Genomic DNA, 72,089 nt, shown 5'->3' with positions numbered 1-72,089 from the left:
ATCAGGTGGGATTGACGGAGGACATCGAAAGGGTGCAAAAAAGGGCAGCTCGTTTTGCATTATCACGTAATATGGGAGGGAGTGTGGCAGATATGATACACGAGTTGGGATGGAAGTCATTAAAGCAAAGACGTTTTTCGTCGCGGCGAGATCTATTTACGAAATTTCAGTCACCAACTTTCTCTTCCGAATGCGAAAATATTTTTTTGAGCCCAACCTACATAGGTGGGAATGATCATCAAAATAAAATAAGAGATATCAGAGCTCGAACAGAAAGGTTTAGGTGTTCGTTTTTCCCGCGCGCTGTTCGGGAGTGGAATGGTAGTGAGATTGTGATTCGATAAACCCTCTGCCAAGCACTTAAATGTGAATTGCAGAGTAATCATGTAGATGTAGATGTAGATGTAGATGTAGACGATGCATACATGTGCACATCTGCCTATGGCCGTCCGCATACATGTCACGACAGCAACGCTGTTTCCGAGCCACGTCGTTATGCACTGGGGTGGTTGGAGGAGTGGGGTGCATGTAAGCATCCTGCTATGCTCACACGAACAGGCAGACACGCTATTGCATATGCAATAGTTTACTTAGCATCACTCATGTTAATAAAACTTCTGATATGCGAGCTTACCCGCAGGTAACAGCTAATATAAAATATTACAGATGTTGTCAACAGTAAGCTGGATATTTTTGACACATTATGAACAGTATATAAGTGGAACAAAACAGTGATGTCTCCAGTACCAGTGGCTTACTTTCTGTTGTGTTACGTGTCTCCCGGAAAGACTCACAAAACGTGTCACTACTGCCCAGTATACATGAATGATTACCACTACACTGTTATATTACTGTATTGTATGCATACAGCAGAAAATATACATTGTGAAGCACCGTGTGGAGAAGTTGCCAGATTGAAAACGTTGATAGATTGTCACAGCTGTAGGAGCTGGATATCATCGGTCGAGAGTACATAGTGGGAGACTGGACGTAGTGAACTGACTGCACAAAGCAGCTAAAGACGTAGTTTAGTCACTGAGTTCCGACAATTGTGTGTCAAAATTAGTCTTTCTAGAAGAAGATGGCAGAGTTCTACGAGCAGAGTAATTTCGACCGTTGGCTGCAGCTTGTGAGGGGACTGGCCACAACGAGAATCCGATTATGTATGATCCATTTATGACGGTAAAAAAACTAAGTACATTTTTTTATCGACACTATACGACACTCTGCAGACAAAAAAATTGGCACATTTACGGCAACTGAACTAAGTACACGATAACACCAATAAATAAAATTTTCATTAGTGTCAGCATACGTATCTACTGCATATACTGCTTCAAACGACAGCTACTGTCAATAGTTAAATCGGACCATATATTTCTAGGTCACATTAGCATGTGATGGAAACTGCCATTAATAAATGTGTAATTCAAAAAATAGTTGAAATATGTGAAAATTAAGAACACAATTCGAAAGCGGAAAAATGTTGCTTCAAAATGAATCTGCATTAAACACTAAAAATAATATGTAGATATGTATTCTTTTTATGATGTAATTTATATAGTTCACGTTTTTATAATTGAAAGAGACCCATCAGATGTTGAACCGACTGTAAGGTATCAAAATTATCCCTGTGGAAAGAGGAATAAAACTGCTGCAAGAGGCTCAATGTAATTATTCTCTAAATTTGAATAAATTGCCGTTTTCTAAATTTCTGAAACGAGTCAGTGCGAGTCAATAGTGGGGATCAAGCGAGCCTATATACCCTGTTCATGCTAGCATATACCACTGGCGGCTGGTGCTGGATTCTTCCATCGGGCGGCGTGTACCGCCAGTGGCACATGCTCGACTCTACCAATTATGCTACCAGCAATACACCACCGTACGATGTATTACCTATGAGCCAGGCGCAACTAAAAACCTTGACCCATCAACGAGCGAGTTTTGTGAACAAACGAGAATCGTTTGCCTGACCATCTTCCGCTGCAATTATTATAGAGAAACATACAGGTTCCGGACACAGCCACCCTCCTGTTATCTGATGCAGAGAACATATATTCCAATGTACCAGAAACTGAAATGATAAACATTGTAGCAAAAAATCTTAAAACACGCAGCACACATTCATTTGAATACATTAAAAAAATTGTTCAAATGGCTCTGAGCACTATGGGACTTTACATCTGAGGTCATCAGTCCCCTAGAACTTAGAACTACTTCAACCTAACTAACGTAAGGACATCACACACATCCATGCCCGAGGCAGGATTCGAACATGCGACCGTGGAAGACGTGCGGTTCCGGACTGACGAGTCTAGAACCGCTCGGCCACACCGGTCGGCTTTGAATACATCAAAGAAAGATCTACTAACAGAATAGAACTATTTCCATTCAATAATGAATTCTATTTAGAAACTGAAAGGTTACTAGTGGGACAGCTAGTGTCTGGAACTACATAAAACGTACTTTTGAACCATTCAGAACAAATTATGTTTAACAAAACATTGCCAAATAGGTAAAGCATCCTATACTAGATTAGATGTATTGATGACATCGTGTGCCCAATCGATGGACCAAGCAGTAAAATTGACCATTTACATACAGACATAAATACTGTTCATGAAGTTATGTCTTATAGTAGAAAAAGAACAAATACGCAGTTATATTTGTTGGACAATATCATAAAGATTCGGAACAAGCAACACACATTTGACATACACCGAAAATCGACAGCAACAGATACAGTTATACACCAGTCATCACAGCACTCAAACACTCAAAAGCAGGCAGCACTTAGATATATGCCCCACAGACGAAACACAGTGCCATTAGTGACAGACAACTACCAAACAGGAATGAATACCATAGTACAAATAACCACAAACAATGGACACAAAGAGAACTTATTAACAAAGCTGAACAATAAAATAAAGAAACAAAAGCAGCAAAAACCCAGCCGTAACCAAGAGAAGGACGGAATCCTACATAATCACACACAAAAAATAAAAATATAGGAAAAACTCAAAATGAGAAGAAACATAAAACAAAACACGATACAAAGTGAAATACAAACACAAATAAAAGCACAGAAAATCTAATATTTTCAAAATACAAGGCATAAAAATAGCCCACCAAACAAACAATTGAATTCAAAAGTGCTTTCCAAAAAGAACAGGAAAAACTAATCTACATCAGAAATCACGAATATGCCAACTGATGTGTAATACAACCCACATGAAAAACAAATTAACAACCATAAACACTGTAATGCAGTGCCGAATGCGAACATATATACGTATACCTGCACTCCTGTTTTCAAAAGTGAGGTGAAGCGCAAATAACGTCAATGCAGAGTAAGAGAAACTGCAAAAAATAGAAAACTGCCAAGTACAACGAAGTTCCTATTGACTTCAACAACTGCTAACAAAGAAAGGAAAAGCAGTGGTCTGCAGAACATGTGAAAGAAATACTGTATTTAATCAATAACAGCCAAATTCTACAAATAAATGTGTCCATATTGGCAGAATGACCATAGGAGATGCTTTGTAAATAAACCAAAAAGTGTTTGGTGTAAAATTCTCTTTAATTATATGCAGTAAGCTTAAGATGGTGAAATCAATAATAATTTGAATATCACATAATTTGTGATTAATTTAGTATAAAATTATTTTATATGCCCTCTCACTGCTCTCATAGAATGGCCTTATGTCACTTTCAAAACAAAAGGTCAGTGTGTTAAAACTGTAGCTAAGGACGTTTGAAAAAAAATTTGTGGTAAGGTCTTATAGGATCAAACTGCTGAGGTCACCGGTCCCTAAGCCTACACACTACTTAATCTAACTTAAACTATCTTACGCTATGGACAACACACACACCCAAGCCCGAGGGAGGACTAGAACCTCCGACGGGAGGGAGCCGCATGGAACGTGACAAGGCGCCTAAGACTTCGCTGCTACCCCGCGCGGCCAAGGGCGTTTGAAAGCGACCACCACTGTACGACGGGAAACCGGAAAAGCAGTGCTGCCAGATGAAGGAAAGCATGAAACGGTGTGGTGCCCCACAGTGAGACAATTCTCAGCGTCGGCGTGAACGTGTTGCGGAATGATACTATATATTAAGCTCTGGTCCATGACTGCGTCATAAACTTTGTACACTGAAGCGCCAAGAAAACTGGTATAGGCATGCGTATTCAAATACAGAGATTTGTAAACAGGCAGAATATGGCGCTGCCGTCGGCAAGGCCTATATAAGACAATAGATGTTTGGCGCAGTTGTTATATCGGTTACTGCTGCTACAATGGCAGGTTATCAAGATTTAAGTGAGTTTGGACGTGGTGTTACAATCGCCGTAAGAGCAATGGGACACAGAATCCCCGAGGTAGCGATAAATCGGAGATTTTCCCGTACGACCATTTCACGAGTGTACCGTGAATATCAGGAATCCGGTAAAACATCTCTGAGGCCGGAAAAAGATCCTGCAAGAACGGGACCAACGACGTCTGAAGAAAATCCTTCAACGTAACAGAACTGCAAACTTTTCGCAAATTGCTGCAGATTTCAATGATGGGCCATCAACAAGTGTCAGCGCGCGAACCATTCAACGTACATCAACATCATCGATATGGGCTTTCGGAGCCTAAGGCTCACTTGTGTACCCTTGATGTCTGCACGACACAAAGCTTTACGCTTCGTCTGGGCCCGTTAACACCGACATTGATCTGTTGATCACTGGAAATATACTGTCTGGTCACACGAGTCTTGTTTCAAATTGTATCGAGTGGATGGAGATATACTGGTATGGAGACACCCTCATGAATCCACAGACCCTGAATGTCAGCATAAAACTGTTCAAGCTGGTGGAGGCTCTGTAATGGTGTAGATCGCGTGCAGTTGGTGTGATATGGGACCCCTAATCCGTGCAGATACGACTCTGACAGGTGACTCATATTTATGAATACTGTCTGATCACCTGCATCCATGAATGTCCATTGTCCATTCCGACGGACTTGGGCAGTTCAAGTAGGACAATGCGACACTCCACACTCTTCTGAGTTTCAACATTTCCACTGGCCGCCATGCTCCCCAGACATGAACATTATTGAGCATATCTTGGTTGCCTTGCGCTGTTCGCAAGAGATCTCCACCCCCTGCAGGATTCATGGTGTCAGTTCCCTCCAGCACTATTTCAGACATTAGTCGAGTCCTAGCCACGTCGTGTTGCGGCACATTTGCGTGCTCGAGGGGTCCTACACGATATTAGGCAGGTGTACCAGTTTGCTTGGATCTTCAGTGTATATTAAGGTTCAAGAGTGCGATTAAAATTCAAGGTGAAAGGATATCAATGGTAAGATTCGGTGATGACATTGCTACCATCACTGAAAGTAAAGAAGTATTACAGGATCTTTTGAATGAAATGAACAAATTAATGAGTACAGAATATGGACTGAGGGTAAATCTTAGTAAGTACTGGGAGGCAGCAGAAATGAGAATATCGAGAAAACACCAGAATTGGTAATCACGAAGAAGATGGAATTCTACTATCTATGCAGGAACGTACACCATGACGGAAGGAACAAGGAGGACATAAAGAGATGACTAGCACTGGAAAAAGAGGCATTTATGTCGAAAGGAAATCTACTAGCATCAAACATAGGTCTTAATTTGAGGAAGACGATTCTCAGAATGTATGGCAGTGAAACATGGACTGTGCGAAAACCGAAACAGAAGGGAATGAAGCGTATGAGATGTGGTGCTACAGACGAATGTTGAAAATTAAGTGTACTTCTAAAGTAAGGAATGAAGAGCTTTTCTGCAGAATCGCCGAGGAAACGAATATCTGGAAAGAAAACAAGACGAAGGGACAGGATTGTATGAGATCTGTTAAGACATGAAGGAATAACTTCCATGATACTAGAGGGACATGTAGAAAGTAGAAGCTGTAGAGGAAGGCAGAGAGTGGAATACATCCAGCAAGTAATGGAGGATGACGGTTGCAAGAACTATGGCAGTTGAATACGCTAAATGGCAGGGCTGACAAAAATCGTTGTGTAACAGTAGGACGTGTTAATACATCAGGAAACCACACCCTTGGTACTAGAGAGAACTGTAGATGATAACGCCTGTAAGGGAGAACAAATGAGGAGACTGGAGTGAACCAAAGCGATGTTTTTCGGACGTGGAAGAGATACATAGAGACAGGAACTGTCGATGACATGCCTCGATCAGGCCGCCGAAGAGCTACTACTGTAGTGGATGACCGCTATGGCTCGGTGGGACCCTGACAGCAACGCCACAATGTTGAATAATGCTCTTCATGTAGCCACAGGGCGTCGTGTTACGAATCAGACTGAGCGCAATAGGCTGCATGATGCGAAGCTTCACTCCTGACCTCCAAGGCGAGGTCCATCTTTGAAACCACGAGACCATGTAGCGCGGTACAGATGGGCCTAACAATATGCCGAATGGACCGCTCAGGATTGGCATTACGTTCTCTTCACCGATGAGTGTCGCATATGCCTTCAAGCAGACAGTCGTCGGATACGTGTTTGGAGGCAAACCGATCAGCCTGAACGCCTTAGACACACTGGCCAGAGAGAGCAGCAAGATGGAGGATCATTGCTGTTTTGGGGTGGTATTATGTGGGGCCGCTGGTGGTCATCGAAGGCACCGTAACGGCTGTACGATACGTGAATGCCATCCTCCGACCGATAGTGCAAACACATCGTCAGCACGTTGGCGAGGTATTCTTCATCATGGACGAAAATTCGCGCCTCCATCTTGCACATCTTGTGAATGACTTCCTTCAGGGTAACGACGTCCTCGACTAGAGTGGCCAGCATTTTATCCAGACATGAAGCCTAGCGAACATACCTGGGATAGATTGAACCACTTTGAACCACTTTGAGGGATCTACGCCGAATCGCCGTTGAGGAGTGGGACAATCTGGACCAACAGTGCCATGATGAACTTGTGGATAGTGTTCAACGACGAATACAGGCATGCATCAATGCAAGAGGACGTGCTACTGGGTATTAGAGGGACCGGTGTGTACAGCGATCTGGAGCACCATCTCTGAAGGTCTCGCTGAATGGTGGTGCAACATGCAATGTGTGGTTTTCATGAGCAATAAAAAGGGCACAAATGATGTCTATGTTGATCTCTATTCCAGTGACCTGTACAGGTTCTGGAACTCTCGGAACCGAGGTAATGCCTTACTTTTATTTTTGATGTGTATATGTAACAACTAAGAGGGACGAATAAGCCTGGAAGAAAAATAACTAATTACTCGGATTAAAAAGGGTGTAAGACTGGGAGACCATCTCTCGTCGCTGCTGCTCAATCTATGCATCGAAGAAGCAATGACGGTAATAAAAGGAAAGTTCAAGAACGGGATTAAAATTCAGGGTGAAAGGATATCAGTGATGACGTTCACTATTGACATTGCTATCTTGAGTCAAAATGAAGAAGAATTACAGGATCTGGTGAATGGACTGAACTGTCTAGCGAGAACAGAATGTGGATAGAGCATATACCACAAAAAGATAATGGTAAAGAGAAGTCGCAGAAACGAAAATAGCGAGAGAATTAACATCAAAACGAGTTATCACGAAACAGAAGTTAAGGAAATATGTCATCTAGGCCGCAAAATCATCCATGACGGACGAAACCTGAAGGACGGAAAAGGCAAACTAGCACAGACGAAGACGGCGTTCATAGACAAGAGAAATTTACTGTTGTCAGTTCTTTTTATTTTAATTTGAGGAAGAAGCTTCTGAAGATGTAAGTCCGGAGTATAGCACTGTAGGCTCGTGAATCACGTTCAGTGGGAAAACGAGAACAGAACAGAATCGAAGCCTTTCAGATGTGGTGCCACAGCAGAACGTTGAAATATGGTGGGCCAATAAGATGAGGCATGAGGAGGTTCTCCGCAGAATCGGCGAAGAAAGAAAATTACGGAAAGCACTGAGGAGGAGCATGTCTTGTGGCATGAGGGAATAACATCCTTGGTACAAGAGACAGCTGTAGAGGGCAAAATCTGCATTGGAAGACAGAGATTTGAATACATGCAACAAATAATTGAGGATGTAGAATGCAAGTGCAGCTCTGAAATGAAGAGGTTAGCGGAGGATAGGATATCTCTATGGGCCACATCAAACCAGTCAGAAGACCGATGACTAAAAAGAGTTCCCTAAATTGCCTCAGGTGAATTCTTGGAAGGTTACTTTGAAAGGACACGTCCGACGTCCTTCCCCATGCTTCAAGCAATCGGAGCTGTCGTCCTCGACATCGACGAGATGTTCAATAACAACGTTTCCCCTTCCTTCTGAATACAATAACTGTATGTATTATTTTTAAGTGTTTAAGTAATCCTTACTAAAGTTGTAACTAAGTTTTCTCAGTATAACACTGGTATGTTGGTATTCGCAATAAAGACTGCAGAGATGTGGACTTTTTCATTATGAACTATCTAGTATACCACCTTGTGTGCAGCGGATGGTACTCTGTGTACGACTGGCATTTCCTCCCTTTCCTGTTTCAGCTGTGAGTAATTCGCGGGGAGAACGACTGCTGTGAGACCTCATTGTAGGCTCTAATCTCATGTTCTATTTGTGAGGCATGCATTGGAGGAAGAAACATATTTGTTGAATTTTCTAGGCACTTTCGATCTCGTAACATTAACAGTAAACCACACCATGAGTATAGATGTAGACATTACTGGGTAATCATGTTTGTATTATATATAATTGAGACAGTTTAATATTTTATGTGCATTGCATTAATTTTGAACTAAGCCATTCGTTATGGTTAGTTTTTCCTCATGTGTTTGAATCTTTGCGAAATAATTATGTAGTGATATAATTCGTTTTGCTATTACGTCGGTAGTTAGTAACGTCTGTCTCTCTTTGATTATTTATGGATTAAAAACGGCAATTAACCAAGCTTATATATGTAGGACATGTTTCTTTGATAGTTCCGTTGTGCTAACCTTTATCCAGATTACAGGGTTTCAGTTAACCTTCCACTGCAAAGATAATTGTCTTGTATATAGTTCCACCAACCACAGATACGCTTCATAGCTATTCAAAATACTGTTCTGACTCCTAAAACGTTGTTTCAACGGCCGTTAGAAAATTTATCAGGTTATTAAATTTGCTCTTCAGTTTCAATTATTTCACATCTGAAGGCCAAATCTCTTACAAAATGAAGAATTCCTAATCCTAACGGGACCCAACCGTCTTCGAAACCTTTTTTCGCTAATCATCATCTATGGATTAATTTACCATAGGCAATGTGTGGACGGCATTCTGCTTTTGCTCTCTCTTTTCCAGGAAGAGTTCGATGATTTTACAACTTAAATACGTTACATAAAATAATTATGTTAACCGTTGAACACTAATGTGAAACGACATTAATTTCTTAGACATACGAGGTGCATTCAAGTTCCAAGGCCTCCGATTTTTTTTCTAATTAACTATTCACCCGAAATCGACGAAACTGGCGTTACTTCTCGACGAAATCGCCCTGCAGACGTAAACATTTTTCACAGCGCTGACGCCATGATTCTATGGCAGCGGCGAAGGCTTCTTTAGGAGTCTGTTTTGACCACTGGAAAATCACTGAGGCAATAGCAGCACGGCTGGTGAACGTGCGGCCACGGAGAGTGTCTTTCGTTGTTGGAAAAATCCAAAAGTCACTAGGAGCCAGGTCAGGTGAGTAGGGAGCATGAGGAATCACTTCAGAGTTGTTATCACGAAGAAACTGTTGCGCAACGTTAGCTCGATGTGCGGGTGCGTTGTCTTGGTGAAACAGCACACGCGCAGCCCTTCCCGGGCGTTTTTGTTGTAGTGCAGGAAGGAATTTGTTCTTCAAAATATTTTCGTAGTTACCGTAGTTAACTAGGTTAATCCATAATACCTTAACACATGTCCTATCATCCTGATTTTCTACTTACATTGTTTTCCATATGTCCCTTCATTCGTCCTGCGGAGAATCTCCTCGTTCTTTACCCTATCAGTACAAATAATTTTCTAAATTAGGTGGTCTTTGCGTACATAACTGTTCTTCATTATAGGAAAGCATATAGATATCTACATGCATAAAAAAAGTGTTGCAACACCTCGGTTCCAACACTGACGTTGGATGTGTATGTTGTATCTGTTGTGTCCCAGGTACAAACTACGAAATGGGAAGTCGGAATTAATTAAAACTTAGATTTATTCTGGAAACGAGGAGAAACATAACGCAGCGTACTCATTCGTGTCCAGGTTCTTAGCCAAAGTTCATCTCCAATAAACACTGTGACAGCAACAGCGTCGCGAATGAGAGGAGACCTGCTCCGTACTCCAGGACGCCCACCAGACGACGCGATTTAATCACTGGGGCTCCATCCTGCTTGGCTCCGTCGACTCCAGTGGTATGACTGCTGTATCTCTTGTGGCGCCCCCAATGTAAGCACTTTGAAGTATGCCACGCTGCTACCACTGGAACGTTGGTACACGGTGTTCGAAAAGGCCAGGGTCGCGTCTTACGTACGGCAGCCGCACTGTATGAACACACAGTCCAACAGTAGCAATAACATAGTCCCTTGTATTGTTCATAGATGTCACTATACCCGCACAAAGCTGTAAACAACCATGCATGCACAATGCCTATGCGACGGAGTGGGTAAGAAAGCTGATCAGTTCTAGTCATAACACTAGGAAGGAAGTACAGTACTTGTGTTGTTTTTAGGTCTGCCATGTGTAGAAGGTCAGTTCCAGAGTCTGATCGTATCTGCATCGTTACATTGTATCAGTGAGAGCTCTCATCAATGGAAGTTTCTACATGTGTCAGAGTGAACCAAAGCGATGCTTTCGGACATGTAGGAGGAACAAAGATACATGAACTTGGATAACTTGCCTCCCTCAGGGCGCCCAAAGACTACTACTGCCGCTGATGACCACTACTTACGGATGCCAGCTCAGAGGAATCATGAGAGGAAAGCCATCATGCTGAATAATGATTTTTTTGCAGCCACAGAATGTCGTGTTTCGGTTAAAACCAACGGTCGAGACCGCAACAATATTTGTTTATTTACCGGTTCCGGCTTATGTTAAAGCCGTCCCCAAATTTTCGACCCCCTGTGGCGGGACTGCACTGTGACAGTGTACGATCGTGGTATAAGGAGAAAACCGAGGAGCAGCCAGCACCAGCCACAGTGGACCAAACATTCTGAGAATCCCTTTAACATAAGACGAAACCAATAAATAAATATTATTGGTATCGTGACTGTTGATTTTAACTTAAATATAGCGCCGCACTCCAGAGACAATGTTGTGTAAATTTATGTCGTGGTTCGACTCAAACCGTACGAAATAGTCTGCATGGAGTGCAAGTCCATTCCAAACGTCCATCGGGAGGTTCTGTTTTGACACCATGCATCGCGGTACGCATGGGCCCCAACATGCTGAATAGTCTCGTCATAATTGGCATCAAGTTCTATTGACATATGAGATTGCATATGTCTCGAACCACACAATCGTCGGAGACGATTTTGGAAGTCATCTGGTCAACCTGACCCAAATATCCGAATCTGCGGAAAAAATTAAAATTTGGGTCAACATTTGTAAAACTCTAATTTCTCTGTTCTAAACCTCACCCTATGGGTAGACAGGGAGAGTTATAGTCTTAGCGAATCAAAATTTACGAAGTAAATAAGTATTTTTTATTTATCCGTAACCATTTTCCACGCAAAAATGAGAACATGAATTTGCTTGAATTACAGCGCCAACTACCAACAATCAAAACAAAGGTCTAAGACAAAGTGTACGTAGATTTCTGTGTAGAATCTGTTTCTGCAATAAAAGTGAGGGTCCCCATTTGAGATTTTATAGTTTCCTCTCGCCCTACGCCCAGGAGGCTGGGGTGGAGGGCTAATTTTGGCACCAGCAGATGTCCCTCTCGAAAATAATCAACTTTGCATTCTACACATTTTTTTGTGTGAAGCTTATTTTTCGAGTTATTCTGGTTTGTCAACTTAAAATTTACACCCTGTATAATGTAGGTGGCAACAGGGCTCCTTTTTAAGCTAGAAACATATAGGATAAAGAATTTAGGAATAAATGTCTAAGCAAAGTGAGAGCTTTGGAGTGCATATTATTTTTATAACGCCGGCCGCGGTGGTCTAGCGGTTCTAGGCGCGCAGTCCGGAACCGCGCGACTGCTACGGTCGCAGGTTCGAATCCTGCCTCGGGCATGGATGTGTGTGATGTCCTTAGGTTAGTTAGGTTTAAGTAGTTCTAAGTTCTAGGGGACTGATGACCACAGATGTCAAGTCCCATAGTGCTCAGAACCATTTGAACCATTATTTTTATAACGGAGAACTGTAGGTGTGCAATTAAAAGTAACAAGACGTAAGTGCCATCCTTTAAGTTGAAAGAGTCTCTACAAATTAAAAACATAAAGGTGCAATCATTTTAAATAAAAAGTTTCAGCAGATATTTTCACTGGGAAATATGTGGCGTAGCTGTAATATAACAATACACATATCAATATTACAGAACAGAAGGCGTAGTGATGCGTAATATAACATGATACAAAGGCTCATCTACATATATATGCGAAAAAATTTCTTTCAACATGAGAAAATTCAACTTTTCTTCTCTCTTGTTCTGGTTTCCCGACTGTCAATGATTCACTAGCATGCAATACTGTATTCCAAACGTACATCCTCAGAATTTTAATCCTCGAATTGTGACCTGTCTTTCACTCAAGTAGACTTCTTGGTCAGGAATGCCCTCCTTGCCTGTGCTAATCTGCTTCGTAGATCCTCCTTTCTTCTTTCGTCTGTTATTTTGCTTCCGAGGTACCAGAATTCTTCAGCTTCCTGAGCACCAGTTTTGATTTTAAGTTTCTCGCTATTCTCAGTTTTGCTACTCCTCATCACTTCTGCTTTTCCGGTTTACTCTCAGACCATACTCTGTACTCTTCAGTTTGTTCATTCCATTCAATACATCCTGAATTTTTCTTCCTTTTGCCTGAGGATAGATAATTCATCAGCAAGTCTTATCATAGATATTCTTTGGCCCCGAATTTTAATCCCACTTTTGAATATTTATTTCATTTCCGTCATAGACAGAGCAGTAGAGGCTAAAGATTTCATCCTCCTGTACATCCTTTTTACTTCGATAACTTCATTCTTGGACTTCCAAACTTATTTTCCCCTCTTGTTTCTTGTACATATTGCATATTACCCGTATTTTCCTATAGGTAACCCCTATTTTTTCTCAGAATTTAAAACATCTGGCACCATCTTATGTTGTCGAAACTTTTTCTGGGTCAACATTTCTCATGAGCTTATCTTGATTTTTCTTCAGTCTTACTTCCATTATCAACGTCAGAAAGGCCTCTCTGGTCTCTCTAACATCCGTAATACCAAAATAATCGTTATCTAACAGGTCTCGAACTTTCTCTCTCATTTTTCAATTTTCTGGTTACAGAAGAGCGCGAGGCAGCCTGCACAGCCAACACCGGCATTCGAAAGAAGAACATTGACTTTGTGTTCTAATAAAGTTGGTGGTTGCCTTATACTCGAGCTAGACTGACGTCTTCTGATTGCACGAGGCTACGACTATACTGCTTTACTGCTTTCTATTGTCGAAAGTGATTCGTCTAGGTAATACAACGAGGACCAGTGTCTGTATTCCTAATGAAGAATGCACTAGCTATTTGTCTTCATTCGAACGAGTTTTCAAAAATGTGAGTTAATAGGTGAGAAAAAATATGCTTTGTATCTTTACATTTACTTTATAGTGATACAAAGTTTCAAAACGAAACTCAGTGTATCTGAAAGTGCGTACTGTTAGAATAAACGTGTTTCCAATCTTTTCATTCGCTTCGGTGTGATATATACACTATGTGACCAAAAGTATCCGTACTCCCCCCAAAAACACACTTTTTTCATATGAGGCGCATTTTGATGCCACCTACTGCCAGGTTAGACATCGTGAGAGAGCAGGATGGGGCGCTCTGCGGAACTCACGGACTTCGAACGTGGTCAGATAATTGGGTTTAATTTGTGTCATTCGCCTGCACGAGAGATTTACACTCTTCTAAACATCCCTAGGTCCACTGTTTCCAATGTGACAGTAAAGTGGAAACGTGAAGGGACACGTACAGCACAAAAGCGTACAGGCCGACGTCGTCTGTTGACTGACAGTGACCGCTGACAGTTGAAGAGGTTCTTAATGTGTAATAGGCAGACATCTATCCTGAGCATCACACATGAATTCCAAACTGCATCAGGATCCACTGCAAGTACTATGACAGTTGGGCGGGAGGTGAGAAAATTTGGATTTCATGATCGAGCGGCTGTTCATTAGCCACACATCACGCCGGTAAATGCCAAACGACCCCCCGCTTGGTGTAAGGAGCGTAAACATTGGACGATTGAACAGTGGAAAAACTTTGTGTGGGATGACGATCATGGTACACAATGTGGCGATCCGATGCCAGGGTGCGGGTATGGTGCATTCCCGGTGAACGTCATCTGCCAGAATGTGTAGTGCCAACAGTAAAATTCTGAGGCGGTGGTGTTATGGTTTGGACGTGTTTTTCATGGAGGAGGCTTGCACCCCTTTTATTTGCATGGCACTTTTACTACACAGGCTTACATTGTTGTTTTATGCACCTTCTTGCCTCCCACTGATGAAGAGCGATTCGGGGATGGCGATTGCATCTTTCAACACGATCGAGCACCTATTTATAATGCAGGGCCTGTGGCGGAGTGATTACACGACAGTAACATCATTGTATTGCCTGGCCTGCACAGAGTCCTGACCTGAATCCTATAGAACACCTCTGGGATGTTTTCGAACGTCCACTTCGTGCCAGGCCTCACCGACTGACATCGATACCTCTCCTCGGTGCAACACTCCATCATCTGATTTAACGTTTTCCTGCTGGAGTGGAAGGTGTTATCAAGGCCAAGGGTGGGTCGAGATCATACCGAATTCCGGCATTACCGATTGAGGGCGTCACGAACTTGTAAGTCATTTTCAGCCACGTGTCCGGATAGTTTTGATCACATAGTGTAGTTCTAAAACTAAAACTGTGAACTGACACTTACAAGATAGAACACTTTTTTACTGTGTGGAATTCCGAAGTTTAGTTCAGTTGTTTGATAGGATCTCGCCACAGTGACGGAACATTAACATTACACCACAGTCTAACACATACATTCACAACAGTATTTGTTATACAGTGTAACAGCAGCTCTCCAAGCAGACAGAAAGCTCGACTTTTGAATAGGATATCCGATGAGTGCGAATAGTCTCTTTTGCATTGATTCATAACACAGCTTCATAACAGGGACAGCATATAGTGACCTAAAAAAGGTAATGCCTAAAAAATTATACGACATTTGTATTTCTTTAGTTGTCTAAGGACTCTGGGAGTTATGAAACAGTCAATTACAGGATAGTTAATTTAAGATTCTCTTATAACAGATATTTTATGAAGAATCTTGTTTTTTATTTGGTCTTTGAAGAACAAAAAAATGGGTCGTAAACCGTAGAAGACCTGTCAGTTTGCCGAAAGACGTCGTATATGTTCTCAGCAACGTGAAATTTTCTTCGTACAACACCGGTCAAATTAGTTAATGTAGAACGTAGGAAACCTATGTGAAATGTAATACGTTATTTAAAGTGTCAAATAAGGTCCGACGAGCGTAGCTCAAGGAAAAACCACTCAAATGTAATAATAAAACATCAAAAGAATAGAAATATTTCCCAACACAGAAGAAACCAATAGCACAACTTTTGCTACAGCTGAGCCACAGAGGCCAAGAGTCTTCGAAATATTGGCTTTTGAACCAAAAGTAATTACACTTACAGAAATATTGCTGTATTAGGAAATTGAATGAAGTGCAGAAATATGCAAATTATTAGAGTTCATATAAAATTGTTACATGTCAAGGAAAGTGCCTATCATAATAAGAACGGACAACAATATAAATATATGCTTCTCATGAATGAAACACGTTTCTTGATCACTTACTAAACTTGGAAAGCAAAAATATAATAATTATTTAGTTAATTAAGAAGAAAAATAACTAAAAACAAACATTAATGTTATGGCTGACTTTCTCACTGCTAGGTTTCGCTAGTATCATTCCAGTTGTTAGATGGTAACAATTTTAAAAGCAGTGTGTGTCGTAACTGTACATGTTAGACTGTGATCACAGGCCCTTCTTTAGGATCCCTGTAGCTTCTTTTGTTCTGGTAAAAATACCTTGTCCAACGAATTATTAGTTAGGTTGCTCATGGGCAGTAGTTTATATGAAAAAAATTATATAATGTTTATTTAGAACATTATCTCTTAGGATCAAGGCTATCAATTTCATTGAGATAGACGTATGGAACCGCAGAAACTTATAAACATAGAATGCCAAATCAAAACACCTTCCAGCCGTCTAAATTTGCAAGCTGTTATTTTATTGAGCAACCAGTTTCGGCGATACACTTCAGGCTCCTGGAACGACGTGAAGGAATAGGTCACCGTAACTGGTTGCCCAATAAAATAGCAATTTGGAAATTTAGACGGCTGAAATGTGTTTTTATTTGATATTCTGTACTGAACAACTGAGGTTCCGCAACTATCTGTATGTAGGTGGACATACAGAGATATTACTTAGGCGCCGAGTATGGAACGAAGTGTGACGTAGTTTTTATCCTTGTCCCATCATAGTTACAATTTCCTGTGCATGTATAAGATAATTCTTTTCAGTGTTGATGCAGTTATTGTGGCATGACACTGCAGATGACTGAGATGGAATTTTTGTCAGGGTACTGACCAATGCTAGCTACAGCATCCATTATTTTTTCTTTAATATTTAATTTCCTATATGTTGTTCTCCCCCATATCAATACTTTCTTCTCTCATTGCTTTTAGAAAGTCAGTTTCGTTGGATTCATCGTTCCGTGACGTACTATTTCTACTGGGCGAAGTTGCTCTGGAATGCAGTGAGTCGATCTCTGTTACACCTAGGCTCAGTCCTTTCCTCTCCTTCGTATTACGCATGATTGCCACTGCCTCTCCGTGTTGTGGGGTACTTTCTTCCGTTTCCTCTCGTGTAGTCTCACTCACCGAATTGACATCGTTTACTAATTGTTTGTTATTTGCCACTTTATCGTCATGGCTATCATCTATCCGACTTGACTGCTCTGCGTGATGAACTGTATCTTCCTGTCCTGACCTACAAGAATTCATAGCCTCACGCGGCTCCACTATACTGTGAACTGGTTTTCCTCCTGCTTCTGCAGTAGGACGTTCCATATCTCTGCTGATGGCTCGTGTCGTTAAATGTTTCCCTGTGCAACTAAGACGCAACTATTTTCATTTAAATATCTGAATTCTATCAAGAAGCTCCTCTTATTACTTTATTACTGATTCAAATGATATTCTTGCCATCGACAAAGTCATATGCTTCGACCTTTCGTTGGGTGGCTACCGTAGCAACTCCCTCCCCCCCCCCCTCCTACTCTACACGGGTTTGTTTCCACAATGGCTATCCACATCCTTAAATTTAATCTCTGTAGGTCCATCTATTCAGAGATGAATGTGGGACCTCTACTCTTCAGTACAGAATGTGAAATCAGACACCTTTCAACCGTTAATTCCCAAACTGTTATTTTATGGACTACAAGTTTGGACGATATATTATGCCATCTTCACGGTCTTTATACAGCGATCACTTCAAACGTCATCTGCCGAGTCACCAGATGATGTCTGAAGTGATTGCTGTATAAAGGACGATCAGCTGTCAACCGGGTGCACCACTGTATATTCGGTAAATCGTAAAACTTCAAGATTAACGTCTTTCTGGAGCTTCATACATGAAAGCCAGGTCTATCTTCCATAACCTTCCAGGATTAATAGATCACATCGATATGGCAGAGCGCTCTACACGTAAAGTTTCAGAAAAATCTCCAGTAACTCTAACTCAGTGATTCACGTAAAACACTCCTACTAAAGAAACGTTCTATCACCTGTGGCACCGGTTCTGATGTCTCCCTTACTTTCACCATCTAGTGTAATATCGCACCCTAAACAGCATAATTCTGTCTCCTCTCCTACCGCATCATCCCAAGTTTTGATAGCAAGAACTTAATCGTTTTCTTACTGCAGAGTTCTTTGAGCTTTGTAAATGCTAACAAAAGGTGTATACATAGTTTTGACTGACCCGTGGTATCGTCTAATCACACAATAACGGGTTTTTCTACCCATTTACGCGCGGTATGTTGCGTTTGTTAACGTAGAGGGTCACCTGCCAATCCCTGCATCAAGCGTCAAACCTTGCAGGTCTTCTTCCATTTTGCTACAATTTTCTAGCGTAGCGACTTCTCTGTATACAACAGAATCATGCTCGAAAAGTCTCACGGAAATTCCAACTTTATACACTAAGTCATTTAAAGATAGTGCATACTATAATGATTGTGTAATACTCCCTTGGGATAGAGATGGGGGATCCGCTCTTGAACTAATTCATAGAGTTCAATCTTTCAAAGGAGTGAACTATCAGTGATTCAGAAAAAAAGAACGGTAGCTCCAAACGTTTCCCACGGCAGAGAGAGAGAGAGAGAGAGAGAGAGAGAGAGAGACGGAGCATATCAGCAGCGCCTCTGCTGGTCAGAGCACAGTGAACGCCACACAACACAGCCAGCGCCGGCCTCTGCCCTGCTTCTACCTTGGCTGCCTGCATTGTGCAGTGCCCCATTGGATTTTGTGTTTCACATATGCCGGGCCGTCTCTGTGCGTCGTCTGCCGTGTGCACTGTGCAGTGTCTGGCGCAGCTTAACTTCGCATCGCACTCTGTCGGCGATCGTTTCAGTCGCACGTCCTGCCCTCTGGGCAGTTGATGCGAGCAACAGGACAGAGAGCCACCTAGCGGATAACATAGGAACTACTTGCATAAACCTGCTCGCAAGGGAGCGGACGATTTGGCTCCGAGCGGGTGAGTTCACCGCTTCCCCCACCCTCGGAGCTCGCCCGCTCAACGCTCACCCCACCGTCTCGACTCTAGCCAGAGCGTCGAGCAAAGCGACTCTGGTGTCACTCTGGTCTCTGCGGTCTCAGCTCACGCAGTAATAAAGCTCGCGGCTCGACCTGCTCGACTCAGCGCCTCTTCATCGGAGTTCGTCCCCACTGGATATTGTTCTTCGTAGTAATACCGCTATGTATATTACATTATTATGTTATGTATACATCAATTGTTTTTATTTTATTTTTATTTGTTTAAACTGATTAGATTAGGTTCCTGATGACTCCTCTTACTATAGGATTTTTATTATGGACACTCGAATTTACGCTTTAATTACGAGCGAACCGATAAACGTATCGCAAAATGTGATACACCAATATTTTCCTTGTTTTATTCTGCGTAAGGCTATATGCAGCACTTTCGTTTTACAGTCAAATTTATATTTTTTTTTCTTATTCTGGTACGGATTTTGCGATTTTAGGCGTCTTCGAAAGGAAAAATATATGGCTTGCGATGTATTTGTATGAGGTTAATGAAATTTTAATACATTATAGCCAAATATATTGTTAATGTAAATCTCAAGTTACAACATTTTCCGATCACCCAAAAAACCACGCTAGTGCAAAATAAATCAATAATCAAAAACTTTGTCATATCGTGGAAATTTCAATAAACAATACAAAATTCTTACTCATTATCTGTGTTACTTCAAAATAGGATCAAATAAGATCAAAATACAGGTATAGTACTGGAATAAACCAAGTTTAAAGGGCAATGTGCCTTTCATTTATTTTCTTTTGTAAATGAGTGGTGAGACATGAAAAAGAGCTAATTCATTTCAGGGAGTGAACAGTTCTGATCCAATCTCTGAAAAGAACGGTTTTGCCCATCTCTACCTTGGGATAGCACAGAAGCAGGAAACATATTCCAGAATTCAACAGAAGACCGTTGCAGGCGTTATAGGCCAATAGTTTTGTGTTTCAGATCAACAACCCTTCTTGAAAACGGGAATGACTTGTGCCTTTTTCTAAGCGTTAGGAGCGCTTAACACCTCTAGTGACCTAGGGTACAAAACTGCTCCAAGATAGCAATTTCTTCCGCATACTCTCTGTAAAACCGTACTGGTATCCCGTCAGGGCCTTTGGTCTTCCTGCTGTTGAGTTGTCTTTTCTGTCCCATGGCCACTTGTTTCAATACTAGCCATTTTATAGTTCGTGTGACTATTCCAAGGAGGTTCTACATTTACCGAAAAAGACGTTTAGTATTTCAGTCTTTTCTGAGTCATTCTCTGTTTCACTACGATTTCGCTCACAAGAGGGTCGGGACAGAGCGCTTCGGCCCGTTTACTGATTTAACGTAAGACCAATACTTCTAATGATTTTCTGCCGAAATTGTGAAATTTGTGGTAAGGCCTTATGGGACCAAACTGCTGAGGTCATCGGTCCCTAAGTTTCACACTGCTTAATCCAACTTAAACTAACTTACACAAACGAAAACACACACATCCATTCTCGAGGGAGGTCTCGAACTTCCGGCGGGGAGAGCCGCGCGGACCGTGACGATGCGCCCTAGACCGCTCGGCTACCCCACGCGGCTTTTCTGCCGAGTCGAATGATAAAAGTTTATTCTCGAATTTGTTGAGTTCTTCACGCATGTCTCTGCTTACGATAAGTTTGGCTTCGTTTAGTTTTTGTCTATCTGCGTGGCTTTGGCTACTTTTAAATTTGCAGTTGGCTGCTTTTAAATTTGCAGTGAAGCTCGCCTTGCTTTGTAGCATTTTTCTAACATGCTGTCGAGCCCTTCAGTCCCTCATTACTTTGCTCGATATATTAAGCGTTCTGCACAACTCTCTTCAACTTTGACCACTGATACTGAAAGTTGTTAGTGCTGGAGATGTAACTGTCGTGTTCACTGCTCAGTAATCTTAAATCTGTTTCTTGTCACTTTTGCTACGCAGAAATATCTGCCGGTCGGAGTGGCCGAGCGGTTCTAGGCGCTACAGTCTGGAACCGCGCGACCGCTACGGTAGCAGGTTCGAATCCTGCCTCGGGCATGGATGTGTGTGATGTCCTTAGGTTACTTAGGTTTAAGCAGTTCTAAGTTCTAGGAGACTGATGACCTCAGAAGTTAAGTCCCATAGTGCTCAGAGCCATTTGAACCATTTGAACCAGAAATAACTTCCTGCCTTTCCTTGTATTCCTATTTCCAGCCGTATTCAGCAATGCTGTAACGTCATTACGGTCACTGACTCTAGGGTCTGTTCGGGTTTGTTTGTCACCAGCAGGTCTAAGATGTTATCTTCACGAGTAGACTCTGTGATTAACTGCTCATGGTGATTTTCGGATACAGCACTTAGAACAGTTTCACATGATTCCCTCTCCCTACTACCCGTCCAAATCACTTGAGTCACCCTAGCTATAGCTGGTAAGTTAAAATTTCCACCTAAAACCGTAACACGGCCAGGAAGTTTTCGCAAAATATTCTCCAACTTTCCCTCAACTGTCCCGCCACTACTGTTGCTTAGTCGGAAAGTTTGTAAGAGCAATCTATGACCATGTTTGATCTTCTTTAATACTTGTATTGATCACACTAGATATTATCGTATTTCTCACGACCATGAACACGTCTCCATCACCAGCGTTCAACGTGGGAAACATAGTATAAAAGATGTGTTACTACTTCCAGACATGGCGGATGAATAGACTTTACTCATGGTACCAGGTGGTTATAATTAGGGTGCAGCTACTCATAGAAGCCAGTATGGGCTGAAATTGTCGTGCGACACCGGAAATTAGTAGATATTCTAAGGCGTTAATGTGGAACTTATTTTGGCCATCAGGTGCAAATCTAGTGCTGTAACGCAATAGAGACTTAGAGAAATGTAATGAATTATGAAACGGGATGTGAACAGATAAAGTCAAATAATGTAAAATTTATTATTAACCGCCGTTTATAAGATTTGTTTAGTATGGGGACCGGGACGTGGATGAGATGCTGCATCCGTAAAATGATGTGATCATCCGTTGCTCGCAGCAGTTGCAGTGGAATCTGAGCAACATGTTCCTGTATATTGGCCTTCAGATCAGGTAGAGGCCAAACGTGTCAATCGTAAAAGCGTTCTCTTAGATATCTCTAGAGTCAAAAGTCACTTGGGTTCACATCAGGTGAACTTACAGGTAATTCATCTGAAAAATCTGTGGAGGTTTCACGTTCCTGAAAGGTTTCATTAGATAGATCTTCCACTAGGCGAGCGACATAAGATGTTGTCCCATCTTGCATGAATACAGTGTAAGACGTCGTGATCTCCTGACTTTCATTGCTTACATATTCCGCCCTCACAATCATATTCCACACATCAAGACGCTTCATTCGAACCCAAACTCAATAAGATAAAGTCAGTCTTGTATGAATTCATGTAAACGATATGCAATTAACAAGTAAGCGCACCGTGGTTCAAATACTCGAGGCTGGCGTACACACATACGTTCCAGACAAGACGGTCACAGAAGCTTTTAGTTCGGCAAAGAAACCGCAAACGGGACGCCGGTCCCTTCAGAGGACGACCCAGCCTATGTTGGCCAGTGACCGCCCGTGTAGCGGACAGCGTGGGCCCGAGTGAAAGGGGGGAACAACCCTGGGTTCGGCTTAAAAGCAAATTACGCTACATTGTGTGGGAGCGGCCAGCCTACGCATTCTTAACACATAACACACAGTATGTGTGCGCAGAGTAACAGAATAACAGATCAACCCCACACCTCAGAACAGTGCTTTCCATATAGCTGCGGTCTTCCAAAAGAGGACTCGCATGCTACACATGGAGGTCCCGTTAATGAGCAGACGTCATGGCGCACCTGACGGGCCCTCATGATGTATTCCCCTCAATGAAGAACGGACCGAGAGTAAACGTGCTTCTGAATCACCACCAGTCACATACGGCGAGTGCAATGGTTCTTTGCACACAACACTCTGTTTAACAATACCACAATTTCGGAAGTTCTGTCTATTCACTGCTCCCTGTAGTATAAAGTTTTCCTCGTACACCATTGAATATTTCCCGTCCTTTTATCATGCAGTTCAAGCCACAAACCGAAGTATAAGGTCAGGTGGTACAAAATGGCACTGAGCACTATGGGACTCAACTGCTGTGGTCATTAGTCCCCTAGAACTTAGAACTACTTAAACCTAACTAACCTAAGGACATCACAAACATCCATGCCCGAGGCAGGATTCGAACCTGCGACCGTAGCAGTCGCACGGTTCCGGACTGCGCGCCTAGGACCGCGAGACCACCGCGGCCGGCGCTCAGGTGGTACACCTTCTAGCTCTAAGCACTATGGGAATTACCATCTGAGGTCATCAGTCCCCTAGACTTAGAACTGCTTAAACCTAACTAAGTGAAGGACATCACACACATCGATGCCCCAGGCATGATTCGAACCTGCGACCGCAGCAGCAGCGCGGTTCCGGACTGAAGCGCCTAAAACCGCTCGCCCACAGAGGCTGGCACATCTTCTGGATCTTGTACGGGTACGAGTGCAAATTAGACCGAAAAACTTTCCGTGCTGTTAATCATGAGATGAACAATCCTTGCAACGCACCACGAGGAGTAGCACTACCCGGTCATGTGCTGCATGGTCATCTACAGCAACAGCCACGTCAATAACTTCCAGGTGGATAAGACGCCTTCCTCTTCTAGGAGCCACACAAAGCTGCCCCGTGTTTTGGAACTTCATTACCAGCTTCTTTATATCATTCAGTAACATCAGGCCTCTCCTGAGACCTTTCAGTTCGCTATACTCTCTCAATGCAACACTGTAATAGCTACCGTTCAAATAAAAGAGGTTCCCTAGCAGCTCAAGGTTCCTCTTCTCGATAGCTATACTATTCATTCGCGTTATACCTTCTCAAATGGCAGCGCGGATGACATACCGTCATATGAATAGTGTACAGCGTCAGATTTGCACCTGATGCTCAAAATTGGAACAATTTTTTTTCCAGTGTAAACTGTTCCGCAATAGCGCATAAGTATATCTACCAAGTATCGCTGCCATACGATAATCAGAGCAGACACTGGACTTACATTATAACCACACAGTATAACAAATACGCGCATTTGGTATCGTAATAAGCAATCCATGCTAACACAGAATTCACTTAAATGTGCGTACATCCACGAATCGTGGTAGAACAGAAATAACGATAAGAGCTGTGAATACGGCTTTAAGTAAGGTTATTAAAATTCACACGGTGTCAGTCTCAGTTAAATTCAGTCACAGAAGCGAGAGCACTTACTGGCCGTCACACGATCGGAATCCCATTGCCATCAAAAACTCTGCATTTATTAGCAGCCTGCACCTCGTCAAAAATGGAACCTCAATCTATACTTCGCCAGCATCGGTCCCTGAAAGCTTTCTGCACCTGTATTCAAACTTGAAAGTGTACTTCACCAATACCAGACCCAGCGTGCTTTCTGAACATTTCGTCTCTCTAATTCCGCGCCCCACTGAAAAATGAGAGCTTCAATACCCACGTGAACCAACCAGGTTTCATAGAAAGGAAGATTGACAGAAAACCCCTCCTCTCCTCTGGTGAGGGTCAGACAAGACTGCGACAAATAGTAGCGACCTATCAGAGCTCTAGACTCGTTATTAGGCCATGAGACATGAGGAAAAGCTCCCACCTTCCCCTTCCATTTGTAATATTTTCGAAAAATCGGAAATAGGCAACGAAAAAAAGGTGCACATTGCCACGACTCACAAGCAATTGCTGCAGGCGCCGCAGTTGTAACATGAGCGCTACTCTGGCATTAATCAACAGGCCGTCCCTTGCAGTTCGTTCCAGTAAAATTTTGGCTTCAAGGACCCCAGGCTTGCGCAAAAAGAGTGCACGAGCGACCGCCTGACACCGTCCCTGTATAAAGTGGGGGAGAGCCTACTGTGTGAGGGTCACACAGGCTGCTCTGGGTAGGAAGCAAGCAACGTCAGTGATAATTCTGTCTAGCGAAACTTTACTCCAAACGTAAATGCTATCATTTTGTTAACATTTGGTTTTCATATTCCTTTCCCTGTTAGGAGAAGCATCTAAATATAAAGCACCCTATATTAAAGCTTAGAAACCTCCGAAGCAACATACATATAGTTGGGATAACTAATTTAAGATCCATGGGGCCGAAAATGTCGGGAAATACCACGTGGATCACAAATGTTGAAGTGACGTCACGGGATGACTTACCTCGTCCCAAGTGCGGCGGTTCAGCCTGTAGGTCTGTCACACCTTATTCCAACGCAAGTGACGTATTCACGTCGGTATACTCTAGGCTTATGTGCCCGACTTTAGCGCGTGGGGGGAGGGTTCGAGTCTTGTGTGTAACACGCAGTACGTTTTTGCATTGCGTTTACACTGAGTGAAGATTTATTGTGCCGGTCTCGTGGTCTCCACTGGATTATACCATAGTACAACTGAAAAGTTGTATATATAAGTTGTATATATAAGTTAATAAGTTCACTAATTGCGTCGATACCAGTAAATACCCTACGTTTTCTATTCCGAATAAAATCCATAAATAAAAAAGGAAGCGACAAAAGGACAGGAACCAAAATAAGAACAGCTTTTGCTCAGTTACAGCGAGGACAATAATTTGGTAACTTTACGTTTAGAGCAAATGACATTTACGAAAGGTCTTCGAAAAAAAAAAGTAGCCTAGCGAGCGATGTGCAACACTGCCCCCTACAGGCGAGCGTAGGATAGACAAGTCCAATCGCTGCACGTGTGGCGAGATGCGTCATCTGGTGACGTCACATATTCACTAATTTTCATCAACTATTGGGGTATTTTCCGACATTTGCCGACCCATATGTCTTATATTAAATTATCTGTCAGCGTCATCTACGTCGCTTCGGGAGTTTCTAAACGTTAATAGGAATCAGGCTGCATGTAAATGTTAGTACGAAAGTGAGCTATCTTGTAGGTTGATTGCAATTACTTCTGATGTGCTTATGCCATTTGAGTGACTTGTGTAAATTAATCTTAAATGCCCTCATCTCAGCGGAGAATGTCTCAGTGAAATTGCAAGTAGTGGGACACACATCAGTAGTTCCCTTCACTGTCTTTTTGCTACTACCCGTTGTTTATCCGTTTTCCGACTGAATTTACATTTCAACTCACTGGGAAACGAGAAAGGAGTGCGGTTCAGTACCATTATTTATTAATCGTGAAAAGCTAAGAAATACAATGACACATTTCTTTCCGAGAGGTCGATATCATCCGCAGACAGGGAGCAAGTGGCAGAAACAAATGAACAATAAAGAAAGACCGAAAGGTATGAGAGGGACCTGACATAAGATTCCTCTCGGCAGACGCCATTTTTGTGATACGAACGCCTGTAAATATCAAGTTACGTGAGAATAGATCCCGCTGCTTCCGCAAGCTAGTAATTATGTTCTACGTAAAAAATAATTTGGAAACCATAATTCCTTCCTGACAGATCGTTGAACTTTTTTTCCCACAAGTAGACAGATTTATCAATTATTATGTTGGTAGTCGAAGGGACAACTTTTTTACGCATTTTAAAATGAAAACTATATGCTGGTGTTCATGGTTTCATAGCTGCATGACTTGTTCTCTAATATTCCTCTCGATACAAACTATTGTTCTCATAATCGTTGTCGCTTTACTATGTAGTTCATAATGATAAAATTCACATCCGTGCAGTCTTTACTATGAATACCAACATACCAGCATTATAATGAGAAAACTTAGTTACAATGTTAGTAAGAATTATCTAAGCACTTAAATATAATACATACAGTTATTGTATTCAAAAGGAAGGAAGAAACGTTGTGAATTAACATCTTGGCGACGTCGAGCTCGTCAGCTCCGATTCGTTGAAGCATGGTGAAGGACGTCGGCCGTGTCCTTTCAAAGTAACCTTCCAAGAATTCACCTGTGCCAATTTAGGGCACGGATTTTATTCCCTCATGTCATAAGACATGCTCAGCCATCCTGTCACTCCTCCTCCACAGTGTTTTCCGTAACTTTCTTTCTTCGCCGATTCTGCGGAGAACCTCCTCATGCCTCATCTTATTGGCCCACCTAATTTTCAACGTTCTGCTGTAGCACCACATCTCAAGCGCTTCGATTCTCTTCACTGAGCGTGATTCACCAGCTTACAGTGCTATAATCCGAATGTACATTCTCAGAAACTTCTTCCTCAAATTAAATTAAAAAGAACTGACAGCAGTAAATATCTCTTATCTATGAACGCCGTCTTTGTCTGTGCTAGTTTGCTTTTTACGTCCTCCATCCTTCGTTCGTCATGGATGATTTTACGGCCTAGGTAGAACATTTCCTTAACTTCTATTTCGTGATAACTAGTTATGAAGTTAATTTTCTCGCTATTCTCGTTTCTGCGGCTTCTCATTACCTTTATATTTTTGATGTATATTCTCTATCCACATTCTGTTCTCACTAGAGAGTTCATTCCATTCAACAGCTCCTGTAGTTAATCTTCATTCTTACTCAAGGTAGCAACGTCACTAGTGAACGTCATCACTGATATGCTTTCACCCTGAATTTTAATCCCATTCTTGCACATTCCTTTTATTACCGTCATTGCTTCTTCGATGCATAGACTGAGCAGCAGCGACGAGAGACTGTTTACCAGTGTTACACCCTTTATAATCTGAGTAATTAGTTATTTTTCTTCCAGTCCTATTTCTCCCTCTTGGTTTTCATCACCTCGGTTCCGTGAGTTCCGGAACCTGTACAGAAAATTGGAATAGAGATCAACATAAACATCATTTCCCTCCTGTTTATTGCTCATGAAAACCACACTTGCATGTTGTACCACCATACTACGAGACCTTCAGAGGTGGTGGTCCAGATTGCTGTACACACCAGAACCTCTAATGCCCAGTAGCACGTTCTCTTGCACTGATGCATGCATGTATTCGTCGTGGGGTACTATCCACAAGTTCATCAAGGTACTGTTGGTCGCGATTGTCCCACTACTCAACGTCGATTCGGCGTAGATCCCTCAGAGTGGTTGGTGGGTTACGTCGTCCATAAACAGTCCTCTTCAATCTATCCCAGGCATGTTCGATAGGCTTCAACTCTGGAGAACATGGTCGCCACGCTAGACGTCAGTCACAAGATGTGCACGATGGAGGCATGAATTGTCGGCCATGAAAACGAATACCTCGCCAATATGCTGCCGATATTGTTGCACTATCGGTCGGGGGATGGCATTCACGTATCGCACAGCCGTTACGGCGCCTTCCATGACCACCAGAGGCGTACGTCGGCCCCACATAATGCCACCCCAAAACAGCAGGGAACCTCCATCTTGCTGCACTCTGTGGACAGTGTGTCTAAGGCGTTCAGCCTGATTGGGTTGCCTCGAAACACGTCTCTGACGATTGTCTGGTTGAAAGCATATGCGACACTCATTGGTGAAGAGAACGTGATTTCAATCCTGACCGGTCCATTCGGCATGTTGTTGAGCCCATGGGTACCGGGCTACATGGTGTTGTGGTTGCAAAGATTGACCTCGCCATGGACGTTGGGAGTGACGTTGCGCATCATGCAGCCTTTTGCTCATAACCAGCAACAGGGAAAAAAATTGTCCAACGATCTAAAAATTAAAAAAAATATATTACACTCGACTAATTAAAGGACAAAAGCACAGGAAAGAGATAGGATACCCTATTCAGACGAAAGAGTCCACGAAACTCACTTAACGCCGAGAAACAAAATTAGAAACTTGCAAAAAATGGAATAACCTGCAGAACCAAAGAAACAATATGCAGATTATCCTACAAGTACTAACAACCGACAAGAAAATCAAGCATGGTGAAAGTAACTATATATCCATACATCTGCATTGAAGGTTCACTCATTTTGGCACACCAGTTCATGGCACGCGTTGGTGGTTTATTATCAACACATGTCATAGGAAACAAGTTACGGAAATTAAATAACTATTATTTACAGATCATATTATTACACAAATCATGATATACATATAAAAATTACACAGAATTATTTGTAGAACATTTTTAAATCCTTATGAGGTTACACACCCTTTATTTTCAATGCCTTTGGATATGCCATCAGATATGTACCTGGATGTGGCAGTTTTAGAATAACATAAGGTCCATGGTATGTTCTGTGCCACTTTTTGGTCCTCTTCTCCAGAAGTGAAGATGTGGAATGAGATCTCAGTAGTACCAAATCTCCAACATTATAATATTGTCTTCTCTTTGATCCCTCGTCGTGTATCTTCTTTCTCATAAGAGCTTTCTCTTTCATGTTGAGGTAAGTATGACGAATGTTTTCCTCCACGAGATCCTATTTCGGGGTATGTTCGGTGATTCTTGCACCCTCTCATTATTTCCTTCGGTATTTAGGAGTATAACCAGTAGTTGTATGCGGTAGATTATTTTAGATTCTAGTGAAGTCTTGAAACAGATGAAGCCATTTCGTTTGCTTCGTTGAGCAGTAGGCTCTCATAAAACGATTTACCTCTCTAAATACACGTTCAATAGGACTCGCTCCGGGGTTGTAATATGACGTTTTGACATGTGTAATATTTGCTTCCCGTAAAGCCTTCTTCCAAGTATAACACGAGAAAATCGTTGCATTGTCTGTTACAACCGTTCTTGGCTTCCCAGCAGATGGAATAAAATCAGAAAACAATTTCTTGATAACGGATTGGCTGGTGTCTGACCGCATTTATTACAACATTACATACTTAGAAATCGTATCCAAAAATCCAACTATGTACACCCTACCTCCTCTTGCCCTCAGTACTGGCCCACAGATGTCCACAGAAATTAGATCTAAGGGCTTATGTGGAATGATGGAGTGCATCTCATCTTGTGTACCTTTGTTACAAGGCTTAGTCAGCTGACGAACTTTGCATTTATTCTAAACCTGCTGAACTCTTTCCCTGATATTCGGGAAGTAACCATGGCTACGTATCTTGATTGCACATTTAAGTACACCAAAATGTCCCCAAACATAGTGAGTGTGCACTATGAGCTTTCCCGCGTAATCTTCTGGTATACACACACACCATTTATCTGAAGTATCAGATCTTATATGGAACAATACATTATCAACTACTTTGAAAAATCTTCGGAGCTGTCCTTGGTCTGGTTGACTCAGTTTATTCAGAATTATAGACCAATGATCATATCGTGCTGCGGAGCAGATAGATTACTAGACATGTATAAAAATATCTCCTGGATTCCAAACCTTTCATCAGCAAGATCCTATGTTGCTTCTACTCATCTTCCACAGAGGTAATGTTCTCCAAACCTTCAGGTAGTCTAGATAAAGCACCTGCTTTCTAGTTATGTTGTGCCATTATGTCTACAACTCTGAAATTATATTATTGTAAAGCCCTGTTCCAGCGTGATAGACGAGTGTAAAGTAGATTGCATTGTTGCCGGAAAGTGAGAGCTGGATAATCGGAGTACACGGTAGTGCGTGCTCCAAACAAGTAATAGTGGAATTTTCGAAACGCCCACCCAACCGCCAAAGCTTCCAATTCTACGGTTGTGTGGGAGCGCTAACAACATGATAACACGCGACTTGCGTGTGCTATGGTACAGGACGTTGGCTGATCATTGATGTCCTTGATTTGTCCTTGATTTGAAACAAACAGCAACCTAAACCAAGGCTCGACGAATCAGTCATCAAACCAAACTCCAAAGTCGTATCTGGGTGATGTAACAATTTTGCATCCGCAAGAGTGTCTTTGATAAGCTGGAATGCAACTTCACAGTCATTTGTCCACCTCCGCGGTACGTTGTGGTGTAAGGGCTCTGCGTTCATCACTTGTTTGTTTGAAAATCGCCTGTAGAAGGTAGTCATTCCTACGAATGATTTTAACTGCTTCTTGTTTGATGGTGTGGGAAAATTCTTGATGGCGCTCACCTTCGCTGAATCCGGCATTATTCCCTTATTGTCTATTATATGCCCGTGGAAACGGATCCATTCGAGTAAAAAATGAGATTTTTTCAGGTTAGCTGTTCCACCTGCTATACTAAATGTCTTTATGGCTTTGGACAGTAGGTTAATATGTTCTTCCCAAGAAGATGTAGCAATGAGAATATCATCGACAAAAAGCGTATGTTGACTACGCAGTTCAAGTCTTAAAACAGCATCCAATGCCTGGATATCACACCAGAGCTAACATTTTGACCGAATGGAAGAACTTTAAAATGATAGTTTCTCCCTGCATAAACAAGTGCCGTGTAGTTCCTCGATTCAGGACTTGGCATCATCTGCCAGTAAGAACTTCTGAGATCAAAAGTTGAAAAAAATTTCTTGCCATGAAACTTCTGTATAATCTCATCAATATTGTCTGGATGAATGCGTACAGGAACTATAATCTTATTTATCTGTCTTGCGTCCAAAAATGGTCGAAATTTTCCCTCTAGTTTAGGGACAACAAATAAAGGACTACAGTATGGGCTTGTGGTTGGCTCATTCAACTTCAAAATGGTTCAAATGGCTCTGAGCACTATGAGACTTAACTTCTGAGGTCATCAGTCGCCTAGAACTTAGAACTAATTAAACATAACTAACCTAAGGACATCACACACATCCATGCCCGAGGCAGGATTCGACCCTGTGACCGTAGCGGTCGCTCGGCTCCAGACTGTAGCGCCTAGAACCGCACGGCCACTCCGGCCGGCCATTCAACTTCCAATCCAATATTCGTTGCAATGCTTCAACGACAGATCGCCAAAGTCGCCAAGGTACAGGATAAAAACTTCGGCAATATGTACTATGTTGATACACTTCTGAACTACACACATAGCCTTTCACTATATCCAATTTTTCACTAAAGATATCGATATTCTGCTGCAATAAGTCTGCCAGTTGTTTACGCTGCCGATCGTCCAAACAGATTCAGACGTCTTTTGAGATATAACATCAGTTAAGGTGCATACTTGATAAACCGCTTCTGCATATACTGAGCGGGATGGCGCAGTTGTTAGCACACCGGACTCGCATTCGCGAGGACGATGGTTCAAACCCGTCTCCGGCCATGCTGATTTAGTTTTTCCGTGATTTCCCTAAATCGTTTCAGATAAATGCCGGGATGGTTCCTTATGAAGCTTACGAACGATTTTCTTCCCAATCCGTCCTTAATCCCAGCTTTTGCCCAGTCTCTAATGACCTCGTTGTCCACGGGACGTTAAACACTAATCTGCTCCTCCTCCTCCTTCTCCTCCTCTTCTACATTTGATCTCCGACTCTTCTTGAAACACCTTAGAAACTTAATTGTTGAACTCCTACAATATCTTCCATGACGAAGGTCTTCTCTGCTCGAATCAATCTTAAAAGAGGGACAACCAGCAAAGAAGTCTAATTTTACGTCCGGCTCCCGTACACTGATATTCTCAATACCCAAAATGCAGTCCTCGATTAATTGATTTATTACTAGGAACGTAAAGTCGCTGAATTTCCTATTCTTAATTGAATAACAGTCTGTATCTTTACCTTCTGTGCCCTGGTACAGATTCCACCTATAACTTCACAATTAGTCACAGGAAAGTCTGGTAGATTCCTGTGTTGTGTCAACCTCTCAAACAGTGATGCTTAGATTGCATTCACATTTGCAGCTGTATCAAGAATGACTTTAATTGTATGGACGTAGACTTCTGCATATATCGCAGGTATTATATGCTTCGGTGTACAATAATGAACGTCGTCCCTAAGTTCATTTACTAGTCTCTGTCCGTCATTGCATTGGAACATCACAACTCTCTGGCCAAAGCCCTCTACATCACACCCAACCGTTTCTCCGCGGCACGATCTTAAGTTTGACGGAAGGGTTCTGGGTTCGTCAGTGACATCCGTAATCACTGGCGGTTGCTCTCTCCTGTCATTTATATTGGGAAGTTGCTGGTTAATATTTTGTGGTTGCCATTTCGGATTATTCCCTTGGAATTACTGATTAATGTTGGTTTTGTTATTTTGATTCGTGGTTTGCATTGGGATGAATCTTCACTCATTGGGTTTACTTTTCTACCAGCGCTGTCTGAACTACGACGCATTGGCATCCAATCTTCGGCCGCCGTTCAGCTGTCGTTTGTTATGCTGAACTTGGAAGCTTGAGCTCTGCTGCGCTCTACTATTATTATTGTCGCTCGGTCCTGGGTGATACGCAAAGTTCTTGTTTACATTAGTCGACGACCCATTCCTATGATTTGTAGCTCTTAATTTATCGTTTAATAAGTCATGGTGTCGATGACAGAGAGAAAGTCTTTCACATTGTCTTCGGGAGAATACATGAGTTTTTCATGTATCTCGACCGATAACTTTGCCTTAATAATCTTCAAAATATCCGCCTGGGACTGGAGTATCCCAATATCTACTTTTATTCAGGTACTTCTCAAAGTTCCGACGCAAGTTCCCACTCTTGACTGAAAATGGTTCTCGCTAATAAACCTCTTTTTTAAATCGATCTTGATTTTCCTGAGACCAATAGCTACTCAAGAAAGCTCGCTCAAAACCCTCGTAGGTGCCACAGGTTTCCATAATATCCGTGCACCATAAACTACCTTCCCCTTGTACGTAGCCAGCGACAAAAGAAATCTTTTTCACGTCAGTCCATGCACGGGGAGAAACACCTCTGAACCCGCAAGTGAAAACAATGGAGTTAACAGTTTTCTTCTCCGGACAGAAGGTTTGGAACTGCCGGTGCTTTAGGAGCTTCTCCTCCATTAACTTTTGGGCATATTCATTGTTGGGTGGTACATTCAATAAATGAGGTCAGAAACCACATGAGCACTTTTTGTCTTAGGCGTCGAGCTACTAATCAGTGAAGCCGAATCCATCACTTTTGCTTCGGTTCGTCGGCAAATGTGACATGTGCGTCAGAACCACTCGCCCTTATTTCCTATATTGACTTGGAACATTCTTCAATCGATTAGCTTCTATTGTCTTCCCACTTCGAGAACTCTTAACCAAATTGTTGGCTTATCACGTCACTATTAGTCGGGATCCTTGTGGAATCCGACACATTAGCGAGTTGAACGTTTTGCACAGCTTGTTGCAGTTGTTCATTAACACATTGTATCACCCTGTATCACCCTCTCTTCTGTGACTGCGACACAATCTGATTTAACAAGATCCAATTTGGACGCAGGGGTATCTATTGTTGCAGTGACATCTTTTACTTCGGTTTGGATTGTAGAGATTTCCTGAGGAACTTTCTCTGGGACAGCTCAAGATTTGCCATTTCCGTAGCAAGACCACTTTTATGAATGCTTAAATGATCCAATTCGCATTTCAAACTCTCAAAATCTTGTGTGGTTGGCAGTAACTCAACTATAGCAATAATATCTTGCATAGTTAGCCTGATATTTGCTTGTTCAGTTACTAGCGCCTCCTGCTGCTTAACGAGACCGTTTTGTTTAGCAGAGAGACTTGCCTGTTCTACTACTACAGTATGAACTATAGTGGAACTTTTCTCTTGCTCGGCGGACATTGATTCTTGTGCGGAAGCTATCCTGGACTGTTCAGTTGCTATAAATTGCACTTTAGCATACATCGATTGTTGATTTGCAGTTAACGTCTACACCGCTTGGGATATACTAAGTAAAACATCTTTAATGTTTAACTCCTCAGTATTAGCTGTGGTCATTACAGGTACCGAACTATCAGTGGAACTGTCCTCAACTGATTGAATACTGTCCGTCGTATTTTTTTCCCTTTCCAATCTCGACTGGGCCCGTGTCCTAACCATAAATTAAACAAAATCTTTACACGACCCACCTAGTTTCAGAAAACACACATAAAATCAGTATAAATCTACATATGATTTTTTTTAATATACATCTGTAACTAATCTAAATAGGAAGTCTCTACAGAAAAGGACAGTTTAGATTCCAGGCGGGTAAACTTGCTGTTGCTTGCCTGCAGCCTGGACATTCAGGTGATCTGTTGAGATGAACCGTACAACATCTGTCTTCTAGCCCCTCTGTCGCCGTTGTGATCTCGAACAAGGACAGGATATGCAACACAGAAACACACATTACGGTACGCTTGTTACCAATAGCGTACATACGTGTAAATGATACAAAATCCTAACAAGTTCCCTAATTTTGCGAACAGTCCTGTCACGGTCTCCACTTTTTAATGAACTGCTGTGTTTCTTGAATTGGATTATTCACTATTAGCATCTGAAATTTATTCCAAAAGTAAATTTGTTTTTCTCCTCTCATATTTCTGCTGACAGGCCCATGTTCTCACGTAAAACTTCCTTATATTCCTTGTCCTACAACTTTTAATTAGCTGTTACGTCGTAAAAAATTAATTAATTAGCTAACTTGACCTCTGACTTTGACACAGAGACGACAGGTACTGTATTTAAACTCTCCTTTGACTTTTTGGCCTAGATACACACATTTAAAAAATTTTTATCTGTCTAATAGAAAAATCTGTGAAAAAATTTGACTATAGATGAATATGTTTTCTTCGTGGCTGCTGTAAGGAGAGAACGGGTTAGGTACAGGATGAGTTGGCGGTCGGAGGTTTCCGTCTCTCCATTTCTCAGAGAACGCCGGCAAAGTCGGATAAAACTGCTACAACTCGCTATGAAGACTCCGTCTCTCATGGCAGCTAAAATACAGTCTCCTTAAGATTTTCTGGAAGTACTTCCAGAATGAGAAGGTTGAACAACAGTGACTGGTCGCTCAGGGAACGTCTTGAACACATAAACTAACGGCGAAATATTTCGTGTCGTTGGGACCCTGATAGTAGCAGATTGGCCCAGTATTGTTAATTCGCGAAAAAATCGCTACGCACTGTATTGCTAAACACATAATAGTTTTTATGAAGGTGCGGGGATCGAACATCGAATAAAAGCTCGTAGATGATATATGCCGTCTCTTACATATTAGATTTTTTTTTTAATTCTTGATAAATGCGATTACAAGTTGACCTCTCCACATCAAATTACGTTTATATGCAAACTTACCTGACCTAAAAAAAAAACTACAAAGTCTAATCGGCATTTCTTATCTCCAGCAATTGCAAGAAAAAAGCTGGATCCTTTTCTTCACAGCAAAGAGCGTTGTCGTCTCAATTACGGTAGCGTATCATATTTCCTCTGTCTCTTCATATGCTAATTGCGTCGTTGGCATGTATTAATGAACTATTATTGTCGGTGTTGATTTTCTGTCGAATCTTGTGAGAACGATCATATCACCGAACTGTTCACAGAAGCTTAGTCTTCACCCTACATTCATATTCATAACGTATCGTAGTCCATACCATTTTCTGCTGCTGATACTGTTACCATATCTACGTCTTACTAGAAATCAGAAAGTGCTCGGTCATGCCCGACATCAGATCCAGTGAACAAGGTCACATCTGCAGGTATCATTCTCGGTTAAGTAGTCGTATGTTCTGAGTCAGCACCTGCCTGGTGGAACTAATTAATGTGCTTGAAAATCTGTTTCTTTGTTGTTGTTGTTTTTTTTACTATATGCCTGCTGTAAGAGCTATTAACAGGTTTTCACACTGACGCGCAATAGAGTCAGGAATGTTTACGACACGTGTTAGGTGCAGATGACATGTTACGTAATCGGTACTGCCTCAAGCACCGAGTGAGGTGGCGTAGTGACGCACTGGACTCGCATTCGGGAGGGCGACGATTCAAATTTGTGTCGGGCTATCCTGATTTAGGTTTTCGTAATTTCCCTAAATCGCTTCAAGAAAATGCCTGGACAGTTCCTTTGAAGGCGATGAGACCGATGACGTCGCTGTTTCGTACCCTCCCCCATATCAGCAAGGCCTCATGAAAAACAGCCGAGTCGGTTTCATTTATGATGCGTACTTAATTAAGCCAGGAAGATCATTTGCATTACCGTTTTATAATTACGGTATAGGATTATCAATTTCTTTATCTACAGAAACTGCTGGATTACTGTTACTGTAAACAAGTCTCTAGCAGGTTTCGATAAATCAGCCAGAAATACGACGATGTTCTGTTGTTTATAAGTTAAAGATAATATTTAGTAAAGGACCCTAATTGCCGTAATTTTAAACTTTTATGAAAGTAAAGCTTCCTAGTCTTCAAAGGCTAATTGTAAGCAAATTTGTCACAAGTACACGCGTATAGAATTGTGGACAAATAAATATCATTGGACATGTTTTTGTCGAAGGGGGGACAGTTCGCAGTCTGTTCTGAAACTGAACATGTTCTAGACGTTATGGAAGTAAAACCAGTATAGTAGACGGTTAAAAAGCATTTTATTTCATTCCGAAGATGAACCACATACTAAACACAAAGTCAGTATTATTGTTATTGTCGTATCCAGTACAGTTATTTACAAATAGAAATGTCAAGTTGATAATGAGGTCCAAAATTCGGCTATCTTAATTGCTGGAACATTTGCTACAACCATATCATCCAGCGTGCAGGCCTCAGGCAATTACTGGAAGACCAATAAATGTTCAGCACCTTGAAGTTCTCCACATTCGCAAGTTGCATCTCCAGTAGTGTAGGTCCACCGCTTCAAGTTTTGTTTGCATCGCGTTACTCCAGTTCGCAGTCTGTTGTGCAGCTTTCACGACTGGTAGGGTAGTTGGAAACCGGCAGTGGTCACTTTCTTTGTTACTTCCCGTTGCCTTGTTTCGCCACTGTTCTCTTCCATGACAGGAAGGTGATGATGTAATGGCTTTAGTTGTTTGAAGAATGCTGTTTCTTGACTTTAGCTTAGAGTACGATGTTGCACTTCTAAACATGGGATGCCTGGAATCTTTTTTGCCGGCCTCTGTTTCCGAGAGGTTCTAGGCGCTTCAGTCCAGAACCGCGCTGCTGATACGGTCGCAGGTTCGAATCCTGCCTCGGGCATGGACGTGTGTGATGTCCTTAGGTAGGTTTACGTAGTTCTAAGTCTAGGGCACTGATGACCTCCGATGTGATATCCCATAGCACGTAGAGCCATTTGAACCATTTTTAAATCTTTTTTTCTGTTTTTCCTGCTCGACCTCTGCTGGCATTCTTCGTCTATCTACTTGCTTAAGGCATTTACGTTCAAGAAATACATCAGTACTGTAATAAACAAAAAGCAACTGTCGTCAGACACACAGAACGATACTATTTGGTTTCATCCCAAACTTAACGGCGTTTTACAACCTCCGCTGTTGCATTGCAGGGCCGACCACGTAAGTGGTTCCATCTGCTGCAGTGTATACATACGTCGTCTCAGCAACGTAGTTGTTGTGGACTCACGTTTATATCCTTGGCACACACGTACAACCAGTTACAATGTAACAGGTGGTGGCAACGGCAGCTATTGAGGCGGCTAAGGTCGTTCAAAAATTTATTCGTTGATGTCGGGAAACTTATGAAAATTTTAGCCCCTCGTGGGCACCTCGGATTATTTTATCACTGCTGCTTTAGATTATACGATTCGGTACCACCCTCGACCTCTCGTTTGGCGCACCTCTATATACACTGAGGTGATAAAAGCCACGGGATACCTCCTAATATCGTGTTGGACCTCCTTTTTTCCGACGAAGTTAAGCATCTCGACGTGGCAAGGGCTCAACAAGTCGTTGGAAGTCCTCAGCAGTAATGTAGAGCCATGAACCTCTATGGGCGTCCATAACTGCGGAAGTGTAGCCGATGCAGAATTTTGTGCACAAACTGAAGTCTCGCTTATGTTCTGTGGGATCTGGGTGGCCAAATCATTCAGTAGAATTGGTCAGAATGTTCTTCAAACCAATCGCGAACAGTTGGGGCTCGGTGAGACGGCGCATTGTCATCCCTGAAATTTCCGTCACTATTTGGGAACATGAATGGTTGCAGATGGTCTCCAAGTAGCCGAACGTAACCATTTACATTCAATGATGTTTTCGGTTGGACCAGAGGACCTCGTCTATTCCGTGTAAACATAGCCCACACCATTACGGAGCCATCACCAGCTTGCACAGTTGACAACATGGGCCCGTAGCTTCTTGGGGTCTGCGCTACTCTCGAACCTACCCTCAGCTCTTACCAACTGCAATCGGGTCTCGTCTGACCAGGCACGGTTTTACAATGGCCTAGGCTCCAACAGGTATGTCACGAGCCCAGGAGTTACTCTGCAAGCGCTGTTGCGCTTTCAGGAAAGGCAATCGCGTCGATTGTCTGCTGCCCATTAACGTCGAACTGCGTCGCACTATCCTAACGGATATGTTTGTCGTACCTCCCACATTGATTTCTGCCGGTATTTCGCCCTGAGTTGCTTGTCTGTTAACATGAAAACTCTACGGAAAGGCCGCCGCTCTCGCTCGTTAAGTGAAGGCCGACGACGAGAGTGTTGTCCATGGTGAGTGGTAACGCCTAAAATTTGGTATTATCGGCACACTCCTGATAAAGTGGACCTCGGAACATAAAACTCCCTAACGATTTCCGAAATAAAATCTCCCATACATCTAGCTCCAACTACCATTCCGAACTCCGCATTCAAAGTCTGTTAATTTCCGTCCTGATGCCACAATCACGTGGAAATGCTTTTCAGATTCTCTCTCTCCCTCTCTCTCTCTCTCTCTCTCTCTCTCTCACTCTTGTTGAACCATAAGTAAGACAGCTCATGAAAAACCACTGCATCTTATAAATAAATTGTTAGATTTTGTACGACAATTTATTTTCAGCAAATGCGTAGCGTAGTCTCCACTGTTGTTTAGCTCCAGCCTAGACCACCACTGAACTGGCACGCTATTGTAACGTCGCAGGGTTCCGTGGTTCGCAGTCCGCCCTCTGGCTACAGCTGTTAATGTGTCAAATGAGCCAGAAGTTTGTCATTGCTGTTCTTTTTACGATTTTCAGTCAGAACTCTTGTTAGCGACCCTCTGGCTACATCTGTTAATGTAGCAAATGAGCCAGAAGTTTGTCATTGCTGTTCTTTTTACGATTTTCAGTCAGAACTCTGGTTAGCGACGCTCTCCACACTGGTGTATCTTGCGGAAGTTTCTTCAAATCAGCGTAACTACTGCAGACTACATCCATCTGAATCTGCTTAACATAGGCACCCCTTGGTCTCCCTTCATTGTCAAACTGATGATTCCTTGATTCTCACAACTTCTCCTATCAACCGATCTCTTCTTTTAGACACTTCTTTTCTCCTCAATTCAGTTCAGTGCTTCTTGGTTAGTTACTCGATCCATACATCTCCAGCAGTCTCCTGTAGCATGACAATTCAAAAGCTTATATTCTCTTTTGGTCTGAAGGGGTTATCAACCACGTTCAACTTTGATACCTGGTTGGCGAGGTCAAGAGAATTATGGCGGGTGAAATTCAAAGTGAAATGAAGCTAGTATCTCTTACTGATTTCTTCCCTAAAACAACACAAATGGTTCTTCTCAAATGCCCTCTCTCCTTATACAATTGGTTTGTCGTTCACCAGAAGTACCATGGCTATGCCGAGCTCTGAATAATTCATGAACAGTTTTAAGCCCTGGAAATAAAAGGATCTACTCCCAGTTTAACTCTGTGCAAGGAAACGGTCGACTCGGCACGTCCTTATGGAGACGACTACCTTGTGTCAAAAATGTTTTCACGCCTTCCATATTTTAGATTTTCAGTGCTACAATGGGAACAGGACTTGGCTCAAGTAGGTCTCGAACTAACAATTTCTTGCCAATAATTGAGTATATAACATTTAATCAGTGAACAAAATCATAGCGCAAGGTTAAATGCTACTGTGCCGTATGTGTGTGTTTGTTGTCAGAAATGAGTACAGCTTGCGGCACAATAACACGGCTGGTGATTGAAGGGATCACAGGGTGGGTTATTAGCCATTTGGGTATTAAGCAAGTGCCGTTTCAAGGTGGGAAGAGACGTAATTGCACATGTGGGTCCATTAACGAAAAATTCTTTCAGAGCACAGATTTTAACAGGAGGAGCGAGGTTAGAATTCCGTTAAATGATGTATTGATTCTTGGTAACATGGTTACATGATGTATTACTATAGTCCTGCACTTTTCCACATGGGTGCCCAGATTATTTTCACAAACGGCATCAGGATGTGTCGCTATGAGTATCTGCTCATCACGAAAACTAATTGGATCGGATTGGAACATTCTCTATTCCTGAAAGCGATGATGCTATCAGGTTGCTTCATGTCCTAACCTCCTATCGACAGCAGGTTGCAATTAAATTTCGAGTTACACAGTCAGCTGGCAAATGCTGCAGCCCTGCAAGTCAATTTCGTAAGGCACCTTCTTCCCCTCTCTGCTGACTGCTTACTGCTCGTTTGCCTACCGACACTCACGTTCCACTCTCCTGCCAACTGTCCTGTCTGACTTCTCTCCAATTCTGTGTCCACGGTTTTTGGAGGGTCTTCTCTGACAAGTCCACTGCCACGCTCTAATCCACGAAGCACTGGCGAATAAGGGTCTGAGAGAAAGTGCGAGAGGAAGATTGTTCTTCGAGAAAGGAAAAAGTGTTCTAGACCTTAGCAAAAGCTTCCACAGCGACTCAATAACAGCCAATGAAACGTATTTCCTGCTAAATCGGTGGAACGCATCACTTCTCAACTCTCGTACGCACCATGAGTCACGTAGGCCAGTCAGGAATGTGCTTGTTTTCCTTCCTACCATTTTTTTAGTAGGGCCATACTGGTATTGTTCTGCAAAAGCTAATGAAAAGTCTCTCAAACCTCTTGTAGCAAGCTTTACGAAGGAACCTGTCCCAGTACACTGCCCAGCTTATAACATCCGTTTTATGCATGGAGCAGAGGCTGCTGATCATAGAGGGGAACTAAAATTGAATAAAACACCTCTGGTCAAAGGTGCGGAACAGTTGTGATAGAAGTATCCCATTATGAACACAGAGACGTTAATGATCTATAAACGAATGAAAGAGGTAGCAAATCAACTTACGTCTTTCAACTTCGTAACATTTTAATTTATATTCAGTCTTGACACATTACTCAGACCCTATTTTCTGTAAAGTACAGAATAAATAGTATCTGGCAAAGGGTACAACCTCGTACCACTTACTACTCAATTGCTCCTTGTAATGTCGCAAACTTATTTTTACTGCTGATATTCGTCTGGTAGGGTTACGTAATCTCTTCAGCCACAGTAGCTGCTTAAGATTCAGAATCTAATCGTTGGATGCAATTCTTTCATTTATTTAAGATACATGAAAGTGCGTTAGCTCTGTCTTCTTCTGTTGGGAATCAATGTCAGTAGAGTTAGCACACAAGTACGACTTCTCTGATAATTATTCCGCATAGTACTATTTTGTAATGTACATATATTTTCATTGACGTAGCGACCGATGTATTTTGATGTCACGGAGAAACTTTTATTGAACATAATTATGTAAAGTAACTAATTTTCCATCATTCTTTATTCATATTGTTCTAACTTCAGACCATACTGAGAGGCACCCACATGCCTTGCTCATACTGTGGCATCAAGCAGTCAGGCCTGCAAGATGAGTGATCTGCCAAGTGAGTGGATTCATTCTTATTTATCAGGTAACATGGGCTCTAGCACTCACAATTAAGATACAAATTATTCCCCTGTTTGAATATTACGCAACGGAAACGGATAACGCATATCTGACTATTAGTAATTTACACAACTCTGACTGTTCACTACGCACTGGCAATACCACATTTTCTTTCTTACTCAACGGCTTTGGTCAACACGTGGCCATCGCACTGAATATGAATGGCGCACACATTTTAAATTCAGGATATTATTACAACATACTATTCGAAGGAAAAGACCACCAATCTTTTTCTTTTCACTATCTTTTTTATTCCGATAAATTCTATAACTTAAACACACCATAACATCTTCTACAACAATTGCACATGAGAAACTCCGCCCAGCGTGCATGGCTTTACATTGGTGATTCTCTATCTTATGGTCTCGTAATTATCTAACACTACAGTGCACTTTCTGGATAGGATGGTGGATCTTTTGCTATATCTCACACTTCGACTCTCACAACCATCATCACGAAACTTTCCTCCAGACCGAGCGGCACAAAAAGGAACATGTATAACCCACTGCCTCTGAACCTATCTTGCTACTCTCCCAGGCAAACCACACATACTTAAATTACATGAAATACACCACACTGGCGACATGGAATACAACACAAGGAATAGTCACAACGTTATAATTACATCACTTTCAGCTTTCCCACTTCAATTAGTATTCATCCCAGTTTCACACGACACTGCCCCACTTCGTAACTTTTCTTTCCTACTATGAACTCTGGAGGATATGGAGGATATATGCACGTCTTCCTGTGCAATGCAAGCCAAGTGGTGTCTCTGGATAGACGGCTGACTCACCTTGCTTCACTCTCAGAGTATTATAGTTTGAATCAAGCGTCACACGGAAACATAACACGCAAAGTAATATTAAGAACATATTCATCACACACGCGACTTCTCAACTGATACCATGGACGAGTACTTCTCCTTATCCTTTGTCTCATACACCGATTGAGACTCACACAGTACTCACCACGTGGAAGTACTCGTCTCTAATTTCAAGTCCTGCACACGCCATTTCTTAAATATTCCCAACTTATAGTACACACGCCAGTAATTCAGCTTAACTTATGCACTCGGAAGTATTTCAACTTATTGCTACACGTGGTTTCATGGTGACCGTTGGTCACTTCCGAAGATTACTACGATCCCCTTAACATTTACCTGCCTGACATTTAATTCTCCCCACAAAAGTTCCTGAAATAGAGAAAATATTATTCCAAACTACTTTTTAAGTATTTCACATGCATACCATGTCTCCACTCTTTTGTCTTTACGCAGCACACCTAAGACAGGTCTTACCAACACAAGATCCAGCGCCAGAGTGCTGAAACATGGCCGTTCTTCAGGTCATCTCGCACCTCCGCCGAGGTGGGGGAGCACCATGCTACCGTATTGGTCAGCCTAATTTTAGGTGCTCAAAGCTCAGGTAAATTTCATCTCTTTGGTTCCACCAAAGGTGACCAAAGGACCGTCTCAAAGATGGTCATATATTGCACATTCACTATGTTTGGTTAGCAGACGACCTTACATTCATTCATTTCACAGATCTCACCAAATTGGATGTAGGGATTTATTTTGTGGGAGTGCACATGTGATCAATTAGATAGATAAATTGTGCTTCTTTCCTACACTGGTATCCGGCTTCGGTGTATTAAGTGAAATTGAGTTATTATTACAAAAAATATGTTGATCTGACAAGAATAACGAAGAATGTTGTACCTATTTTCAATGTCGGGCGGTACTGTACCCTTTCACTATTACTAAATATGTGAAACGGAAATGCAGGTATTTTCTTGTGTTGGCCTGCAATTTATCTAACGACGAAGAGAGCCTGCAACAAGGTAAAATGTTTCCTCATTGATCATCATGAATAATTGAGTAAGAAAGAGAAATAGCTACAAATGACCAGAATTATTGTTATATTACTCTTAGTTGAAACACAATGGGCGCCATATTGGTGGCCATGACAAAATCAAAACGAAGTATAGGGACAACGCCGTCATGAACAATGATGTTGCGCGCTTTTTAAAAACATAGCTACCTGTTGAAATATGCGAGAAACTGAATTAACGCACCAGATGAAGATCTGTAGGCCTTTCTATCAGTCACAAATAATATTTACCTAATACACGATTATCCAAGAGTAGCTCAAAGAGAAATTCTTTGAATCAAGGCGGCAAGGCACGATCGCAAGTGAAAACCAGTAGGAATACGGAACGCCTTGAGAATTTACGCTACTGTGGCGAGTGGTGTAGTTCACACAATCGACCATGCTCATGCAGCCCTGTCTATGAGAGATGTGACGAACAGTCGGAATCGCAATGACCGCCGTGATGGAAATCCTAGGCACTGTGATTCGAACCATCGATGGAATAATCGACAAAACATTCGATGCGTCGCCAGTCTCACAGCCATGAAAATGCTACGAGTATCAACGAGAGACACTCAAATGCCTATTAAACAGCTTTTCAAACTAATAGTCTAAACCCTCAGAAACGAGTCGTTACTACAAATTAAATTAGGGAAAATGAATGTCTTGTACTCTTTCCTCGTCGTACATGGTCTAAAAACTGATTGCATCGTGGGTATCGATATTTTGAGCAAGAGGTGTTCTAGAGTCACCCTCTCAGCCAGCGAACTGCACTTGACAGCCGGAAGTCACGGTGTCACTATTAAATCAGTAGGCCAAGTAATGTGTAGCCAGGAGATGAAATTAGGATTTATTCGCTAGAACAGTGAAGTAGAGCGGCCATATAAAGAAAATTTGAGCGCCGATCTACAATGAAGCGCCAAAGAAAGTGACATGTAAATAGGCAGAATACGGCGCTGCGTTCGGCAACGCCTGTATAAGACAACAAGTGGCTGGCGCAGTTGTTAGAGCGGTTACTTCTGCTACAGTGGCAGGTTATGTGTTACAGTCAGCGCACGAGCGATGGGACACAGCATCTGCGAGTTAGCGGTTAAGTGGGGATTTTCCAGTACGACCATTTCACGAGTGTATCGTGAATATCAGGAATCCGGTAAAACATCAAATCTCCGACATAGCTGCGGCCGGGAAAAGCTCTTGCAAGAACGAGACCAACGACGACTGTAGAGAATCGTTCAACATGATAGAAATGCAACTCTACCGCAAAATGTCTGCAGATTTCAATGCTGGGCCATCAACAAGTTTCAACGTGCGAACCATTCAACGAAACATTAGCGACATGGGCTTTCGGAGCCGAAAGCCAATTTATGTAACCTTGATGACTACACGACACAAAGCTTTACACCTCACCTGCGCCAGTCAACAACGACATTGGACTACTGATGACAGGAAACATGTTGCCTGGTCGGTCGAGTCTCATATCAAATTGCATCGAGCTTATGGACGTGTACGGTTATGGAGACAACCTCATGGACCTACATGTCAGCAAGGGAATGTTCAGGCTGTTGGAGGCTCTGTAAAGGTGTGGTGCATCTGCAGTTGGAGTGATATGGGACCCCTGATACGACTCTGACAGGTGACACGTACGTAAGCATTCTGTCGAATCACCTGCATCCATTCATGGCCATTGTGCATTCCGACGGACTTGGGCAATTCCAGCAGGACAACGCTTCCGATGAACACCAAACTCCCCAGACATGAACATTATTGAGCATATCCGGGATACTAAAATGTAGACTTTCACGGCCGGAAATATCATGTCCATTATAATTATCCGGGCTGTTATGCCGTGGTCGGTTGATGAATTCTGTGTCGATTCCCAACGTTTCGTCTCCGACTGCGGGAGACATCTTCAAGGGGGTCCGTAGCTCGATGGAAGGTCCAACACACCCACTGGCTCGCTACTGACTGCCGCTAAATTCCGTGTCCGCGCGCTCCCACGCCGCGGCGTGACGTCACGTGTTTTGAAAATGTCAGTGCAATTGGCCGCTGTCCGTCGCCGTCAATCGCCGTTGCAATCACCCAGTAGTGGACGGGTGGTACACATCTTCTTTAGCACCGGCATCCATATACCGTTTAATTTCACGCCCTCCTCCTTTCGGTTGAAATTATTTGGGTGTTTAGCGATTTCGATTGCCTCCCTGTAGAGCCTTTCTAATATCCGCTTGCGGCCGCTAGTACTTGCGTCTACTCGAAACGAATATTGTGGTTCCCTGGCTGGAAAGCATGCTCCGCAACAGCTGATCGTTCCGTTTCTCCTCTTCTACAATTTCCCTTGTGCTCTTCCAAACGTTTAGAAACAGTTCTTTTAGTGGTACCCTCATAAACATCACCACAGCTGCATGGGATCCTATACACTCCAGCTTTTTCCAATGATTTGCGAGCGTCCCTGGCAGGCTTAAGGTATTCCTGTATCTTCCTGGTGGGCTTGTAAATAACGGTAATATTCCGCTTCGTCAAGATCCTCCCTATTCTTTCCGTAACATTTTTAACAAACGGCAGGAAAACCTTAGATTTTGTAGTAGCCTGTACGTCAGTATGATTTCTGCGTGGCTGCATAAACGTACGTTTTATTTCGGCGGACGAATATCCGTTCTTGATTAGTGCATTGTGGAGATGTTCCATCTCAGCATCGAGCAACTCAGGTTCACAAATATTTCTAGCTCTGTCCGCTAACGTCTTGATAACACCCCGTTTCTGTTGTGGGTGGTGGTTCGAATCCCGGTGCAAATAACGGTCCTTGTGCGTGCGTTTTCGGTATACTGAGTGGCCCAAACTACCATTTTTGTTTCTAAAAACAAGCACATCAAGGAAATGTAATTTGCTGTCTACCTCCTCCTCCATTGTAAACTGAATTCTCGTGTTTATGCTGTTTAGATGTTCGTGGAACCGGCTTAGTTCCTCCCTACCATGTCTCCACAGCACAAACGTGTCATCCACGTATCGGAACCGTACATTTGGTTTTTTGCTGGCTGTACCTAAGGCCTGTTCTTCGAAATTCTCCATAAAGAAGTTGGCAAGTACGGGACTTAGGGGGCTTCCCATAGCCACGCCATTCGCTTGCTCATAAAACTGTTCATTCCACTTGAAATATGTGGTCGTCAAACAACACTTAAGCGGTTCTGAAATGTCGGCAGGAAAAATTCGATCCAGCTGTTCCAATACATCATTTAGTGGAACCATGGTAAACAGCGATACCACATCGAAACTGACCAATATGTCCTCCGGCTGGACCACTATGCCATTCAATCTGCTGATGAAATGTGTCGAATTCTTTATGTAAGAGTCCGAACTGCCCACATGTGGTTTTCACAGCGTAGTCAAAAACGTGGCTAACGAATAGGTGGGCGAACCAATGGCACTTAGTATCGGTCTTAACGGCACATTTTCTTTATGAATTTTGGGCAATCCATAAAGCCTCGGTGGTAGCGCAACCGAATTGCAGAGACCTTTCTGTACACTCTCTTCAATAGAGGACTTTTTTATTAACCGCGACACAGATCTGAGAACGTTTTTAGTGGGGTCCTTATTCAGCTTCTTATATGCTTGCGGATCCAGTAGATCTGTAATTTTACTCTTATAGTCGGCCACATTTCAGCTGGGAGAAACAAAATACTATCGTCGTCATTCAGGAGTTTTAAAGCTCTTCTCTCACCCACAGTTATACTACTTTTCGGCGATTTTGCATTGGCTAATATTCTCACTGTTTCTATACGGATTTCTTCAGCTGTTACAGAATCTACACTCCGAATTCCTGCTTCTACACTGGCTATAATTTCTTCCGTGGGCACAAAACGCGGACTAACAGCAAAATTTCCTCTCTTGGCAAGCACAGATGTCTCATCGTCAGATAACGAACGTTAGGACAAATTGATAACGGTCCGGGAAACGCCTAAATGCCGAACAGTCTGATTAGGTAGCAAATTATCAAACTTCTTCTTCTGTCTACTAGACGTTGTCAACATACGCTTCCCCATGGTATCATGCAGTAGTCTATCAATTTTATCCCAGTCACCGCTGCACAGTTTATTACTGATCGTAATATGGAGAGACATTAACTTACAGTTTGTGCTTGTCAAGTCCCGTCGGGTCTGCTGAATGCGCTCTCGTAGTAAGAACTCCTCAGTCCATTTGAAAATGCGTTGTGCCTTTCCCGAATAGAACAGTCGCTTTATCTTCAGAAACTTCGGTATAACGCCGACGGCTCTGCAACGAGACAGGAATGTGAGGGAACACAAAAGCTGCACTCTCTTCTTCTGGAGTCCTTCCAGGCGTCGCACTTCTCTTGACATCTCCTCCCCGCAGAGGGGTCTGATACTAAAATGTAGACTTTCACGGCCGTAAATATCATGTCCATTACAATTATCCGGGCTGTTATGCGGTGGTTGGTAGTTTGGGCCACTCAGTATACCGCAAACGCACGCACAAGGACCGTTATTTGCACCGGGATTCGAACCACCACCCACAACAGAAACGGGGTGTTATCAAGACGTTAGCGGACAGAGCTAGAAATATTTGTGAACCTGAGTTGCTCGATGCTGAGATGGAACATCTCCACAATGCACTAATCAAGAACGGATATTCGTCCGCCGAAATAAAACGTGCGTTTATGCAGCCACGCAGAAATCATACTGACGTACAGGCTACTACAAAATCTAAGGTTTTCCTGCCGTTTGTTAAAAATGTTACGGAAAGAATAGGGAGGATCTTGACGAAGCGGAATATTACCGTTATTTACAAGCCCACCAGGAAGATACAGGAATACCTTAAGCCTGCCAAGGACGCTCGCAAATCATTGGAAAAAGCTGGAGTGTATAGGATCCCATGCAGCTGTGGTGATGTTTATGAGGGTACCACTAAAAGAACTGTTTCTAAACGTTTGGAAGAGCACAAGGGAAATTGTAGAAGAGGAGAAACGGAACGATCAGCTGTTGCGGAGCATGCTTTCCAGCCAGGGAACCACAATATTCGTTTCGAGTAGGCGCAAGTACTAGCGGCCGCAAGCGGATATTAGAAAGGCTCTACAGGGAGGCAATCGAAATCGCTAAACACCCAAATAATTTCAACCGAAAGGAGGAGGGCGTGAAATTAAACGGTATATGGATGCCGGTGCTAAAGAAGAATTCATCAACCGACCACGGCATAACAGCCCGGATAATTACAGTGGACATATCCGGGATGCCTTACAATTTGCGTTCAGAAGCGATCTCCACACCCCCGTACTCTTACAGATTTATGGACAGCCTTGTAGGATTCATGGTGTCAGTTGCCTCCAGCACTACTTCAGACATTCGAGTCCATTCCTAGTCGTGTTGTGGCATTTCTGCGTGCTCGTAGGGGTCCTACACGATTTTAGGCAGGTGTACAAGTTTTAGACAGGTGTACGAGTTTTAGGCAAGTGCACCAGTTTCTTGGGCTCTAGTGTATCTTGTGTTGTCTGTGGAAAGGTGTATTCATGTACATCTCTCCAAAATTCACAGTAAACCAACTCAGAGCGGCTACTAAATGCCTATGTCTCTATTTTTGAGGAATAGGCTGGTGTCATGCGCCAGTGCAAATCCAGACTCAATAGATGTCCATATAAGAACTTTTTCCATCTCTTATATAGAGATTCGTGGGCCAAGAGATCAGCAGTCGTGGAGGAGATGAAGAATATGTTAACCTGGGGAATTACTAAAACTTCGTAAAACTCCTAACGTCGTCTTTTCGTTAACCATGTCCAAGCCAGTAGGAAGGGTCCGGCTAGTGCTCAATGTGGGTACCACTAAAAGAATATTCTTTCTGCTACGATCTCGGTTTGAAAACCTCAGGGAGAAAATTCCGTGTTTTCATGGTGTCAAATATCTTTTGAGTATTTGCAAGAGAGCGTTATACTGACAGATTTCACTTTCCAGAGATTCTCGCAATTATACTGCTTATACCTTTGTTGGATTCTTTCTGCTACGATCTCGGTTGGAAAACCTCAGGGAGAAAATTCCGTGTTTTCATGGTGTCAAATATCTTTTGAGTATTTGCAAGAGAGCGTTATACTGACAGATTTCACTTTCCAGAGATTCTCGCAATTATACTGCTTATACCTTTGCTCGATGTAGTTAACCAATTTAAGCTCTTACCCGTTGATGTGACTGCGAGTTCTGAAGTATTCATTTCCGCTCTTGGCACTGTACTGTACCTAGAATTGCTAGACAGGGTCACAGTTTTGTAGACGACCTGCTAATAGGCGCCTCCAACGGGAATGAAGAATAGATATCTTGTAGAAAGTACTGCAGAAGTTTCCACAAGCTGGAGTAACAGCAGTCCTATATAAGTCAGAAATGCGATCAGGAAAATTTCTGTTCCTAGGTCTAAGAAACAGCTGAAGTAGTTGCTTTGTCTCGTCTCACTCTCACAACGTTTTGCGCTGAACCAGCTATTGAATAATGAGCCACTTTCACTGTTGTTAAAGAAGCACTCATTGTGCACTGAACTAACGACTGTCAAAGAGGCTTAAAGAAAATTAAGTAAGCACTTTGCACATCCTAAATACAGTACCACCCTGACATAAACGAAGATTTCTACTTGGCAAAGAATGCCTCAGACTCTGATATTGATGCGTTTATGTTACGATTTATGGCAAGCCAACCATTTGTTCAATAAGTTTTGCAAGCCAGATTCTCACCTGCTGTGAGAGATCCTGTTCCATTAGCAAACTGGAAGCGTTGGCTGTAGTGTTGGCAATGGAAATATTTAGCTATTACGTCCATCACACACACATACCATATATACTGCGATAATGAGGTTCTTAGCTTTCTAAAGACCTGTAAGCTCTTGCAACCGAGACTAGTGATGTAGTCGTTAGCGTTGGGGGAGTACAGCTTTGATATTATTCAAGCCAGGGGCCGAGACAACGCAGTAGCTGGTGCTCTTGCTAGGTTACCTGACACCTTAGACGAGCTGTCAATCGCTACCCTACGAAATGTTAGGAAAAGACTGAAGGAGAGAGTACCAGTGGTAGAAGAATAAGGAGAAGGAGAAAATATAAGTGTATGGCACCCAGTGATATTGAAAGAATAAGTCTGAGACAACGGCAACGGGGAGAAAGAAATATAGACAGTAGCAAGAGACAGCAGCATTGGAAAGAAATGAATGACATATCAGCAGTAAGTCAGCATGTGCTACCTAACATGTTCCAAAATGCAACGCATAAAACCAGGGTTCTTACGGAGCTCATACCTCCTGTTCTATTGGGAATACAAAGGTGGAGTCAAGTGTTTTGGATAGCCATTTGGCTAGGGGCCATTTGGATACCCAACAGAAGGATCGTCTTAGTGTCACTATCCTACAGTACAGGGTCAAAGTATGAATGTTGCACACTACTTCTTGCTTAGGCAAATGGGCCAGATTGGTTGGTTCTTTTTGCATTTGGTGTGGTCTGCGGTGGGCCTTAAGGGGCTTATAGAGGAACCATTATTTCATGGGGGGTTCCTTAGAAACCCCCCAAAAAAGAGGTTATTACCATTTTGGTGCCACAACCGAGCTGTGCATTCCAAGACGGATACGCACAGAAACTAGCTGAAATTATTACGATACAGTCTTAATATATCTCCAAACCTTAAAACTTTTCTTGATATCATCATCCGTTTCCGAGATACAGAGCTTCAAAGTTAACCTACCTGTGCACGTAAAGCGCACACGTAAATTCCAGTGTGAGGAGAAAACTTAATTTATAAAGTGACGTAGAATGGAGAAATATGCCGAAAAGTGTATTCGTTGTCATCAGACGGCTTCTGGGAATACCAGTTTGTAGTACACAAGGACATTTTTTTTTTGCACGTAAAATGCGGTGTGAGGTGTAAAGTTTTTTTCTTTTTGTTATTTCTATTTAACCGATCCATAAAGTTCTTTTCATATGAGTGACGTGGCCTGCTGTGGCAGGGAAAATGAGGGAAACAGCGAAAAAACACTCCTACTGGAACAAAAAAGAGGCGAATATATTGCTGTTTAAAAAACTGACTGAAAGTGGGATACCGGCTGTCTCATTGTACCTTCTTCAGCACCTTTAAAATTTTTCCCAAGAAAGTTTGGCATGCCAACACATTGGAGCTTTTTACGCTGTGAGAGAAGGTCACAGTGGCAGTGGAAGACAGTAGCTATGGTAGAGGTACAGAAAGAGTGAAGGAGACAATGGGAATGTGAAAGAAAAAGGAGACAGTATCAGTGGAACACAGTTGACAGTGACGGAAATGTGTTAGGGAAAAAGTAAAGGATAGACTGCCAATGGGAGAAGAATAAAGAGGACAAGGGTGAGACCCAGTGATAATGACAGACAAAGTCTATGACAGTGGCAAAAAGAAGAGAGAAATCGAGATAGTAGGAAGAGAGAGAAAGGAATGAATGAGATAGTAGGAGTAATAAAGCAAGAGGGAGAGAGTGACAATGAAAGGAGACAGTGCTAGTAGAACAGAGCGAAGGAGTGTGTGGCTGTGAGAAAGGAGAAAGAGAGAGACAAAGAGATAATGAAAAAGAGTTAGCCTGAATCGGTGAGTGAGAAAGGTCCCTGGGAGCGAATGAGTATCAGCGATTCACACCGATGAACTAGTGGGTGTGAGTGAAGCAAGCTAGCCGGGCTGGCAGGAAAGTAGTATTCTTAGTACTGCGATACAATGTTTTCTGTGCGGGCAAGAGGATCACACAGCGCCGAAGTGTAATAATCCAAGGGAACAGAAATTACACACCTATAGTGGGGAGATCAGACAGAAAGTGCAGTTTTGAGGTTGTGGGGAAAAGGGGCATCGTAAATGTAGATGTAATAAGATGAGGGATAAAACTGACTGACGATGTGAAACGATTGCCGTTTGCAATATTACGTAACGTATCCCTCAAGTCGGCAATTTCTACTAGAGAACAACGGAACGTGCCTTTTGTATGTTGCGCTACTAATGTGGAACCTGTAAGTGCCTTATTTGACTCAGGAAGTGCGATAACAGCTTTAGATGGACAGTCCGTTATGACGTGTAGCATACATTGTAAGTTGCCTGCTGTGAGTAGGGAAATCGAAAAATATACTGCAGCCAGTAAAACTGCTATGAGTATGACAATGGAGAAAATTAGGAGAGGACCATACACATGGAAAAGAAGTTACGAGTCCTTGTTTTACGATCTCATTTCATTGGTAATGCGAGCAACAGATTTTGATTTTGGATTGAGCCTGACTATAAAATCCATGCTGAACTTTTCTTCGCGTTTAAGGCTACTACTCCACTGAGCAATCCCTCGGAGTGCGGCACTATGAGTCTGAAGGTTCAGATTGCAATGACAGCCATACCAAGCTAATGCATGTAGATACTTATTTTTGAATACACTGAGCCGGCCGCGGTGGCCGAGCGGTTCTAGGCGCTACAGTCCGGAACCGCGCGACTGCTACGCTCGCAGGTTCGAAGCCTGCCTCGGGCATGGATGTGTGTGATGTCCTTAGGTTAGTTAGGTTTAAGTAGCTCTAAGTTCTGGGGGACTGATGACCTCCGATGTTAAGTCCCATAGTGCTCAGAGCCATTTTTTGAATACACTGAAGGCGTGTCTTCGCCATTAAATTAAGCCGAAGTTTACTTAAGTGAATGCTATTAGAATCCAATGTCTTTTAATTAAATTCTTTGTGCTGATGCTCGTAGAACTTCACGGAAAAGTCGCAATATATGGGTGATTAACTAGGATGTGAGACGACTGTGTCGCTACTATGTGAAATGAACTCAAGAAAGAGGTCTACAGTGACAGCGTTGACAAGGACAACCACTTCACTGTAATTATCATAATCTTTGGGAACTTCTTGTGGATGTCAGATGCTTGTGGTTTCCACGAAACAATTATGGTTGTTTTAAGAAAGAAATGTGATTGATATACACTCCTGGAAATTGAAATAAGAACACCTTGAATTCATTGTCCCAGGAAGGGGAAACTTTATTGACACATTCCTGGGGTCAGATACATCACATGATCACACTGACAGAACCACAGGCACATAGACACAGGCAACAGAGCATGCACAATGTCGGCACTAGTACAGTGTATATCCACCTTTCGCAGCAATGCAGGCTGCTATTCTCCCATGGAGACGATCGTAGAGATGCTGGATGTAGTCCTGTGGAACGGCTTGCCATGCCATTTCCACCTGGCGCCTCAGTTGGACCAGCATTCGTGCTGGACGTGCAGACCGCGTGAGACGACGCTTCATCCAGTCCCAAACATGCTCAATGGGGGACAGATCCGGAGATCTTGCTGGCCAGGGTAGTTGACTTTCACCTTCTAGAGCACGTTGGGTGGCACGGGATACATGCGGACGTGGATTGTCCTGTTGGAACAGCAAGTTCCCTTGCCGGTCTAGGAATGGTAGAACGATGGGTTCGATGACGGTTTGGATGTACCGTGCACTATTCAGTGTCCCCTCGACGATCACCAGTGGTGTACGGCCAGTGTAGGAGATCGCTCCCCACACCATGATGCCGGGTGTTGGCCCTGTGTGCCTCGGTCGTATGCAGTCCTGATTGTGGCGCTCACCTGCACGGCGCCAAACACGCATACGACCATCATTGGCACCAAGGCAGAAGCGACTCTTATCGCTGAAGACGACACGTCTCCATTCGTCCCTCCATTCACGCCTGTCGCGACACCACTGGAGGCGGGCTGCACGATGTTGGGGCGTGAGCGGAAGACGGCCTAACGGTGTGCGCGACCGTAGCCCAGCTTCATGGAGACGGTTGCGAATGGTCCTCGCCGATACCCCAGGAGCAACAGTGTCCCTAATTTGCTGGGAAGTGGCGGTGCGGTCCCCTACGGCACTGCGTAGGATCCTACGGTCTTGGCGTGCATCCGTGCGTCGCTGCGGTCCGGTCCCAGGTCGACGGGCACGTGCACCTTCCGCCGACCACTGGCGACAACATCGATGTACTGTGGAGACCTCACGCCCCACGCGTTGAGCAATTCGGCGGTACGTCCACCCGGCCTCCCGCATGCCCACTATACGCCCTCGCTCAAAGTCCGTCAACTGCACATACGGTTCACGTCCACGCTGTCGCGGCATGCTACCAGTGTTAAAGACTGCGATGGAGGTCCGTATGCCACGGCAAACTGGCTGACACTGACGGCGGCGGTGCACAAATGCTGCGCAGCTAGCGCCATTCGACGGCCAACACCGCGGGTCCTGGTGTGTCCGCTGTGCCGTGCGTGTGATCATTGCTTGTACAGCCGTCTCGCAGTGTCCGGAGCAAGTATGGTGGGTCTGACACACCGGTGTCAATGTGTTCTTTTTTCCATTTCCAGGAGTGTATGAAGTTACTGGATGGGCGTTGGATATCCAGTCACCGTTGTCAGTAGAATGAACCCGACGCCACTTGCCACTGTGTGGTGAGTGGTGGCTGTTAACGTTACCAGCTCTGCAGCTGACTCACGTTTGTCGAACATGTTGCCTGAGCTTCAGCGATGAGACACTAGATTATTGATTCTTAGGCCTTTGGCATTTTATCGAAAGTTTTAATAATTGTCACTGTTACTTGGCTAAAGGAGAACTTTGAAAAACCTGACTCCCTTGTGTGCAACGTCTGTGAATTACGTTATTAAATTCTTGTTTTTATTTTATATCTCTTTCGTTACAGAACATGATTTCTGCAAGAATGGCTGGGTTTGTTTAAATCAATATTTTTGTTTTTAATTTCTACTTGCCAGGTAGGTGGATGTATATAAGAGCTGTTTTTGTGTAAATAATTTTTCATGATATGATTCAATGGGACTCTCTAGGATTGCGTGTATACTCATGTTATCATGAGCACTCTATTGACATGTTATCTCGAGCACTTATTTGTGAACATTAGTGGCAAACCAATGAATGAACAATATGTGAAGTTACATTGTGAGCAATTTTATTACGCCATTTGTACAAAACTCATTTTCCCTATCGAGTATGGTCAGAACTGAATCATGTGGTTGCACGAGGCACCAAACTGTGCTGCACATTAAAAAAAAAAAGTTGCAGACTGCGACCCTAAAGAAACTGTATGTGGTGATGTCTCGGTAGATGTGATTGCAAAAAAATGAACACTTCCAGAACGTCTTTACTCGTGGAGCATCGACAATGGCATTCGCTTTTCTACTGACAAAAATCATTTGTATGAATTTCTGGCGGCTTCCACCCTTCTTACGTCTTAAGGCTATGACTCTTGCGTTCGTTGAAACTACGAAATTAGTTGGGGTCATACTCTACAGGAAACTTTCTTGGTCCTCCCACGTGTTTTATACTGCCGCCCGGTCCCGTAATGCCCTACGTGTCCTCAGTGGTACTTCCTGGAGAGCGGATCAGACGACCCTCCTCCGTTGTTACCGATCGCTTGCCAGTTAGAAACTAGACTCTGGGTGCTTCGATTACGCATCTGCACGTCCGTCCATCTTGCGCCATCTAAATACAATCCACTATCGTGAAATCCGTTTGGCTACTGACGCCTTTTACACTAGCTCGGTTGAGAGTCTGTATGTATGCAGCAGCTGCCAAACTACCGTTATCATACCGACGTGGTGTTCTCCTCAGCGGATATGCATGCCGTTTGTCTGCCGTTCCTGGCCATCCATCCTATGCCTCCTTTTTCGATGACTCCTATGACCGCCAGTATGGGGCGCGTCCTTCTCCTCTGTTACCTCCTGGAGTTCGCTTTCGGCTCTTGCTCCAGCAGCTTAACTTCACGCCACCTACCACTTTCCCGAAGGATGTGAACTCTTCACCACCTTGGCTTCGTGTGTCGACCTGTGTTCACCTTGGACTTCATTCGCTTCCTAAGAACATTACTCCACAATCGCTCTATCGCTGTAAGTTTCTCGACCTTCGCACGGAATTTCGCGGTAGTACCTTTGAGCACGCTGATGGCTCTCGGACTGACCGTGGTGTCGGGTATGCCTTCGTCAATGGCGCCGACGATCTTTGGTATAGGCTTCCGGAACACTGCTCAGTATTTACAGCGAAGCTCTTCGTCTTGTATCAGGCCACCTAGTACATCCGGCGACACATGCTTTTTTTCAATTACGTCATTTGCTCGGACTCTCTTAGTGCCCATCAGAGCCTCCGTGAGTATTGGGACAAGGTCGGTACCATTCCAAAATACCGTCACCAACCCCCGCCCGCCCCCGCCCGCCCCCCCGCCCCCCCCCGCCCACGCCCGCACCCCCCCACCCCGCCCCCGCCCGCCCCCGCCCGCCCCCGCCCCCCCCCTCCCTCCCGCCTACGTATAAGCGCTAGACATGAAATGTTTTCATAACACCGTCACCCTTCCAAAGCATCGTTAGTCGAAGGTCGCACGCAATGTATCCGGCACGTGGTGCCTCTCTAATCGTTATTACCGTAGCGGGTTGTGACATAGAGAGAGTCCATTCCAAAGCATCGTTAGTAGACAACAACAAGATCGCACGCAGTGTATCCGGCAAGTGGTGACTCTCTAGTCGTTATTACCTGCGCGGGGTTGTGACATAGAGAGAGAGTTAGCGCCATCTCTCTCTATGTCGCAACCTTGCGCATACATACACGCGCTAGGCAGGACCTATATAAATCAATGCCCGACCTACCTCACTCTCACACTGCTCGTATACTTCATTCATCCAATACTTGTCACGTCTTCGTAATTAAACGTGTAACAATGAAACGATCACGAACCGCCAGTGACAGCAGCAGCAGCAGCAAACGTGCTCATGTGGACGAAGTTCCATTCCCTGGTAAGTACATTTTCAGTATTCTGATATCTACACCCTTTAACTCTGTGTATGAGTGCTACATATCTTTTATAATGCTCTCTATAAAGATCGCTCCTCCACTTGTTCTGTGTGTTCCGGCTTACGTTTTTTACCCCTTTTGAATCTCTCTCTCTCTATAAAAATTGCTTATCCACGCCTTTTTTTTACCTCTAACTTGGGTGTCTGAATCTTTTATGGAAAGGGCTCAAGCGCAGCTCGAATGTAAGTACATTTATAATACAATCATACTTCTTAAACTTAAATAATTTCATCTAATATATACCCGTTTCCTGATTGTATACATTTAGTCCTCATAAGCCGGTCTTTTCTTTGTAGATGCGCCTAATTCAGCATTCGGTTCAACCACCCAAAACGTTCAAGGAGGCGGCGGTAGCGTTCAAACGGCGCCCGCCACACAGGACACTCGGTCTTTAGAGGAGGAGGAGACCAACCTGCCTGACCCGTTTGAGGAGGAGATCAACCTACCTGAGTGGTTTGAGGATCTACTTGATTTTGGCAATGAGTTGCTCAAACCATGGAGTCAGAGCGGAGAAGGTGAATAATTTTGAACATTAACATTCCTTCACATAACCACCATTATCTACTCTTATTGTTATTATTTATCGCTCTTTTAAATATAAATCACTAAATTAATTTTTTTCCTTATTTATCTTACAGGTATATCACAAGGCGTAGGCCGTGTTCCTAGAGCGGTGGTTGCGGGGGCGGGACTCGGGCGCACCGAACCGCAAAGACACGCCGCGCCTTGCGTAGCCCCTATAAGGGCTTCGCGGGAGGCGGATGCAGAACACGCGCCAGCTCCTCCCCCAGCGCTCTCGCAACCGTTTGGCTGCGCAGCCCGTCCGCCGTCGCCACAGCCTGGCCCTTCAAACCGGCTGTCACCCCCTCCTCCTCTAGATGCAGCAGCTCGCCGCCGCCGCCCACGCAAGGTATGCGTTCCGAGACGTATACCTCCCCCCGCAAATGATGATGATGATTACGATGAACCATCACCAGCCCATTCATCTATCGGGCGGACTCCTAGTTGTAGCAACAGTAATAATAGTAATTTCCTTATGGCTAGCGGTAGTTCTCTCCCCCGTCCTATCGATAACGAATTCGATCAGAATAACGGCGTAATGACTCCCTTAGAATACTCAGCAGTTGCTAGAGCGTTTGAGGGGCGAATCTCTTTCACCAGAATTGAGAATCCAGGCGGCAGGTATCGCGATCCTGTAAGGTTTTTGGAGGCGTGCCTCCCCGTCTTGGAGACCGAGCTCCTCAAACTCTTAGAAGATCCGGAATTTAACGCCTTTAAATGCAGTGCTGTGTTATGCTGTGAACTGAGTCACCCCCCTAAACATCAAGGTGACGCGGAGACGGCTACTCTGCATTATATATGGGGTGACAATGGCGTTATTTCTCGGAGCACATCGATTGCTGAGTGGTATCGAGAATCCACCTTGAGCGCTATTATGGCCCGATTTTCCGAGATGGAAGTACGTGGATCCGCTAAAGCGCTCAGCAGTATACCACACCTCGACATCCATATACATGTCTATGATCCAATGAATGGAGGGTCCAGTTATATTAAACTCCCTATAGATATTGAGAAAAAGCAGGCGTGCATTAATGTTCAAAATAACTATGATAATGCGTGTTTTGCTTGGTCAGTCCTGGCTTGCGAGAGAAATTACAATTACAAACATCATCCCGAGCGTCCCAGCAGTTACAAAGTCAAAGATATTAAGAGACAGTATAACTTTGACGGAATAGAGTTCCCTTTAAGAATCCAGGACATACCTAAGTTTGAGGCTCAGAATACCGCAATATCGGTCCACGTTTATGGCCTGGAGAAGAAAAGCAAGTCAGATGAGCAGAACAAGCATACAGTAGTAGGCCCCCTCCATTTCTCAAAATTTGCAGGTGAGCGAGAGTTGCATGTCAACATGCTGCTCTTCTCCGAACGTGATAATTATCACTACGTCTGGATCAAAGACATGTCCCGACTCATTTCCTCCCAGTTAAGTAAAAATGATCATAAACGACATATTTGTATAAGGTGTTTGAATTATTTTTCATCTCAAGAGTTATTAGCGACACATCTATTAGATTGTGCATGCAAGGACCCGGTACGTGTTGTTATGCCCACTGAGGAAAATAAATTCATTAAATTTAAAAATGCTCACCACCAGCAGCGTTGTCCTTTTGTTGTGTACGCCGATTTTGAATGCTTGCTGGCTCCTATTACTCGTTGTGAAGGGAATCCCTTAGCCTCACACACAACCTTCACACAAAAACACGTACCTTATGCGGCTGCGTTCCAAGTTGTATGCGCATATGATTGTAAACTTAATAGCTATCAGTCTTATGTAGGGAACGACCCGGCGGTTTGGCTTCTCACAGAGCTTGAAAAACTTTCTTGGCAAGTTCACAAGCTCTACAGCATCAATATTCCCATGACCAAATCAAAGGAAAATGATGACTTGTATGAAAAGGCTGTTAATTGTCATATTTGCGGGCTGGTCTTAGATAGAAAAGCGGAGACTCCTCGTAGAGACCATTGTCATCTTACGGGTAAGTTCCGCGGTGCAGCCCACAATGCATGCAACTTGAAGTATCAGTTACCTACACACATACCCGTCTTTTTTCATAATCTGAGCGGGTATGACGCTCATTTTCTCGTTGAGCACTTGGCTAAGTTCGGTGTGAAGAAGGATCAGGTCAATATCCTGCCTGAAAGTGTTGAAAAATACATTTCTTTTTCAAAACGAATGACGCCCAAAATTACGCTCCGCTTCCTTGACTCTCTACGATTTATGCAAACTTCGCTCCAGAAACTGGTTGAGACTTTACCTCGGAATGATATGCATATCACTCGATCTGCATTTACCGATGAGGAAAAGTTTCAACTTGCGACGAGGAAAGGAGTTTTCCCGTACGAGTATCTTGATAGTATGGCAAAACTCAATGAAACCAGGCTTCCCGACATAACTTCTTTTACCAGTACTCTCACTGGCGATACCATAACTATCACATATTATGAGCATGCCGTTAATGTCTGGCAGGAATTCAACATCCCCAATTTGGGAGAATATGCAAGGTTATACATGGACACGGACGTTCGTTTGCTTGCAGATGTTTTCGAAAAGTTCCGGAGTGTATGTATGACCACGTACTCTCTGGACCCTGCCTTTTATTACACGGCACCTGGGTTGTCCTGGGACGCTATGCTCAAAAAAACGGATTGCAACATTGAACTTTTGACTGATGCTTCAATGCTTCTATTTTTTGAGCGAGGGATCCGCGGCGGACTTTGTCAATGTGTTCACAGACACGCCAAGGCAAATAATCCGCGGATGGGTGTCGAGTACAACGCATCCCTTGATTCTAGTTACATTTTGTACTTAGATGTTAACAATTTATATGGGCATGCTATGAAGCAACCGCTGCCGGTTGCCGGGTTCCAATGGGTGCCTGAAGACGAATTGAAGGGATTAGGTGGACAGATAATGGGTCTTGCGGCCGATTCTGATGTAGGGTATGTGCTTGTGGCAGACATCGCGTACCCTAAAAATTTGCATGGAGAGACAAGCGACTTGCCGTTATGTCCAGAGCAACAAATTCCACGAGGAAGCACCATCCCTAAACTGATGGCCACTGTTGGGGATAAGCAGAGGTATATTATTCATTATCGTAACCTCCAGCAGTGTCTCAGATTAGGAATGGAGCTCATTAAAATCACCCGGGCAATCTCCTTCAAGCAATCCCCCTGGTTGAAGGAGTATATTGAACTAAACACCGAAAAGAGGGCGGTCGCGAGTAATGATTTTGAAAAAGACTTTTATAAATTAATGAATAATTCCATTTTCGGGAAAACTATGCAAAATGTAAGAAATGAACGCGATATTGTTATTAGAACCGCATGGGAAGGGCGTTACGGCGTGAGAAAATGTATAGCCAGGCCAAATTTTAAGCGTGCCACCATCTTCAATGAAAACTTTGTTGCTGTGGAGATGTCGAAGACTGCAGTAGAGTTTGTGAAACCCATCTATTTGGGGATGTGTATACTCGATATCTCCAAATTCTACATGTACCGATTCCACTATGAGTTTGCGAAACCTCATTTCGTAGATCCAAAATTACTTTATATGGATACAGACAGCTTTATCTACTGGATCAAGAACTGTGATCCATATGAAGTAATTAGGTGCAATGGTAAAGAATTCGACACCTCTTCTTATGAGATCAATAATCCTTATGGTATTGTTCCACAGAACAAGAAGGTTATCGGTCTCATGAAAGACGAGTCGAATGGTTTACCAATTGTAGAGTTTGTGGGACTGAGATCGAAAATGTATGCATATCGCACAGTAGACGGGAGCACTCTGAGGCGGTCAAAGGGTGTTAGACGGATCGCGTCTCGTGCGCTTACGGTCGAGGACTATTTGCAGTGCCTGTACGGTCGTAGCGTTGAAGGCGCTCATCCACACATGGTTCAACAAACTAGCATTCGATCACGAGCTCACGAGGTGTACACTGTGCTGCAGTCAAAAGTCGGACTGTCTCCTCATGACGATAAAAGAGTCATTTGTGAGGATGGGGTGGGAACCCTCCCATACTCACACTATTTACTTGAAACGAAAGTAGGGGTGGGGGACTCTGGTTGAGTGATAGAGAGGGAATGAGCGTGTGAATGTTATGAATGTGGGCTATGCGTGGAAATAGTATGGCTCTTTTATCATAGTGTAAATAGTTGATGAGAGTGTTTTGTTGCGTGTATCAGTTTGCGTGCTTCCATGCATGTCTGAGTGTGCGAATGAGCGCAAACTTGTGTTAAGTGTGTGTGTGTATGTAAATATAATCATTATTTTTTCAAAAAAGTCTTTATATCTACATATTGCTGACCATTATTAATATATATATGAAAAGGCTATAAATTTAGCCAATTAACTTCTGTATGAACAAAAAAATAATAAAATTTTCTCACTTAATATATCCATCACTTCTAGTCATTATAGAGCTTAGATTTTTGTTTGTAAGTTTCACCTACCGCTAGCCATCCAGTCAGAACTAGTTTTTAAGTGTATGAGTTCCACTAATTAAATTCTTTCTATATGTTCAATTGCTTGTTCTAGCGGAAAATGTTTCTAGACGTCCACTTTAAAGAAAAATATATATGTTCACCTTGTTCTTGTAGTAGAAAATCTTTAAATCGACTTACTTGGAAAAAAAGATATATTCAATTTGTTGTTGTTCTTTTCGAAAATGTTTAGAGTCATTGACTTGAAACAAATAGGTTTGGTATTAATTAAAAGTGCTTTGTTTTTCTGGTGGAACTTCATTAGCGATATTAGTTACTTTGTAAGATAGGGTAGTACCTCTGCATTAGCTTTAAAATTATATATATATAATTTATCTGAAGAGAATGCTTATATATATATATATTTCTTAATTATCTAAATTTGTTAAAAAAATTATCTAAAAAGATGTGGAATTTCAGATTTTTGGTTAAAAACCAATCTTATATCTGTAAACTCATATTTATATATATATATAATGCGAAAAATGTTAAATTCTGAATTCAATAATAAACTCAGTTATTTCCTTCTAAAAAAAAATGTTGTTATTATTTGATACCCTAATAATGATTATTCTTTTTATTAAAAATATTATAAATTTATTTATGTGTGTATGCAGAATACGTACATACAGCCACATCGCAATGCATAAAGTTATAAGGTTTCCTGCTTTTAATCACACGTGCCGGACTTCTGCTAGTTGCCACGAACACACACAGCCCACTGCAGCGCTATCTCTTACAGTCCTATGTCAACAGATACTTTAGAGATCGTAATCTGACGCATCGCTTTCCACAGCGGCCGCGAGGCCGGCAACTGGTGCAACCCCCTACCAAGCGTCAGCAGCTGCGCGTGTCTGTCGATTTCGACGGAGACCGCGAGATCGGCATCCGCGCCTAACTATGACAGTAGGCTCATTCCACGTCAAAGGCCAGGGTATGTGTCTCTCTCGGACAGTTCCCTTCATATACAATATAAAAAGAATAAACTTACAATACTAGGGACGTTGGATGTCATAGAAAGAAAAAACACTCAATCTTATAAATTATTATTTATTTCTAATAAAAGTGAAAAGTAATTTTACATTCTCATATGCAGATACAAAAGCACTTTTTTGATAATCGTTCTTCAGTCGATGGATGGATGGACATCCGTACCATTCAAGGTCTTGAATAGATGCAAATTTAAATATTTGACGCATCCAGGAGGTTTTGTCCTTTCCCTTCACGTAAACGATGGTGTCCTTGTGATCGAATAATTTAAGTGCGATCACCACATCTTTATAGGGTATGCCGGGATCATCCCAGTGAATTCCATGATAAAAATTAGTTAACCACAATGCACTGGTCCGTGTTTTACAAGATTTCACTTGCGTGAACGGTCTTGGTGATCGAATATTTGCGGAGAAGGTTTCAATTATTCCTGCGTCTTGTGTGTAGGCCACAAAAGCAACTTGTTTAAATACGAACTGTCTTCGCTCTCCATCATGGAATCCTTGAATATCTGCAATGATCTTCACAGGCTGAGTTGCCATCGTCAAATGATTAATGCACAGGACAGCATATTTTCATTTATACAGCTCGTTGCACAACACCTGTGAGCGGTGAGTAATTGATTATTCTGTCGTGTAGGGCTAATGCATATGCAGCGGTGTGTTCTGGGAAATTTGTCGATGATTCAAATTCAATTCGAACGTCTATAGGTCCAGACTTAATTATCTCATTCTGTTTAGAGCAGTCTATTACAATGATCGGTGAAAGCTCTTTGAACTTACGAGGACTCAGTAGACACCCCCCTCCCTCTCCAACAGCAATTTCATAGTATGAAGGACGAAACCTTGCATACATGTCATACGCGAGGCTGTATACATTTTCATTCCATTGCAGATGTAGATTGTCATATGGGTAGAATTCTGAATTGAGGTAGACTTTGGCGTTAGTTAACTTGCAGTTATCGAACACGGTGGAATCGTTTGATGTATTTGCTCTTCTATCAGTCTGAAACGCAAGTATAATGAATCTGGGTGTCTCGATATGACTGGAGGTCTTAATAGCCCACGTTTGTCTGCTCGCAGTCGGTAACACTGGATACTCAAAGATCTCCCATGAGCGGAAGGTCAGTGACAGAAATGTACCTGAATTCAACACTTTCAAAAGCTTCAATCGTTCCTCGTCGGATACACTGACGTGAGGCATTTTCCATATTAATTTGTTGATTTTGATCCTATTCTCTTCTTGAGCTCCTTGAATGTACGAGTTATTGTCTGTCGCACTCCGCACGAGAATAAGTTCCTGTTTAGCGTTCATAATAATCTGTCTCATATCCTCAAAATAACCCATAAGTATTTTTAGAGGTATGCATGCAGTAAATCGCTTGTACTCCTGGGGTGTTCTACCCTCCGCATCGTCTATGAACCATCCAGCATTTTCTAAACTATGCAGATCTGCTGGTGATGCCGAGACGTATGTTTTAAGGGTCGATGTTAGACCAACATTGCGTGTACGATCAATCTCAGAACCATTCAGTTCATAGCGAATCTCTTGGAAGAGGAATGCCAATGCGTTGCGTGTCAGCTTGGACCCCACTGTATCGGTGCCATCAGTTTTCTTGAATGACCCTTCGAGATATATGAAACTCTTGCACGGAAGAGTGAGTGTGTCCTGGTGCTGTATGACAATCCTGATTTCATCATTCTTGTTAAACGTGGTTGAAGCGTAAGATTTATGAGAGAAGTATTCTTGACGTATAATTCTGTCATCATACTCTACTGGATTGGTTATATTGAGTGATGACGTCATTGCAGGGTTTGAGACCAACTGATTTAAGAAATTCGTAGTTCACAGGTGTTATCAGTTTGCTGTTCAGTAGCGAAGTGGCGCGCTGTGTATTGCATGCACTTGTTTTATACCGCAAGCCCATCTTGTTTTAGATGTAATCGTATAATGATTTCCTCACCGCGAAAGTCGACAAGTTTATTATTCTGATCCACAATACGCAGCTCCAAATAGCTCAATGTCTGAGCAGTCACTGGAAGGTATATTGCATTGGCAGGTGTCTCAACAATCTTATACCCCGCTGCAACTGAGGGGAAGAATCCGTAAATAGTGTGAATGAGAGTATCGTTGAGATAGGAATTCGTAGCAATGTTACACTCGACACGTATTGTGCTGACTGGGAGTATATCCACAGACTGATTGGACTTGTAAAATTTAGTTGGATCTTTCTTCAAAATCTGCCCTTTTGTGAATCCAAGCAGGGGTCCTATTGAATGTTTCTGGCTAAAGTCAATCGTTGCATTTAGAGTCCTTATTTCAGATTTAAGTGTATTGATGTTTGCACGTAGTTCAATACCTTTTCCAGACTGTTTTAAGAGTTCGTTTAAATCGTCAATATCGTATGCACCAGATTCTATTTCAAGAATATCTTTTTCACCCTTAATATCGAGATGCAGTTTATTGTTAATGTTGGTGATATTCGGAATGCTGTTGTACGTCTCCAGTCCAATCAATGCAACACTCCATTGACCTGCACTCAAATCAATTGGTGGGAAGTAATTTGCACGCAATACAGATGACCGTCCTTTCAACGTCAAAGTGTACGACATTGCATCTGAACGTCAACTGATGAATGAAGGTTTAAATATCCTGCTTATATACGTTAGTTCTTGTTCTTATTCTTCTCTGTGAACGTCAAGAGAAAGATGATGCAAAGATGCCCGCAGAGGTATGTATTAAAGGCCTGATACCGTTGATAATTGTATAGCACATGTCTTCTGTGAGTGAAGTATTGCTGTAATTCTTCGGGTGGTTGCAGGTCACCAAAGGAGTCGAAATAGTAGACTACCCCAGCGTCTTTCATAACGTACGTCACCCAGTGGGTGCCAGGACCTCCGACAACATCTAAATTCACAATACCGCATTCACCAGTTTTCCACATAGTCTTAGGTAATGTATCCCTCATAAACACACCACGGAATCTTGGTATCTTGAATTTATGTCTAACAAACTTAAGAAGGTCTGTATTTGTGAGTGGTCGATCTGGTAGGACCGCTATTGGGCTTTTTTTTTATTTATGAATAGACCAAGACCCTTCTTGTACGGTTTCAAGTATAGGCATTTTCCAATGACTGCTGCTTCCATCATGCGGTTATGTCTTCTCGCCTCTTCTAACTGGGTTTGCGAGTTTTGCGCATTCTTGACTGTTCGAGCGATAGCCGCAGCCCCACCGGCGAGCGAACCTACCGCTGAGAGCGCGGAGAGGGCTGGGATGAGAAAAGGAATAAAACCACCGGATGTCTTGGGTATTGGTAGAATGCGAGGTGCTTTAACGGATCTTCTCGTTGGTGATTCTTTGTCCTTCATTGCGTTTTTAGCTGCATACATCGCTGTCAGGATACATTTCTTCAAACAACCCTTCTTGTTCTTCATGTTTAGTGCGCGACGTGCAGCGTTCATAACGCGCTTGAAATTCATCACTCCTAATCCTAACTTGATTTTTCCGCGCATGGTTTTATCAACTGCGAATGCTGCGATGCGTTGACCTATACCAATATCTTTTCTTTTCCGTATCGCCTTAGCTTTATCAGCTAAAATCCTATCTGCAATGTGACGACTTGGTAGATCTTTATTTGCTTCGTATGCAATGTCGTGTTCCATGCACGCTTCGTCAAGCAGATTCACTCCCTTATCACCTCGCGCCAAGCGTTTCTGAAGCTTTGTCCCAGGTCCGCAGTAGTTATACCCCGGGATGTGTAATTCCAAAGGTAGTTTGTCCAGAACACCACCACCTCCTCTAATGTGCCCTCGATCGCGCATGTCAGGCTACTGTGGTGGTTGTGGACGATGAATGTTCATTATATAGCAAATCCCTGGCATCAATCCAACTGTTTTGTGTAGCAGGAAAACCAAGCCATTTCACTAGGGCTTTATTTCCAAGTCGTCTTATGACTCTCTCCACGAGAAAAAGATCTGGTTGTGAGCTCTTCTGCATCTCCTCAGTGTAGAAGGAGCCTGCAATTTCTTCACCTTTACTGTCTTTCAATAAATAAGTTCTAGGATTCGTTCGCTGCACATTTGAAACTGTAAATATCTCAGTTGACCAGTTCGGTAGGTATGATTTCTCAAATGCGGTCTTGTGTTTTGAGATACGCACCAAATCACCTACATTAAATTTCTGTTTGCGTGGATCCAGTATCTAAATGTGAAAGTATACCGTATCCATGAGTGTGTTATCACGAACATCAATTGGCCGCATTTTTATTGTGCTGTGTTTGGTTCTATTATATTGAGCAATTATTTCTGGGAGGATATCTGTCCATTTGTATGAGCCACGAAGGTTAAACCGCATCCACATTCTGCCTTTTATTGTTCTGTTCAAACGCTCTACGATGCTTGCCTTCAGGTGAGTGAATGTCGAGTAGTGATGTATTCCATACCGCTGCATCACTGTCTTGAAGTACCTATTGTAGAACTCACCACCATGATCGGTTTGGAGATTGTCCGGGCATCGATTGGTTCCTATCTGTAGCAAGCGTTCAAAAGCATCAGCGACATTTGGTCCGGTTTTTGTCTTGACTGGTACTGCCCATGCAAATTTGGAGTATGTATCAATAACAATTAAAATGTAATTGAATCCATTATTCTCATGTGAATATTGTCGCATATCTACAAGATCAGCTTGCCACAAGTCATCCATCCCTTTAATCATGACATGCCTGCGCAGGTATGTTTTGCGTGCTGGTTTGTGTAGTTCTCGAACTACGGTCTGCATACTTATTCGATGATACCTCTCTCTCGAAGCTCAGAGATTATGGAGATAACTTCATTCGAATGAGCTGTATTACCTGCAGCAGCTGATACCATGAGCAGACGTAGTCGATCTATTAGTTCGTTGGGATCATCATAATATATATACTGAGGGACTCGATTGTTCACTGTCTTAAGACCAATGTCAATACCATCTCCGCTGCTGGCACCGTTGTTGTTGTTTTGGTCTTCAAGTATTGGTTTTATAATGGTTTTATACTTCCTGTTGGTTAGGCTTTTGGTGATCTTGTGTACACCAGTCATGTGTAGTATTTGACGGTACGTGTCCTTATCACTAACTGAATAATTTATAGGTTTTTTAGTTGGTCTTAGGAAAATAAGATTCATTAAGCCTGGTGTTCGGTCAAACTGTCTATCAGCTATTTGTATTTTGTCTTCTGTTACAGTTATGAGATGCGTGCCCAACATGTATGGTCTTCCTGGGCTAACGCCGAATGTTCTATCTATCTGGCCTGGTGCGTGACTAATAATGAATTCATCAATGGCTTGACTGTCGTTTTGGGTCGTTTTTGTTTTTGGTGAGAGCTGTCGGAGAGACTCAGTAACGGGCTTAAAGGTCTCTCTTAGTGTTTGCTGGCGATCAATATACCCTAACCTAAGCAACCGTAATTTCTCTCGGACTGCTTTACGGGCTTCAATGACTTTCTGCTTGGTCGTCGACATCTCAACGTATACTAATCAGACGTCTCTGCGACATGAGGCTTTATATATGCATTCATTTTCTTCAGCTTCTTAGTATGATCACGATCGCTCTTATCGACAACAATGAGGTCTACATCTATTTTTCTCTGAATATGATCGACCTTTTCAGTTAAGTCGGTTACTTTCTTACTGACTTGATTAACTAGCTCATTTAACTGATTCACCATTCTCAGAAGGGTTTGGTAATAGGTCTCTAGTTCCCTGCGCATACTTGCAACTTTAAGAGCCATAGCTTGAATTTTCGCATCCATGTACAAACGAATGTTCTGTCTGTGTACACCAGTCATCTCAGGTTGAGAGGTGGACATACGCGCGAATTTGTCCATGGTATGACGTAGACTGATGTGTTAACGTTTATTACCTTGTTATATATGCAAAAATTCTTGAAAGTTTCGCCTGTATCTACCATCATACAGTTTTCTTGTTTTATCAATAACGAGAAACCCATACTGTGAATGGTTCCAACAGTCTGCACATATCTTTAAGAAATCATTGAACGACATATCCGTCCCCACATGTGCTTGGTAAATGTGTCTTAAATTAAGATTGTCTTGCTTGAAGGCTATAATGAGATTTGCGTTATCCCTAACAAGTTGTTTGGGGATTCTGGAATATGTTTGACTTAGATAAAATACGTCAGCACCCATATGGCGACCGAAAGAGAAATATTTGCGAATTTGGTCTTGGTTTTCTACTGCAACATCGTCAAATATGAAAACTGTGTTTGGTTTTGTTTCTTCAGGTGGGGGGATATCAGAGCTTTCACTGAATGTTGTGTATGTAACGCCATCTACACCCCGAAATATCTCATGCAATAGCTGATACTTGGGTTGAAAGAGTGTTTTTGAGAATAGACAGACATGTTCAAATCGGACACCTTGCACATGAGTTAGCAGAGTCATGAGGACATTAGTCTTGCCACAGTTGGATGGGCCTACAATAATTGCTCTTATATTATCGGGAAGGAGAATTCCGTTTTTCTTGTTCTTCTTCTTCTTCTGCTCTTCACTTGAATCTTCACATGACCAGTCACCGACAACAAAGTCCTTGTGGTGAGGGTGCTTCACCCAGCCAGCCATGATAGTAAATGAGCCATGTACAAACAAGTACTTGACATATATAGAAAATATAACTGAGAGGATAATAATAATATTTGTGTGTAGCCGGTATAGTTCGATCAATTAACCGATTGAGCTATACTGCCTACACGAGGAACACATGTATGAAGAGTAAGATGGTCATAATTTGAGTAGAATTAAAAAATTATTGGATCAATTTGATTATAATAGGAGTGGTGGTCTGAAATAAAAGAGAAACAGGAGATAAGATTAAATATAAATTATTTATTTAAAAATCATACATTGGATGTACTATTTCTGAGGTGTTATCATAATATGCACGTTTCTTCTTAGAACCTGTACAATATATACGAAATAATTCTCTTTGGTTGGCAATAAATTCTGCACGTATCTCACGCAATCCGATAGGTGACTCTGAGTACTCAGGTTTTTGACACACGCATTTCAATTGTATGTCTGTAGTTTTAATGGCCATATGCGAACGAAGATGCTGCTCAAAATCGTCAATATGTATATTATTAACACGTAGAGAGTTTTTAACGTCACTATATGTTGCCTCTATGCTAGGAACCCAACGATTCAGTCTCTCGAGAGCAAACCGTATAGAGGAGTCTAGGTTGAATGATTTGATAACTGATGGATGCCTTAAATAGACGCTGTCGACACCTGATTTAATGCATAAGGCGCAGTCATCATATACAGTAGTAATGGAAAGTGTGACATCGGCAAGACGAATTTCTGATGGGGGATGAGTTGGATCATATTCGGTGGTCATTTGTTGATTGATGTAGCGCTCTGCATGACAGATCCCGGCCCAGTCGAACTCGGAAATCGGGACTTTAACACTTTTGGAAATATTTTCAATCTCCATTATAGCTTGGATCCCCCAGACATGATGGACGTCTATAGCAATGTTCACACGTTTGGAACCACTGGAGGTTAAATTATATGTCGTGGTGAATAGCGTAGCCGCACTAGACGTATTCTTTTTATTTACAGTATCTAAACTCGGTGGTTGCACTATCACGGGAGTGTTCGATTGTGATGAGTTATATGTAGGCATCCAGTACTGACCACCATTTAGTTGATCTTTAACACCACCAGTGGTTGAATTCATTGTGTGGTGAGCAGATCGAGCGTCTTCATCACACAAGTTGCTGAGTGGGACGGAGAGCAGCAA

The sequence above is a fragment of the Schistocerca nitens genome, chromosome 2 (assembly GCF_023898315.1).
Source record: "Schistocerca nitens isolate TAMUIC-IGC-003100 chromosome 2, iqSchNite1.1, whole genome shotgun sequence".
NCBI classification, from domain to species: domain Eukaryota; kingdom Metazoa; phylum Arthropoda; class Insecta; order Orthoptera; family Acrididae; genus Schistocerca; species Schistocerca nitens.
Note: the sequence above shows the minus strand (reverse complement) of the source record.